At 37.8% G+C, this 72089-nt stretch overlaps 1 protein-coding gene across 3 annotated transcripts; it reads left to right on the forward strand.

The window, feature by feature from the left end:
* Positions 1-15803: 15803 nt before the first annotated feature.
* On the forward strand, positions 15804-57629 carry LOC107825702 (uncharacterized). Of its 3 annotated transcripts, none has more exons than XM_075248499.1 (8): positions 15804-15888; positions 17216-17303; positions 17877-18421; positions 18497-18613; positions 30829-30899; positions 33185-33253; positions 46867-46924; positions 57458-57629. In XM_075248499.1, the coding sequence occupies exons 2-3, from the start codon at positions 17265-17267 to the stop codon at positions 18303-18305; spliced, it is 468 nt and encodes a 155-aa protein (XP_075104600.1). In that variant the 5' UTR covers positions 15804-15888; positions 17216-17264; the 3' UTR covers positions 18306-18421; positions 18497-18613; positions 30829-30899; positions 33185-33253; positions 46867-46924; positions 57458-57629. The 3 variants fall into 3 exon arrangements, with proteins under 3 accessions (XP_075104600.1, XP_075104601.1, XP_075104599.1); XM_075248500.1 differs by having other exon boundaries at positions 30835-30899; XM_075248498.1 differs by lacking the exons at positions 30829-30899; positions 33185-33253; positions 46867-46924; positions 57458-57629 and adding an exon at positions 22292-22555.
* Positions 57630-72089: the final 14460 nt, after the last annotated feature.

The raw sequence follows: 72089 nt of genomic DNA on the forward strand, positions 1-72089 counted from the left end.
TGACTTATATCTTACTAGGGTTAAGGGAGTTGTATGCATTGAGTTTATAGTTTCTATTTATGAAATTGTTGGAGTTTTGAAATTTTCGTTGTATTTAATGTTTCCGTATGTTGTTAGGCTTACATAATCTTAGAGAGTAGGTGTTGTCACGATATTCTACCGAGGGAATCTGGGGTCGTGACAGTGCTATTAAATCCATGGCATGTATGGCATTTCTTCATCATCACCACTTTTTTTCTTTTTCACTGCAAGAATTCAGCCTTCTTGTGGCGCACAAAGTCGCTGCAAAATCTATGAAAGTCAAAAACTTATTAGTGACGACTTTCGTGTTGCTGCAAGTACAACCGTAACTAAATGTCATTTGAGGCGATATTACAATTCGCCACAAAAAGCACCCCATTTGTAACGACCTGGTCGCCACAAAAAGTATATAAATACGCTACAAAAAATAATTTCACAAGAATAAATTTTAATTGGATCGCCACTGTATATTCACCGTTAGTTGCGACTACTATCGCTACAAAATATTACATATGTAGTGACAAGTTTTGTCACTACTGTATATGAGCCTTAGGTGCGACTACAAAACAATATATGTTTAGTGGCAACCTTTTGTCGCCACAAAGTGGTAAATCCATGAAAAGATTAATGTCTTTTTGTAGCGACCTCAGTCGCTACAAAACAAAGAAACCAACACTGTCAACTTTCATATCGCAACAAATATTAATTTTTTGTAACAAAATTATGTAGCCACTAATACCTATATTCTCAACAACTATAATGACCATAATTATATACATTTTCAGTAGCAACACGTTACTCTAAATTTAATATAGGGATATTCATATCAATTTCTAACCAATATTAAAAGTATTCAATAATATGCAACAAACATCAAGAGAATTTCTCAAACCGAATATTATAAATATTTCAATCACTAAAATAGAAATTACATATATACTACATGACACTTCATTGTGCACTGACATTGTATGCATATACATATAACCCAAAAAATAAGATAAAATATTAAGTGCCTTGTAATTGCTCCTTGGTGGACGACATCCTTGATCGATTACTAAAATAGTAATTACATATATACTACATGACACTTCATTATGCACTTGTAATTGCTCCTTGGTGGTCGACATCCTTGATCGGCACTACTGGTTAAAAAGTACCATATCCCTGCTAGAAGAAAGCAATGAAAGGAACATAATGAAATCATATATATCCAAATATGCATAGACAAATAAAGTACAAGCTTTGAGTGGGAAATGATATAAATGTAGTCCTAGAGAGTGAGAGTCTACTGCAACATATGTTTCATGTTGCATAGGAAAGGATCTTGACAAAGCAAGGAATAAAATCTTAAGAAACAAGAGTTATAGGCTATATACATGTCTTTTAAAGATTCAAGGAAAAACTGTGACTAAATGTGCTGACATATACGCTCTAAAAACATTCATTTCACTGGAAGTTTTTCATATACAATTATAGCCACAAGAAGAAATCGAAACACTAGGTGGTTCCAGAAGATTAAGCTAATATCCAGTTGCATTAGAAATCTTCACTAATTAACTACGGTTGAAGCAAACTAGATGGCATTTGGAACTTGATAAACCAATTCAAGGACTTAATGTAGGAGTACTTTCTGTATGAGATAGCAGTTTAAGACAAGGATTTATAGGAAATAACAAACCATGTCAGTAAGGTGAACTATAGCAGGTGACTTGAGAAAATCTACCCATTTTATCCAAATAGGCAAGTCTACTACTATTTTGACTAGTTCTACCATTCCAATACACATCCCTATCAGGATTAGGCAAATTTTAGGAAAGCCTCCTCGCGGACATTCAAATTTGACTAAACTTTCCGAGAAATCTGAAAGGGGGAAAAAGAAAAAGAGAACCCAAGAGAATAGAATCTAAATGACAGTTCATACAATTCCCATGAGCCGCAAAAAAAACCAAAGTATCTAAAAGGGTTTATGATCTTAACGTCTTCCTGTTCAAAAGTATCTAAAAGAGGAAGAAAACATATAAGCATTTAAAAAAAAGTTAAAGTTCAACAATGTAACGCTAAGGTAGTGGTATAAGAGACACGAGATGTACAGTTCTTAGAGAAAGGTAATGTAATACTAAGGTAGTGCTAAATTACAAATAATACACATACTTAAAAAAACGTTCTTTGTGACTGATATAATGAATATAGGACACAACTGAGTAAAGGTTTAAGAATACTTGAAATAATCATTCTTCATGCAATTTTGACTTCAAGTAATCATATCATCCATCTTTGTTGCACTGGAATAAATGGGGCCATTAGATCCTTTTTTTCTTTTAGATTTCCCAGCAAAGAATTCAGTAGGAACAAAGCAAAAGATAGTTCTTTCTCTCATATGCCTCATCAAAAAATTCAGATTTTACATAAACACACAACAGCCCAACAGTCTTGTCAAAAAGACGAAAGTTAAAGAAGAAGAATAAGAAGTCTTAGAAGAATTATCAAGAAGGAAGGAAGAATTGTCCAGAAGGAGCAGAGCAAGTACCTTTTGCATTGTGGTCATGAAAACACCAAATTGTTCTTGCATCCTCTTGCCCACTTCTAGACTAATTATCTTGCCCACTTCTACATTCGCGTGTTCACGCTCCTCTTCCAACTTCCTTTGCAACTCATCTTCCATATTACTTTGCAACTCAGCAGCCATTTGTTCATGTTCTTCTTGCAACTTCCGGTCCATATCGGCTTGCATCTCTTGACGCATAATTTCCATTGCAGAAGAGACGTTGGCCTCTATGTTTGCCTGCTGCATGCGACTCTTTTTGGGAGGCTTCTTTCCATACCCTTTTTCACGAACATAGCCTGTTCTCTCACCAAGAACGGAGGATAAAATTTCATCTCTAGTCATGGGATGCTCGATCTCTTCATATTGTTGCTGAGTGACAGGTTCTTGGAGTTGACCCTGTAATTATGCATAATCATTTACACCAAACATAATACAACATATTAAAAGTAACTTACAGAATACAAAAAGATAATAAGTCTATTATTTTAGAGAATTACATGGATTTATTGTGATTGTGGATCTAACCACACCCGTTCTCCTGTTGCATTTTTACGTGTATGTTGGATCTCCCAAACTTTATCTGGTGTGTCTATTTCTCCAGAAATAGGATTTCTCTGTAATATAGTTTCAGAGAAAACATATATAAGAAAATATATAAATATATAAATAACAAAGAAGCATATGTGATCATTGAAAAATAAATGTATTTTCACCGTCGATTCCTATCCAGAAATAGGATTTCTCTATAATAGATCTTGCAATCTAAAGTCAATACAATTGTAAAATTAATTTATTACCTTGACCTTCAACCACATTTCTTCTCCATGTTTCAAAACAATCTTTTTCCAAATTCCCATCTCGGAACGATATAGTGCTCCTCATGATCAAAGCACAATAATTAACAATATCTCTAGCCCCAGAACGTACTGCTCTATCAATATCATCTTGAATCATAATTTTAATTTTTCCACCACACTTAGCTTTTACATCTATTCTTTTAGATTTATATTTTCCTCTTCCTCTCTTTTTATTGTTGCAAGAAACTGCAAAGTAAAAAAACATATACCATCACCACTAATTTTAGTATTTATGCACAATCAGTAAAGAGAATTTTCAAAAAACACCAAAAACCAAAAAACTAACTTGCACAATTTTCAGCTTTCGGAGAGCGATGTACACTGTCTGCTACATTCTATGATCTTTGTTTCTACAGAAGGCCTTTGGAGAGGATTACCAAATATTCGTCCTGCACAATCAGGTCCTTGACTCGGGTTACATGATTGTCCCGTCTCTAGAGATGCCTTTGTAGTCCATATTGGATGTATGCGTGGCTGAGAAGCCGCTACAGAATTGCCACGTCCTTGAATATTGCCATGACTATAGCCTGTGCCGCATCTCCAACTTTTACCTAGTCCAGTTCCTTTCATTTCCTGCAACATCAAATAAAAAGGAAGGGACTGATCAGACTAGAGAAAACATTAATTAATATAGCAGAGAATTGAATCAATAAATTGATGAAAATATTGGAGTAAAGCATTGATTTTAGTTCACCACTGATTCTATTATGAAATTAAAGCTTCAGGCATCACAAATAATTCCATTGTTAGTCTAATAAGTACAACAATACTGAATCGTTTTCAAAATAATATATATGTAGACATAAAGCTATAAGTATCACAAACTAACTTCATTGTTAGTCTAATAAGGAAAACATTACAGAGAATTTTCAAAACAATATGTAAACATATATCATCAGTCTTTTGCTTCTTCGTCTTCAAGGGGATGTATCAGTGTCCTCCCCATCATCATCATCATCAAATAGCTCTTCTTCGCTATCTTCACTCTCGGATACATCTATATGATTGTCATTAATGAAATCATCTTCCTCATTATGCATATTGTTTTGAGCTTGCATAGTTGCATGATCGTAGTTAATACTTTGTGGTTCTATATTATCCCTATATAAAGACACCTCAAAATTATTTTTTGGGTCATTGGTGCACAAAGTATTAAATTTAGCTTCCTCTTGTTGATAAACTTCTTCATTCATGGATGCTTCCTCTTCAACTTCTACACAATTATCATCTTTATCAGGCATTTTGAAAAGGTCGCGAGGATTTGTCTTTACAACGACAAGCCAATCTTTATCGACCATGTCATCCAAGTAGAAAACTTGTTCAGACTGAGATGCCAACACAAATGGCTCATTTGTATTCAAGACACAGCGAGTATTCACACATGTAAAGCCATATTTGTCAATCTTATATCCTCTTCCTAAGCGAGCCACATCCCACCAATGATATTTGAATAGGTAAAATTTTCTGTTTCCCACATAAGATAACTCATAAATGTCCTCTAATACGCCATAATACTCCTTATTAGAGTGAATCATCTCCTCTCACAAGAACTCCGTTGTTCTACGTTTTTCTTCTCAACGTAAGCTCTTTTGTATAGAATCTAAATCCATTTACCACAAATGTTGAATATTGATGTACCAACGGTATAGGACCGATGGCTAAGCTTATGAGCTCATCATTTGCGCGTCCTTGTGTAGATAGTACAAATATCTACAAAGACGAATATCAATATTTTGACTTGCGAATATGATGTGATGATTAAACTAATATTAATATTGTCATTTAAGTAGACACTTACACGTGCACGAAACCAATCAAGAAACTCATAGGTGGGAGCTCTCGTTGAACTTTGACTTTCAATCTCTCTCGTATATTCCTTACATTGTAAGATAGTTAAGACTAATCGGATTATCTCATGTGAAACTATCTTGGAATTAAAAAGAGACTTACTCCATGAATTGTGAAAGCTCTTCACAATGTTGAAGCACATATACACATGCTTGTTTGAACTCATCATGAGATAGTGTGATGCCTTCTGAAGCACCTTTTGTTTGTTCACTCTTTTTAAAGATAGACATCTCACCATTTGCCACAGATTCATCGTCATTCCTAACTGGTTTATTGAACTTGGTTAAGATATTCTTCAAGTATCGTGAGCAAAATGTGATGTTTTCCTATGCCAAATAACCTTCTGCAATTGAATCTTCTGGACGATTTTTGTTGTGAACATATGACTTAAGTGTTCGCAGATACCTATATAAAATGACTCATTAATATAATGTGTCATTCTAAAATTATGGCATCGAAATAATTGAACAACGAATTACCTCTCTATAGGGTACATATTTTGGTATTGAGCTGGTTCACCAAGTTTTGCCTCACTTGCCAAGTGAGTTGGTAAATGAACCATGACATCTAAGAACACAGGAGGAAAGACAAGTTGTAGTTTGCACAAAATGGTAGGAATTTCTGCCTCTAGGATATCAAGATCTTCAATCATCAAGAACTTAGAGTATATATTCTTGAAAAATTTCCTAAGGCTATAATTGGATCACACACTTCCTTGGGCAGAAAATCACGTATAGCTACCGGAAAAATATCTTGCAATAATACATGATGATCGTGATATTTCAATCCATGTAACCTTTTCTCCTATACGTTGACACACCTTGAAATATTTGAGGAAAATGTATCAGGAATCTTCAGATCAGCTAATAAATTGCATACCTTCAACTTCTCTTCTGGGAACAATGCATAACATGCTGCCGGTAACAAAATATTGTTCCTATCCCCAACTGGATGCAACCGTTGTCTGATTCCAAGATCCATCAAATCATATCTACTTTTTAATGTGTCCTTTATGTTTCCAACCATATTCATAACAATTGATATAATATTGTAAGACACATTTCTTTCTATGTGCATCACATCAAGGTTATGTCTTAACAGAAGACTCATCCAATAAGGCTATTGGAAAAAGATACTTTTCTTTTTCCAATTGTAAGCATTGCCAGGAACATCACGCTTTCTCTTTTTCCCTTTACCAAATTTCACATTACTCAAAGCTTGTAATTGCATAAGTGCATCACCTGTTAAAGGGTTAGATGCAACTCCCATTTCAACTTTCCCATCAAATAATGCCCTACTTTTGTGCCATGGATGGTCCATGGGAAGGAAGCGACGATGACCCATGTAACACATCTTACTACGTAAGGAAGTTGATTGTGTATCTTTATGGCAACAAGGGCATGCAATCTTGCCTTTGGTTGACCATCCTTAATGATTACCATATGCAAGGAAGTCATTAATCGTCCATATAATAGCCACACACATAAAAAAATTGGATTTTGAGTGCGTATCATAAGTCTCCACCCCGTCCCATAATTCCTTCAACTCTTCAATCATTGGTTGTAAGTATACATCTACATCATTGTCTGGACACTTAGGTCCTAGAATAAAAAGTGTCTTCATGAAATATGGATTTTTCATGCAATCCCATGGTGGCAAATTATACATAGCTAGTACGACTGGTCAAATATTATGATTAAAACTCATGTTCCCATAAAGTTGGAACCCGCCACTTGCTAAACCTAATTGAACATTTCTTAACTCAGCTGAAAAGGTGGGATGTCATGCATCGAAGGATTTCCATGCCATTGAGTCAGACGGATGTCGCAAGACACCATCATCGATATTTTCCTCCTTATTCCACCTCATCTTTTTAGCTGTCTCTCTTGCCATGTACAATCTTTGCAGTCTTGGTTTGATTGGACAATGTCGCAAGCTATTATAAGCTACTTTATTGCCTTTATGTTCTTCGGACTTCCATCTAGACTTACCACACTTAGGATATGATTGGACATTGGCATAATCATGCTAGTATAAAATACAATCATTCCGACATGCATCTATTTTGGTGTACCACAAGCCTAGGTCACAAAGAACTTTCTTTGCTTCATAGAAAAAATTTGGCACAAATGACCCCTCGGGAAGCTCTTTAAAGAAGCTCAAAAGTGCACCCATCGATTTGTTACTCCAATGGTTAAGGCACTTCGAGTGAAGTAGCTTAACAACAAAAGACAACTTCGAGACTTTTTTACAACCAGGATAAAATTTGTCTCAACATCTTCTAACAATTTGTAGAACTTTGTTGCATGTACATTTGGCTCTTCATTATCCTCTAAATTATTATTATTATCCTCCATATTCGTATATCCATAAGCATCGTAAATTATTTCGGCAATATTATCCTCTTCAATGCTATCATCTTCTACTTCATCACTAACTACAGCATTAGAAGTTTCAACTCTAAATAACACTTCCCCATGCAAGTCCCACACTTTATAAGAATCCCAGAAACCCTTCCTCAATAAGTATTTTCTTAGACCAATTTTTAGCTTGAACACAGTGTTCATACACCCTTTACAAGGACACCGAATCATAGTGTTCATTGTTGGTTGACTGAATGCCCAATTAAGAAAGTTGTCTACTCCATCTCTATACTTTTGGTTGACTCTATTCCTAATATTCAACCAACTTTTATCCATCCTATTTATTTTTAAAAAACAAATAATTGAATTAATTAAAGATGAACAAATTACCAAAAAAAGATGAACAAAAATGAACAAATTAAGAGCAAAGATGAACAAATTTCAGCTGTTAGTCTGAATTACACTGTACTTCATTACGAGAAGATTAAGAATGATTGCTTATGATAAAAACTTGAATAACATTAGCTATTACGACTAGGATACACATTACAGCAACTCATTTCTTACCATGTTCCCATATTCAACAAAGTATCTAATTTTTTCAAGAGCATATATTGCCACTAATCTTCTTGCAATGTTTTAACTATACCTTCTGTTTAAATATCAAATCATATGGAAAAAGATTCATTCACTAATTTTTAGAAAGTATTTTGATGTTGAAACTAACACATAGTCTAAAAAAGATAAGAGCTTTTGTTTTTTTGTTAGACCTAAATCTTCCATACCCAAAATTACACATTCAACAAGTAACTCAATACAGTATTCATAATTTATTCTGAAAGCTATAATTTCATAATATTCAAATCAATATTGTTGTATACAAATACAAAGAGGGACGACCCCAAAAAAGAGAAATATAGAAATATAAAAAACCTCATATTGAAGGTTCGAACAAACCCAGATAAAAATTGTCAAAAAGAAATAATCTGAAAATGCACATAACCATATAAGAACAGAAAAAGAATGAAATACCAAACATGCAATTACAATAATAACACCAAAGGGTCTTTCAAGAAGAAACTTTCACTTACCTAGAAAAATATATAGCTGAGAGTTCAGTCAAGACTTAGAATCAGCAAATAACAACACTTAGATGACACAATCTGGACGAATTCCTGTAAATATTCAAATGGGTCAAAGAAATTTGAGATGAAATATGAGAATATAAATGTAAAAATATTAAAATAATAATTATTGCTAGCTGCATGTTAAATATTTTTCCTTCTAGAATTATTATAAAGAACCCCAAATGTAAAATTTTCCCTTCATACTTGTTGTATTTGGAAAATCCTAAAAAAACGCAAGATACTTTCGTATAACCCAAAAGAAAAATGAAAGTATTAGGGATTTGAAGACATATATGATTTGAGCTTTTAGGTTAGCAACTAGAAGCAGAGAAACGGAGCAACCAACATAGTTCTTCCTTTAATTAGGAGTTGTGAAATTTGAGCATCTATATGAGATTCACATTTTTTGATTTTAGGGATTTTGAGCAGAGAGGGATTTTGAGCAGAGCAGGGGAAATCAATGATCTTTAGAAGAGAGAGGGTTTCTAGTGAGAGGGACAATAAAATTGATAAATGGAGGGGAAAATAATAATTTTTGTCATTTAAGGCCTTCTGTTCTTGAAATTGTTATGCACATCTTTTCTTTTTTTTCTTTTAAAATTAAAATAACTAAGTAATAGAGGCGACACTGTCGCTTCAAAATATAATTAGCAGCGACATTTTAAAGTCGCCACAAAATCCGTGGAGCCAAAATTTTGTTCTCGCGGGAATGAAATATTTCAGCCTTTATTTGCACATATCATAGGCGACCTAATAAAGTCGCTACTAAATATTGTCATTTTTTAGCAACATTTAAAGTAGCGGCTAAAAATATAACTTTTACTGCAATCAAATGGGTCATCACAATACGTAGCCACAATAAGTCCAGTTTCTTGTAGTGTATCCAGAAGTCAAACACAGTGACCTCTAGACATTGAGGTCTTTCCCGACGGTTCTTTGCCTTCAAACGGTCAATCTTCACTCAGATAAAAACTTCTTCATCATTTTTCCTTTATCTCCTTAGCTTTTCCCTGATCTTGCTTGCATCATCACTCATTTGTCATCTTCCGCTACCTATGCTTGAATATGAAACCCTAAGCCATTAAATGGCACGATAAATAGAGCCTTGATTGCTCTCACCTATCATCACCAACTACACCTAACATCCGAGAAATTAATACATAATATAGTGTTATTAGGAAATTTTGATGGAAGTTTGAATTCTTACTCAATCTCTGCTTTTCTCTTTCTTTTTGGTTCTGAGTTTGTCGCTGATTAAAAGCTTGAGCTTTGTCTTCCTAAACGGCTAATCTTAAATACTTGTTTGGTCTGCTTCCCTAGAAAAGGTCAGTACACCTCCGCCCTTTCTCTTATGACTGTTTTATTCAAATATCATGAACAATGTGCTATCTTTCAATTAACTATTTTCGTTTATGATATTTGTCGTTAGTCCATAATTGTTTATTTTAGTTCATAATGAGGTATTGTTAATCTATGATCATCTGTTATTCTTTTGAGTATCCTTAATAATTATTGACTAAGTTATTATGTGACCTTGATGATTTATATTCTGTATCAAGCAGCTTATATGATTAAGCTACTTAATATGCCTTAATGACTTCTCATATTTTCTAGACCCCAGATTTTCTTTAATGTTTTGTTTTGATCTCCATATTTTATGTATTTTGTTATTCTGTGTTTGAGGTTGATATTTGATGACTCTAACTAGAACATACATGAATGCACATAGTTCAATCCTTCATCAGTTAGTTGAGGCATGTGAAGTATAAGTGTTCAAAATGCTTTCTTTCTTTACTTAAGTATTTTTTATCCATTAAGCAGCCTTTGAGCCATTACTATGAAAGCCTTATATCCATGTTTAACTGTTAGTTACATCTCTAAGTCTCTTCGTATAAAACAGTCTCATTAATGTGAACTTTTATGAACATCAGTAACCATTTTGCATGTGTTCTCTCATAAAAAAGGTTATAGTCATGTATGTTATAGTTGATTGTTAACTATTTTATAACTTGGATACAACTTTATCAGGTTTAGATGTTAATCTTTAGCCTGTACAGTTGAGTTAAACCTGCTTAGTGTAGTATCTCCCATGTCTCAAACCTCCTTAATGACATTGTTGACTTGATCTTATAATAAGTGAAACTCATCCTGTTTTTGTAAGATCATAACCTTAGTTGAAATATCTATGTGAAATTGAATTAAAGTGTTGTATGTATCTATATTTTGGTTTCATGATTTCCTATTTCTTTGCACTGTCTTGAAACTGTACCCAGTTCTCCCTTTCCTTTTAATTTGAATTGAACCTAGTCTATGAACCCTAAGGGAAACTTCTTATTGCTACTACTTGGACATAATGGTTTGCCTATTTCATAATGAGCTTAATACTCTTTAAAAGGGGTGGTTCTATCATCAATTTCAAGGTTAAGTAAGACTGATAGTCTGTGATCCTGTTAAGCACTCTTAGATATTCTATTTGAATCTGCAAACCTGTAGTCATGTTAAAAGTTCTGATCATATTTTGGTATCTCTAATATAATTGTAGAGGTTTCTAACTATGACTTTTTTTTCTGAATCTTTGTTGATGCTTTCAAAAGTTCCAAGTTGTATTGTTAATCTATGTTTGTGCTAGTGGCGAGACCGGAGTTAAACCAATCTATGATTAGTCTGCTAGGGCAAAGGCATCTGAATATCTGGGTTGTTGCATATCTGAACTGTGTACTCTTAATCTATCCGTAAGATGTGTGATCCCAAGTGTTTGATTGTTAGCAGCAACATTATAGTGTTCCTGCCTCTATGTGTGTTTGGAACTTGATCTTCAGACCTGTTTAATATGTTAATCACTCCCTTAGTATTGGATAGTTATGTAAATAAAACTATTTTTTTGTGTTCCTTATATTATTCTATTAAGAAGGGTATACTTCTGTGGTATGGTATTTGGTGATTGGTTCACATTGAAAGTCGCCTCATTGACATTTAAATCTATAGGGAAGAATGAGTCGTTAGTGGTTAAGGGTATTTGCGAGTAGAGTTTAACCCTTGGTTGGGCTACTCTCTCCGACACAAGCATTGCCCTGGGCCTTGAGACCCTTGAGAATTTTGAAGTGTCGGGGGATTCAAATGGGGCTTCGACCTTGAGTGGAACTCTTTCCTTAGCCCTTAATTCATTGACACTTATTCTCTTTGGGTTTAGTGTTTAATGACAACGAAAGGTGTTCAATGTGGATCACTTTCTATACATAAACACCTCATTAGTATGACCCTTCTAGTGTTTAAATACTGTTAGTCACTTTCTTTTATTTTTGCTTGAATGTTTCATGTATGAACATGCATAGAGTATTATTCTTCTAATGACTTTTTCTTCTCCTTTTTTTAACATATACATTTGGTTGGGCCTGCTGAATTCTTAAGGAACTCAGGCCCAAATCCAGCATTGCTATATCTCGAAAGTCCAAAGTCAGTTGTTGCCCGTCCTTGTTAATGTTGGTCCTGTCTCTTTGAGGCCCAAACACGAGAGTCCAATACTCTCCTCTTGATTCCTTTATTGTTTACTGCCTCATTGACTTAGCCTTACTGGCTAATTGCATTTTGCTGCGTTCTTCTTATTTTATCTCACATGTATACAACAATTATACATTGGATTGAATGTTTTACTTTATGTCTTAAATCATATAAACCAACTTAGGCAAGCTTTAAAAAACATACGATTAAAAGAAGTATTAGTTAGTAACTAATTCCTATTCGCTAGTCATAAATTGTTTATACCATTTAGCTGCTATATTTTTGCTAATTCTTCTTAACGATTTTGAAGCCCAAAAAGCTTAGCAAGAGGCGGCGGCCCCTCTTTTAAAAGAAAAATCAGAATTGAATTGCAAGTTTGACCTTCTAAAAGGAAATCAACTCTTTTCGAAAAACCAAGGTGTTGTTGTCCAAACAAAGATTTTCAAACGGTTCTTTCAAGTCAAATATTTAAAAGCCAAGGTATATCTTAGGCTTACTTTCATAACATCTTTATCTCACCGGAGAAACATGAACATCTATGATTCTTAAAAGACAAAGTGTTTTATAACTTAGCTTTTCTTTTCACATATTTTCATACAAATATCACAAGCTCTTTCAAGCATACATACACTAACTTTATTTTTCCAAGACTCCTATATAAATTCATACCTTTTTAAACTACACACTTCTTTTGTAAGTATTATGCTCTAATATATAGTAAGTCGTATCACTTAAACACTAGTTAAGCATAATACAAATAATTAGTCCTAAATCTAGTCTAAGTCCTAGAGCTATCTTAGGTAGATTTTAAGGGGTGCCTAACACCTTCGCCTTAGAAGAACAAGAACCCTTACCCATAATCTCATCGGTTAACAGACCAATAAAGAATATAACCTTTAGTAATTAAATAGGTACCCTAGTATACCTTTAAATATTAGGTGGTGACTCTCTTTCATCAACAACAGAGGAACCACAAGTTGAATCTTGTTTTGACTAGTGCAAAATAGGATACAACAATATGACGACTCTACTGATGATTCACACTTAGGTTCTAACCATAGCAGACTTAGAGTGAATTTGGCCCTTAGATTTATTTGTATATTGCTTTAACTGTATTTAATTTGCAATTACGTGCTTATCTACCTTACTTGCTTCTTATTCTTGCTTATTATCATGCATGTTATTGTTACATACTTATCTGTTACTGCTTTATATATACCGTCATCACACTTCTTCCTATCGAGTCTTGGCCGTACACTATCACACACGATGGCAAGCGAGGGTTGTCTTTTACACTACTCCGAATCTTCTTTGCAAAACTCTTTAGTTTTAGAGAATGGCTTTGTCAGGTCAACTGACATAACTTCTCGCAGTGCTCATTCCAATTCAAAAGTAGGAAACACTCTACTCTAGTAAACATAGGTCATATTGCATAAACCTTAGGTGAGTCGGCCCTTGGCATCGACACACAATTAGGAAAGCCACCCTAATGTCAATGGGTCATGCTCCCAACGACATGACTTCTGTGGAAAGACGAACAAACCTGACGAGACATTTACAGACCCGAAGCAAACACTTACCAAAACTTTTCTTTACCCACTTCAGAAATGGAAATCAGCCAAAACATCCCCGAAATCAATATGGTGATGGGAGTACCGCACAAGCTGAAGAAGTGGTGGAAGAACATCCGCTAAGAGCATAAAGATGAGATTCGAACACACGTGGGTGCACTGACCACTTTGTTAAACATCTGAGCAGACAGGGTGCCCACTCGCCTGCTGATAGAGTTCTGGGATCCGGCTAAGGTGGTGTTCAAGTTTACTGATTGTGAGTTAGTGCCGACATTGAAAGAAGTTACCAGTTTCACGGAGCTTCCATTTACAGGGAGGAGACCAATACTACCAGTCACCATGCCCGGTTATAGGTACCTAACTGCTCTGGGTCTGGCTAGCAGTCAAAGTTAGGGAAACATCAAGGACGGATGGGTGAGCCTAGATCAGTTGTTCGATAGGTCGGGACATCGCGAAAACCATGAATGGTACTCGAGAGAATTTCTGTCACGACCCCAAATCCAACCAGTCGTGATGGTACCTAACCCAATCCGCTAGGTAAGCCAAATAGCAACAATCCTATTCAAGTGATATTTAACTGAGAAAAATACATGATGTAATAACTGAGCTTTTATACAAAATTCCAAGGATTGGTTGTACAAATCATGAGCTTCTATGATATAGAGTTTACAAAGCTGGTATGAAATAAATACATCATCTGTTTGAAATATACATGAATAGATTAATAATTCTAAAGCTACCAAGAATAAGAGGCAGCTATGACCGGAACGCATATACGTCTTTAGTGTCAGCTCCCACCATTCACAGTAACATCAGCATCCAAAATCTGCACGCAAGGTTCAGAAGTATAGTATGAGAACAACCGACTCCATGTACCCAATAAATAACAGACCTAACCTTAGGTTGAAAGCAGTGACGAGCTTGGACAAATGGTCACAGTCCAACACCAATGGCCAACAACAACTCATAACAATATAATAAAAGTAGGACAAGAAACAACTCAAAGATATGATGCTCAGCTCGTCCACGTTTATGAAAAAATAGGCATTCTTCTCAAGTATAACTGTAAAACCCAAATCTTTCACCGAATTCACCAAAATTTGAATTTATCAGAAAACTATGATTTTTCCAAAAAACTTTCAACAATACATAAAATATTAAAATATCATATTTGCATGTAGAAAGTACATCTCTATGCCTACATGTTAATGTGCATGCGAAGTCATGAATGTCACAATACCGTGTAGCATGAGGAAATGCATCTCTATGCATGTATGTCAAGTACACATGTCAATGCAATGCATCACAGTGATGAACTCATGTACTCACGCTCTCAGAGTACTCAATCTCACTGTCTCGCACTCCCACTCATCATACTCAATCTCACTGTCTCGCACTCCCACTCATCATACTCAATCCCTCAGCATACTCAGTCACCCAGCATTGTACGGTGCCTGCTGCGGTGTGCAGACCGATCCCATCAATAGTAATAAAGCCTATAAGGCTTGATGCGGTGTGCATCCCAATCCACATATAGACCACTACTAGAAACATAGCATTTTCCAACGGAAATTTCCCACGAAAAAATTATCAGTGGCAATTCCCACCGAAATTCAATGAGAAAATTAAAATTTTCTTTCCAGAAAAAAGAAAAAAAAAAATTCCCATTGACTATCCGTAGGAACGTTTTGGCGCAAAAAATGCGGGTAGTTTAGTTCTCTCTGATTCTGTGGGAAAATTCATTAAAAAATAATTATATAAAACTAAAAAAAATTCTAGAGAAGACAGTGGGAACTTAAACAATAAATAAAAAAATATTTTTAAATATTACCACAGACTCAGTGTATACGAAATTTTTTGAATTTTTAATTTTTTTTTATAATAATGAAAAAAATTTCCCATAGAGCTTTCCCAAGGGAAAGCTTTTATTATTAACATTTTATAAGTTTTCTCTTAGTCTATTCATTCACATAACGTTTTATAAGTTTTCTTTTAGTGTTTTCCCCCTCTGTCTCTCTCACTCCACGCACAGACGAGTCTTCACTCCATTCCCAGGTAAGTCGGCCTCTCTCTCCCTCTCTCTCCCTCCAACTCACTCACCTAGTCTCCTTTTTCGTTTTTGCTTTCCCCTAAAAAACTTTGAATTTTATGGATTTTATACTGTTTCAAACCCTAGGTTTAAAAAATTAATGTTGTTCTCTTGTGCATATATGATCTTAGAAACAATTAATTTGTTGAAAGATAATATTTAGTTGGTTTATTCCTGTTTGTTCGGTCTATTTTTCAGATCTGTTTTTTTAAATGTGTATTTGGATTGTAGCGTTAATTGATGGTTCTTGTGGTATGTCATAATGTGTTAATGTTACAAAAGGTTGGATCCCTGAAGTCATAGTCAAATAACGAACTCGTATGAGCCCAAAATTTTACTTCTTTCCTACATTTTGGATTATCTAAAGCATGAAACTGTTAGCAAGAGAAGCAGAACTGACCTTTCTGTAGGAGTGCATCAATGAGCTTACTGTAGTGATCAGTACACAGATATCAAAAAGCTACAATGTCTACCATCCCCTCCCAACCCATGAAAAAATAGGGGACTTGAACCAGCTTTACCGCGCATAGATGTTGAATAACCCAAAAAGGAGGGATACGATATTAAGTGTTTGCACATAAAATTCTACATCTTCTTGAGCCATGTATAGAAAAATATGCATATTAGACATGGGATTGATTCATGTTATTCACACAGAAATATAGACACTAACTAAACTACACAAGTAATTCCACTACTCTTCTTATTTTTCCCACATTATAACTATTACACCAAACTCATCCCCAGCAAACAACAAATAAAACAACTTATACAACTTTCTTTTGCCAATCCTCACTAATAGTAAAATAGAAGATTATATTGAAACAAACTGTAGTGTTCATATAAGCATCTAGTTGATTGGGGAAACACAAGGATGCCTTCCAGAGTAACTTTGAATTGTATAAAAGATATTCTAGGAATTGTTTTTCACTTTAATTGCTTCCAGCAAATACAAGTGATAGTTAATTATTGAGGGAAAAAAACAAGAAGTTAGTTACAACAAGTATCAAAATTTAAGGCGAAGTACATTTACAAGTAACCAAATTGCTCGTGACAATATGCACAAATTACTATTACATATAAATTTGTGTCTAAATTTGTGTTTGACAAGTTACTATTACATATAAATTTTTCTTTAACCTTGGGGGCAGAGTTACCCGGTACTAGCTGTAGGTAGCTAGTTCCTAGCGCAATAGAGGTGGGCGCAATATCACCAGGACAAATTTTGATAGCTAAAGACATTTGAGTTCTTGTCTTAGCTTAACATTTTCATTTGATTTTTATTGTTTATAGGTGTTTGATTCTTTTGCGGTTGAAGGAGAGAGAATCTGATTTTGATCGAATGGGTCATTTTCTTTTACCAAAAGAGGCAAATATTAAGGTACTTGATGTGTATAATATTTGGATAAAAAATGAAATTAGTCTTATCTTTTTTGAAAAGTTATTTTCCTGTGCTTTAGGTGTCTTATGTTATTGAAATATGAAGCATTCTTGTTTAGGTTCATTGACCATAATTATTCATAACTTGAAGCTTCTCGGTTCCCTCTTCATTAATCCAACACTCGTTTTTCAAAATGAATTTTTTCTTAATAAATTCTTTATCAGTTTTCTCTTTTTAATTTCTTTTGTTTGTTAGATATTTTGATAGAAAAAGACACTAGGTGTTCTAGGGTTACATGCATTGTCTCCTAAGAGTATAAATATTACACTATTGTGATAAAGCTTTCCTTTTCTTGATATAAATGTGTAGAGCTCTTCCAGAAATGGAGATAGAAAGTTGACAATTTTAAAATACACCGTTTAATTTATTTGGTTGTCGACTTGTGTAGTTATCTTTTAACAAGGACCATTAATCAACTAAATATAAGACAACAAAGTATATGATTAGTATATATTGAATAAAATAAATTATGTACTTCTTTATTTAATATTTTATCTTGTTATTGTGAAATAGATGGAACGAGATCGTAGAGGGATGTACAATAGAAATCATCCTAATCGTGGGGGATTGAAGGAAGAATTTGTAGAAGGTGTTAAAGGATTTATTGCTTATGCAAAAACACTTTCTGAATTCTGTAATGAAGGAACGATTAGATGTCCTTGTGCTAAGTGCAATTGTATAAAGTTATTGATATCGGAGGATGTTAAAGTTCATCTTTACAGAAAAGGGTTTAGAGAAAATTATTATGTGTGGACGGTTCATGGAGAGAACTATAGTAATTTAGCTGATGTTGACTTTCAGAATCTTACTGGTTGTGAGAGTGGTACATTCTTTGAGAATTGTTCTAATAGGTTGTCTGATATGCTTCGGACTGCTCGAGAAATTAATGGGAGGCCAACTTGGATTCTTGATGATATATGGGTTAAACTTCTTGAATATTGAAAATCTCCGGAATTTTAGAGGATGAGCCGCCAGGGAAGGAAAGCCACTATGTCCGACAAGGGTGGCTCTGTGCACACGGGGGTTCAATTAGTATGACGGCTCATTGAAGAAGATTGGTAATGTGTTTATTATAATGTTCTTGATTTATAACTACTTTAGTTATCATTTTTTTAACATATTTTATTTTGCAGGAAAAGACTAAAGAAAGACCAGTTACTCATGATGAGGTGTTTGAGGAAACCCACATGAAGAAGTTGAAGGATGGAACAAAAATGACTTGGGTCGAGATGCGCGCCGACACAACCCATGTAAGATTAACAATATTATTCACATATATTTGTTAACAACATCATTCTCTTAATTCTTTTGTTTCAAGTGAATCAATTTTTATTTGACCCATAAAAATAGTACTCCCTACGTTCCAATTTATGTGAACCTGTTTGACTGTGCACGGAGTTTAAGAAGAAATGAAGACTTTTAGAATTTGTAGTCCTAAACAAGTCAAAAAGGGGCTCAGAGTATTTGCGTGGTTATAAAAACTTCTCATTAAGAGTAGAATTGTAAGTTTAAGCTAAATTGTTTCCAAATTTAGAAATGGGTCATTCTTTTTGGAACGGACCAAAAAGGAAATAGGTTCATATAAACTGAAACGGAGGGAGTAATACTTTCCTTTTTTTTTTAAGTAAATCCACTAGGCACTATGCCTAAGGCTAGTTTTTAAATATAAATAACATAATAAATAAAATGTCTCGAAGTCTTACACAGAGTAGGAAGTAAAATTTGAAAGCAGCATAAATCTTACTGTCAAAGTTGAGTAAAATACCCAATAGTGATAGTACATGATGTAATCTAAGATAAATATGTCTAAGAATTATAAAAACCAGGCAGAAAGTTCTGTCACACTTGGAGGTTATGTGTGATATGCGTGTATTGCGAATTTTCCCATATTTGTGTTGCACCTGTGGTATTAATGTCGCTGTCATTGTATCATGTTGTTCCTGTAGCTTTTGATCCACTTTTTCCTTAGAGTATGAGCCACATAAATGACTCAATGCTTCATGCGTCGACGATTGACTTGCACAAATAGCGTATGCCTGTTTCCAGATTAGCTCGAGGCTGCTACTTCTTTCCTCTATTGCCTTATTCATTAGCTTTGCAATTACCTGTATAAAGCATATGAATGTACCCCGACCATGCATTTCCCTTGACAAGAAACTCCATCCCAAACATTGCTTCCCAGAAACACATTCAAAACTCCTCGTGTCATTCCACTTGTCCAGATGTTAATGTATTCCTTGCCTTGTTGTAGTTGCATTAGTTCTGCGTGCTGTATTTTTTGAGATAGTAGTAGATTAGCTGGTGTATCTGTAACGACCCGATCGGTCGTTTTGAACATTTGCACTTCGCTCGGTTGTTTGAGGGTACAAGTAGCTCCGTATAATGTACTTTGACTTGTGTGAATCATCGGTTTTGGGTCGCAGGTATTTCGGAATCGAATTGGAAGAAAGAATTTCATTGTTGAAGTTTTAAATTGGAAGAGTTGACCAAAATTTGACTCTTTAGAATTTCACCTCGGATTGAAATTCCGATGGTTCTGTAAGCTCCGTTAGGTGATTTTGGACTTAGGAGTGCGTCCGAAATGTGATTTGGAAGTCCGTGGTAGAATTAGGCTTGAATTGGCGAAATTGAAAATTTGGCGATTTCGGTCGGCAGTGAAAAATTTGATATCGGGGTCGGAATGGAATTCCGGAAGTTGGAGTAGGTTCGTAGTACCATTTGTGATGTGTGTGCAAAATTTGAAGTCATTCGGACGTGGTTTGGTTGGTTTCGGCATCGGTTGCCGAATTTGAAAATTTAGAAGTTCTTAGGCTTAAATCCGAGGGTAATTTGGTGTTTAGATGCTGTTTTGAGTGATTCAAAGATTCGATTAAGTTTGTATGTTGATATATGACTTGTTGGCATTTTTGGTTGAGGTCTCGAGGGTCTCAGGGTGATTCCGGGTGGTTAACGGATTTGTCGAAGTTGAAATTTGCAGTTGGAGCTGCTGCTACTGCTATTTTCGCACCTGCGGAAGAAAGCCTCACATGTGCGAGTGGGTAGTGCGCAGGTGCGGGCGACGGTGGGCCAAGGCTGGGAGCGCAGATGCGAAGAATTGGCCGCATCTGCGAGCCCGCAAGTGCGAGGCCTTGAGCGCAGATGCAGAGATGATAATTTTAGGCTGGTTTCGTAGATGCGCACCAGGGACCGCAGATGCAAGTCCGCAGGTGCGAGAAAGGTGTCCGCAGGTGCGGAAGCTGGGGGATTAAGTGAGTTGCGCAAGTGCAGTCGCGCGGGTGCGAGAAAATGGCCGCAAGTGCAAAAAACATGGGCAGAAACCATAAATAGAACCCTTCGCGATTTTGGTGCATTCTTCACCATTTCTATTCGGTTTTTGGAGCTTTTGGGAGAGATTTGAAGAGGGAATCAAGGGGGTTTCGTTGAGGTAAGTTATTTGTGCCCTAATACTTGTATATATGGTGATATTTCGTTGTTTAATTATTGTAATTAGTAAAAATGAGGGGTTAGGGTTTGGAATTTTTGGAGAGTAATTTAAGGATTTGAGGACCAAACTATGTCGGATTGTGATTAATTTGGTATGGTTAGACTCGTGAGTGAATGAGCTTTCTATATTTGTGAATTTTGTTGGATTTCGAGACGTGGGCTCGGGGGCCGGGTTTGAGCCAATTTCGGGTTTTGGTCTAATTTTTGAAGCTTTTCTTGTGGAATTCATTCCATTAGCATATATCGATGGTATTGTATTGATTGTGAATAGATTTGGAGCATTTGGAGGCCGAGTCGAGAAGCAAGAGCATTGCGGGGTAGAGATTTGATCGGTTTGAGGTAAGTAACGATTGTAAATCTAGTCCTGAGGGTATGAAACCCCGGATTTCGTATCATCCTACTATTTTGAAGTGACGGACATACTAGGTGACAGGCGTATGGGCGTGCACTGTTGGGGATTGTGACTTGGTCCATCCCGTAGCAATTGTAAAGTTGCATATTTTATTGAAATTATATGATACTTATATGTTTTTGAACGAATTTTTGTAAATTGGGTTGAATGCCATGGTTGGGCCTTGCGCCAATGCTGTTTGGACCCTTAGCGGCTTTTTCTTACTATCCTCTTATTGTTTTCGATTGAAAATCTATACTCAGTCATGTTTATACTTGTTTACTATATAACTCAGTTTTATGACTCTATTTTGATGCATATAAATGTTTTGGGTCGAATGCTCTGTTTTACTGAAATGCACGAGTGGCTTGAGAGGTTTATGACTTAGTGAGGCCGAGGGCCTGATTTGTGAGGATATTTATGGGACCGGGCTGCACACCGCAACATGTTTGATACCGGCCGAGGGCTTGATTGTGAGGATGAGTGTGGATCGAGGCTGCGCGACTGCAGCATACTTTATTATTATAGCACGTGAGTTGTCCGTGCATCACATGAGTTGTCCGTGCAGATTACTAGCGCTTGCACTGAAGGAGCCCCTCCGGAGTCTGTACACACCCCCAGTGAGTGCAGGTACCTACTGAGTGCGAGTACTGAGTGACTGGGAGGCATGAGTGATTATGAGGTATGCCCGAGTGGCAAGAGTAATTGTGAGGTATGCCCGATTAGCACGAGTGACCGTGAGGTTTGCCCGAGAGGCTATATATGAGTGATGTTTTGCCCGAGGGGCTGTTTATGATTTCATCATTTTTTCTCACCTTTTCATTGAGCCTTGAAAAACTGTTGGAAAAATATCTTTAAATGATTTTTACTGGAACCGGGTTTAAACGAGATGATTTGATTCAAACACTGATTTTTAAAGCATGTTGTACTTTACTGAGATTTCATGATATGAACGTTATATGCTTTATTGCTCGTCACTACTGCTTAGTCTTTATTTATTGTTGTTACTTACTGAGGTGGCGTACTCACGTTACTCCATACACCTTGTGTGCAGATTCAGGTGTAGCTGGACACGGTAGCAGTTATTGATTGTTCTGGTTGTAGATTTTCTTGGAGATAGCAAAGTAGCTGTTTGGCAATCATAGCACCTGTTCTTCTTCCTCTTATCTTCCTCTAGCTGTATTTAGCTATTTCCAGGCTCAGTTAGCCTTGATATTAGCCAGATTGTAGTAGATGCTCATGACTAGTGACACCCTGATTTGTTAAATGAAGGTTTTATGTTAAATAACATTGAAATTATCTTTGAAATAAAAATATCGGATTGTTTTGGAAATGAGTCGGTTTGCCTAGTTACACGATAGGTGCCATCACGACATATTAGGTTTTTGTGTCGTGATAGATTGGTATCATAGCCTAGGTTACATAGGTCTCACGAGTCATGAGCGGGTTTAGTAGAGTCTTGCGGATTTGTACGAAGACGTCTGTACTTATCTTCGAGAGGCTGCAGTACCCTTAGGAAAATATCACTTTCTTGTATTCTATCGTGCGAAATTGATTCAGCTTGAGACATAACTTTTTGAATTCCTTCCACGCATCTTGTATGCGCTTGTGCATCGCCGTCTTGTGATTCTAGGAACGAGGTTCAAGATGTGTATTATGTGTTTTGGTGATGGGCTAGTTTGGAGGACTTGAGGCTAGGTTTAAACCGTAGTTTTGGTTCAGTAGCTTCAGTTGTAACCTGTACATTTGGACTCATATGTCCGGTAATGCCCCTACGAGTGGAATTCGTGGCTCGATGAGCGGTGGAATGGCTTTGTGACGAGTATGATGTAATTGCGGGATGTGTTAAGACGATTTGAATGTGACGAGAAGTATTTCCTTGAAATATAAAGGAAGGCCATTGGGCGCTTGATTTTCGTTTTGATGTGACGTACGGTCTCGAGTGTGAATGTTTTGAAGGATCTTTCACGTTGTTAAAATTTTGGGGCAAATTAAATTCTCATGTCTTCTCAATGAGTTTGGACTCAAGAAGAGTAAGTGATTGTGGTTGCGAATGGGTATTTTTGATGTTGATGGCTTGAGAAAGATAATCTTCGAAGAGACTTAGAGTCAGTAACATTTTATTGGTTCAGGTGCGACAGAGATACATTTCGATTTGACGCAGCAGTTTGGGTAGCAAAGCATGAGGTAAGACATGACGGGAAGTGTTTCGCGGTGGTTGAAGTACTAGCAGGTCAAGTAGGAGAAGTAGATGTTGAGAAGTTTCTTAAAGGAGATGATTTAACCGAAGTAAGACTGACAGATTAGCATATAAATTCACTAGAAGGGTAGTCGTGTGCCTTGAGAAAGTGTAGAATGGTTTGGAATCATGTTAGTATGTGAATCGGGCCTGCAGACTCTATTTGGAGTGATTGTTAGTGTACAAAGGAAAAATTGAATATGGCAGAAAGGAGTGTGTTTGAAATGAATAGAGGCGTGAAGATCTGATTATCGTGTCAGGTGCAATATGACTTGAGTTCGTAAGGTATTGTTGACGTACAGTTGATGTCAATAAGGAAAGTGCAGACTTATACAAATGGTGGGTGAGCATGAACTCAGGAGAATTTACGGATTTAGTGGTCGTTGAACTCAGTGCAGTGTCATTGGAAGATGTCGGTAAGGAATTCCACATGTGGGTTATCTCCTGTGTACAGCTACTGGTGGCGTGATGTTGGTGAAGCTTTTGCGAGGAATATTACTTTCTACCCGGCAGGAGGTTGCGTATGTGATTTTGGCTGGAGATTCAGAATGTTCATGAAAGGCTTAATAAAACACTTCGAGAAGTCTGGCAGGTTAATGGTGCGAGACCTTGGTAATTGAGAAGGAGAAATCCTTATGGGTTCTAATTTTATATAATTGCAGCTTAAGGCTAAGTGGGGGAGTCTGCTATCGACGAGTTGATTGCACGGTTATGGGTCATATTAGTTTCAGTTCTGGGTATACCGGTGAATCAGTTATGACTTGCAGAGGTCGAGATCGAGGATGACTCGGGTAAAGGAATTTCTGGACATAAGTTGTATTACACTCTATGGTTATAGGAGGACCATAAAATAATTGAGTGGTTATTCACAGAGAATGTAGTGTACATGGAGCGGGATTTTTCTCGGTTGCGTAGGAGTGTGGGTTACTCTTTATTCCCTTCGGTGTTGGTGTATTAATGGGGCACATGTCGTTTTAGTCCGTTTGGTCGGTTAATTCAAAAATTGAGTAGAGTGGATGACTCTCGAGAATGGTTCTAATGGATTCAAGATTTATAAATATGGCTAGAAAACTGGGAGTTGCATTGAGCGGTGTCGAGACTCGTGGCATTTTATATCATTGAGAATTATGCATTTTAGTATCAAGAAGGTGAAGGAAACAATTTTAGGTTCACATAAAGTCTCTTCGGAGTAAGCATTTTTGGTTGTGGAACCTTTGGGATACATAAAAAAGGGAATTCAGCGGCTTATAAGCCCTAGGGCGGCGTGATTCTATGCTAGAGTTCGTGGGGTAAGTTTTAGTTAAGGATAGTAGTGTTCTAACAATGAAAAAGTAACAATTTGAAGGCAATTTAGAAAGAACTTGGAGAAATAGGATGGCTTGGTAGTAGGTTGGGTTAGAACAGTAATGGGTATGATCGGTTCTTTAAGTACTTATGATGTGGCTAGTATCTACAGGTGTTTCGTGGCAATGCTCTTGAATTTGGCAACCTTTGTGGCTTGGTGGAGTTAGAGGAATTCAGTTCAGATAGCTTGGTTATGTGCAAATGGATTTCAAAGTGTTCATGATGGGTTCTACCATGGTGTGAACCGGATATTTTCTACCGATGTACGGAGCGTGTTGTGTGTTATGATTTCCTCCTAAAAAGAAGCAAGAAAGAGGTTTTTCACTAATAAGGTATGTAATTTGCTAGTGACTCAGAGTTGATAATGGAATTCTTATGCTTGTCATACGATGGCACAATAGATGTGGTGTGTTGTGCGGGAATAGGATTTATATGTACAAGGTCACAGTTCAGTTTTGAAGGGAAGGATATAAATTCTTGGGCAGCATGAACGGTTTCCGATGACTAGGTAAATGATATTACTATCTGGTATAGCTTGATGAGAGTGTACATTTCAGAAGGGGCAGTGTGTTTTGATTTATGGGTACTTCGCTGGTATTGCAACACTCTCCTGGTTGATCGACTGTGGATATTCAATTTTTTGCGATGTGGCACTGAAGATTTTTTTTTTTTAGTATTTCTCGTGGGATGATTATGTATGAGAGAGGTGTTAGGCATTCGGGCGGTGGAGGTGGAATCAAATATAGTGATTCATGTGTTCTATGGAATTGGAGATTGGGAGTTCTCAGGAGCAGATTGTTTCATGGCTGTGGACTGTGAAGTTGTGGCCGGAGCTAGCCAGATGATAGAAGGTATTATGATTCCATCATTGTGGACTTTCGGAGGTTGTTTATCTATTGGTGGCTGACCATAGTTGATTTGGGGCCCATTGGTAGGCCCAATTAGGATACGTATTCTACACCGAGCTGGATTGATTGGCTGCATACTGCTATTGTTGAAGGATGTGCCATTCGCTTGATGTGAAGCTTATTCGTGTTCTGAAATGATTTGTGAGTTACTCTTCTATGCTATAAGGAGTTGTGATTCGTTGGTTATATGCACATATGGTGCGGTTCTATTGTGGCCTTATAACGGAATTTGAGCGAGAATAGTATTGGATATTGCTTGGTTGATGACGTTTTGGTTATGTTCTTTTGGGTTTTATGTGGCATGGTTTCGTTTGCTTCTCCGTGGTTATGGTAATGCACTTTGGGTACTTGATGTCAAATTGCGCATGGTTATTGATTTTAGCAAGGTGGCTTGATGTGTTTCATATGGACCAATATTTGGATACGGTCGCGTATTGCAGCAGAGTTATGTGGAAATATGATCCCTCGTGTAAGATTCGTGTGTTATGGTTCTGTGGTGTGTGATGGATTCTTAGCATTGCGTAGGGGTGGTACTCCTCGAGCTTGCGGAACGGTTCTCCTGTTTGGGTCATTGTTACGATTGGGTACATTTGGAATATTGCTATCTGGTACACGGATTGCACGGGCTGAGGCTTTAGATTGTATTGATGTGTCATGTTACTAGAGTGGTCGTGTTGGATGAGACGAGGTCATTGGTCCTAGAATGGATGCTATCAGATTTGATTGTGGTATAATTGGGAGGATAATATCGGAAGTCGGCTTTAAAATTGGCTTTAGTTCTTGTAGAAGGAACGGGAGCTCCATGACCTGTTGGTCTAATGAATGGTTATGAATTCGGTATGTTTCTTTCATCATCGGCAGTGTACGAAGGTTTTAGAACGAGGTTTTGTCTGATATGAGGTTTATTACAAGCACCGGGTTGATTTGAGTCGATACTGTGATTTGAAATCATTGCTTCGAGCATTCGAGCTATGCGGTATTTGAATTTGAGTATTTGAGTTATGGTTACGGCTTTTGGTATGGATTGTTCAGACTTATACGGTATGTAGATGCAAACTTCTCATCTTATAGGAAATTTCGGATGTTGGAAATTTGATTCGAAGGCTTGTGGGCTAGGTTGAATTGAGAAATTTCAGTTATACTGTGCTATTGAACCTGTATTGGATAGGGTGATGTGGGATCATCCCCGAGTATGTGCATGTGAAAGCTACACAGCGATTTGATGGCTTTTGGAACAACTCCGGGTACGTTTGTGGACGAATGTATGTTTAAGTGAGGGAGGATGTAACGACCCGACCGGCCATTTTGAACATTTGCACTTCGCTCAGTTGTTTGAGGGCATGAGTAGCTCCGTATGATGTACTTTGACTTGTGTGAATCGTCGGTTTTGGGTCGCAGGTATTTCGGAATTGAATTGGAAGAAAGAATTTCATTGTTGAAGCTTTAAATTGGGAGAGTTCACCAAAATTTGACTCTTTAGCATTTGATCTCGGATTGGAATTCTGATGGTTCTGTTAGCTCCGTTAGGTGATTCTGGACTTAGGAGTGCGTCCGGAATGTGATTTGGAATTAGGCTTGAATTGGCGAAATTGGAAATTTGGTTATTTACGTTGGCAGTGGAAAATATGATATCGGGGTCGGAATGGAATTCCGGAAGTTGGAGTAGGTTCGTAGTGCCATTTGTGATGTGTGTGCAAAATTTGAGGTCATTCGGACGTGGTTTGGTTGGTTTCGGCATCGGTTGCCGAATTTGGAAATTTAGAAGTTCTTAGGCTTGAATCCGAGGGTAATTTGGTGTTTGGATGTTGTTTTGAGTGATTAGAAGGTTCGACTAAGTTTGTATGTTGATATATGACTTGTTAGCATTTTTGGTTGAGGTCCCGAGGGCCTCGGGGTGATTCCGGGTGGTTAACGGATTTGTCGAAGTTAGAATTGCAGCTGGAGCTGCTGCTAATGCTATTTTCGAACCTTTGGAAGAAAGCCTCACAGGTGCGGGCGACGCTGGGCCAATGCTGGGAACGCAGGTGCAAAGAATTGGCCGCATCTGTGAGCCCGCAAGTGCGAGGCCTTGAGCGCAGATGCGGAGATGATAATTTTGGGTTGGTTTCACAGATGCGCACCAGGGACCGCAGGTGCAAGAAAGGTGTCCGCAGGTGCGGAAGCTGGGGGATTAAGTGAGTTGTGCAGGTGCGGCTCCTTGGACCACAGGTGCGGTTGCGCGGGTGCGAGAAAATGGCCGCAGGTGCGAAAAACCTGGGCAGAAACCATAAATAGAACCCTTCGCGATTTTGGTGCATTCTTCACCATTTCTATTCGGTTTTTGGAGCTTCTGGGAGAGATTTGAAGAGGGAATCAAGGGGGTTTCGTTGAGTTAAGTTACTTGAGCCCTAATACTTGTATATATAGTGATTTTCCGCTGTTTAATCATTGTAATTAGTAAAAACGAGGGGTTAGGGCTTGGAATTTTCGGAGAGTAATTTAAGGATTTGAAGGACCAAACGATGTCGGATTTTGATGAATTTGGTATGGTTAGACTCGGGAGTGAATGAGATTTCCAGTTTTGTGAATTTTTTCGGATTTCGAGACGTGGGCCCGGGGACTGGGTTTGAGCCAATTTCGGGTTTTGGTCTAATGTTTGAAGCTTTTCTTGTGAAATTCATTCCATTAGCGTATATTGATGGTATTGTATTGATTGTGAATAGATTTGAAGCATTTGAAGGCCAAGTCCAGAGGCAAGAGCATTGCGGGGTAGAGATTTGATCGGTTTGAGGTAAGTAACGATTGTCAATCTAGTCCTGAGGGTATGAAACCCCGGATTTCGTATCATCCTACTATTTTGAAGTGACGCACATGCTAGGTGACGGGCATGTGGGCGTGTACTGTTGGGGACTGTTACTTGGTCCATCCCGTAGCAACTGTAAAGTTGCATATTTTATGGAAATTATATGATACTTATATGTTTTAGAAAGAATTTATGTAAATTGAGCTGAATGTCATGGTTGGGCCTTACGCCAGTGCTGTTTGCATCCTTAGGGGCCTTTTCTTACTATCCTCTCATTGTTTTCGATTGAAAATATATACTCAGTCATGTTTATACTTGTTTACCGCATAACTCCGTTTTTATGACTCTATTTTGATGCATATAAATGTTTTGGGCCGAATGCCCTGTTTTACTGAAATGCCCGAGTGGCTTGAGAGGTTTATGACTGAGTGAGGCCAAGGGCCTGATTTATGAGGATATTTATAGGATCGGGCTGCACGCCGCAGCATGTTTCATTTCGGTCGAGGGCCTGATTGTGAGGATGAGTGTGGATCGGGGCTGCCTGCCTGCAGCATACTTTATTATTATAGCACGTGAGTTGTCCGTGCAGCTCGTGAGTTGTCCGTGCAGATTATTAGCGCTTGGGCTGAAGGAGCCCCTCCGGAGTTTGTACACACCTCCAGTGAGTGCAGGTACCTACTGAGTGCAAGTGCCGAGTGCCGAGTGCTGATTGACTGTGAGGCATGAGTGATTGTGAGGTATGCCCGAGTGGCAAGAGTGATTGTGAGGTATGCCCGAGTGGCACGAGTGACTGTGAGGTTTTCCCGAGGGGCTGTATATGAGTGATGTTTTGCCCGATGGGCTGTTTATGATTTCATCATTTTTGCTCACCTTTACATTGAGCCTTTGTTTGAAAAACTGTTAGAAAAATATCTTGAAATGATTTTTACTGGAACCGGGTTTGAATGAGATGATTTGATTCAAACACTGATTTTTAAAGCATGTTGTACTTTACTGAGATTTCATGATATGAACGTTATATGCTTTATTGCTCATCACTACTGCTCAGTCTTTATTTATTGTTGTTACTTACTGAGTTAGCATACTCACGTTATTCCCTGCACCTTGTATGGAGATTCAGGTGTAGCTGGACACGGTAGCGGTTATTGAGTGTTCTGGTTGTAGATTTTCTTGGAGATAGCAAAGTAGCTGTTTGGCGATCGCAGCCCCTGCTCTTCTCCCTCTTATCTTCCTTTAGCTGTATTTAGCTATTTTCCAGGTTAAGTTAGCCTTGATATTGTTCGACAGATTATAGTAGATGCTCATGACTAGTGACACCCCAATATCGGGCTTTTCTTTTACGCACTTCTATTTTTTCTTTGATTTGAGCTCCTTAAATGAAGGTTTTATGTTAAATAAAATTGAAATTATATTTAAAATGAAAATATTGGTTTGTTTTGGAAATGAGTCGGCTTGCCTAGTTCCACGATAGGCGCCATCACGACAGATTAGGTTTTTGGGTCGTGACAGTATCTTTCCATAAAACATTGATATTGTATAGGCTTTGTTGTTCCCACAATTCTGTAGCATTAGCGGTATCCCATAGTTGCAATATGTATTCCACACGATCCATGTTTGTGCCTATCTTTAACATCTTTTCAATGGAATGAGCACAAAATGCTAATAGCATACATTGAATCCTAGTTAAACTTTAGGGCATGAAGACAGTAACTTTTCCTTTCAGATGTAATATGTATTGAAGCCCTCCGCATTGTACTTTGGTAATCATACACGCAACAGCCCACACTGTCCAGCTCTTTGTAATAATGGCCATCTGCTTCGCTTAGCCTGTATTTCTTCGAAGTACAAAACCTGGGCAGTATACATTGTATGTGTTGCCCTCGTTCATTTGAAAGTACTGTACTGCTACTGATCTTTCCTTCTTTGCCTTGGCATCTTCTCAAGGTCTTTAAGTAGTTAGTAAAGGACTTTCTGGCTAAATGACATATCCCTGTAATCTTCCAACTCTACTCATTGTGAGCTAAATACATGGATTACATATGGATTTAAACGTAAAAATTAGTGGAAATTGTGGGGATTTTAGAAGAGAATCTAAAAATGGTATTTTTGAGTTTTGACCATGAAATTGAGAATAAATTATACATTTGAGTTCGTGGTGCTATGAGTAATATTTATTTTGTAGGGTTTTCGAAATCCGGGTGCGTGGGACCAGGGGTTGACTTTGTTGACTTTTCATGTGGATTTTGGGAATTGTTTCTAATTGATTAAATTACGAGTCTTTGAGTATATTTTGATTTGTTTGCACATTTTTTGACTAGTTTTAGATCGTTTGGCATTGATTTGTGGTGTTAGAGAGGCATTGGAGATGATCGTCGAATTTCAAAGCGAGGTATGTCTCCTGTCTAACCTTGTAAGAGGGAATTTACCCCGTATGTGCAATATTTGTTATGTGCTATGTGTTATGGGAGCTATGCACGTATGTGTAACATCGATAGGTAATTTTGAGTACTAGCCATTATTTATGTGTTCCGAGACGTCTCATATATTCATTTGATGTTATATAATTTGCCTGCGTGGTCCATGTCATTTTTCGAAAAGTTTTTACGTGGAATTTTTAAAAAAAAATGATTTTTGGCTTTAAAAACAACTAGAGTTGATCACGGTCAATGTTCTTGGTCAACAAACTCGGATAAGTGTTTTGACTATTCTGATAGGTTCATATGATATTTTTGGACTTGTACGCATGTTTGGTTGGGGTCCTAAGAGACCCGAGGACGTTTCGGCACGTTATGTGGAAAGTTAGAAAAAGAGTTTAAACTTTGAAAGATATTATGTTTTGATGATCGATTCATGACTTTTGATGTTGTTTTGATGATTTGAGGTAGCAAGCAAGTTTGTATGATGTTATTACATTTGTGTGCATGTTCGAGTTGGAACCCGGGGGCTCGTGTAAGCTTCGGATTGATTCCGGACCAATTTTGGCCTTGTTGAATTGTTGGTTTTTCTGCTGGTGCATTAGTGCTTCACGATTGTAAAGCAAGCCACTACCGCAATCCAGTAGGGGTAATTTGGGGCTAGGGCTGGATACACTATGTGAATGCAATGGCTTGGGGGGACTGACCTTCGCGAACGCATTAGGCCCCATGCGAACGCGTAAACTTGGGAAATGTAGGGGGAGGGCAGATGGTTCTTCATCGCGAACGTGACTCCTGGGACGCGAATGCGGAGGCTTGGTTTGAGAAATGCCTTCGCAAATGAGATAATGACTTCTCGACCATGAAGGCCAATTGGCCTGTGGGCTTCGGGAGCGTGACAGGTGCTATGCGAACGCGAACAGCACCTGATGCCTAGAGCTCGGATTAGAGATATTTGTGAAGAGATTTTTATCCCAACTTCATTAGTTGGTGCTTTTAAACTAATTTTGATGTATTTCCATAATCATCCATTGATTTTATCCTTAAATTTAGTAGTTTAAATATAAAAATTGGGGGTTTTGGGTAGAATTTAGGAATTGGGTAAAATTGAGATGTAGGCCTCGAATTGAGGTTGGATTTTAAAACAAATCACATAACCAGGCTCAGGGGTGAATGAGTAATCAGAATTTGATCCGAAACTCGGACTTTTCAAATTTAGTTAAAGATTGAACCTTTTTCACTCGTGGGTAGTTTCTAAAGATAATTTTGAATTGTTTGAATTATATTTGGCTATATTCGATTGGTTTGGAGTCTTATTATAAAGGAAAAGCCTTGGTTGATTATTGATTTGGTTGCAGAAAGATGTAAGTGTCGTGGTTAACTTTGACTAGATAGAATTGAGACTTATTTGATCTACTTGCTACATGAACTATGTGTGGGGATGACGTATATGCAAGGTTACAAGTATATATACGTCGTTATGGGTTAAAACATATAATTGTAATATGTCTTATTTGTACCATGTTGTTTCATTCACTATGCCTTCCATGCCTTAGTTAGACTGTTTATTCATTAATTGTCCGTGTCCGTGTTTATTGCTTATGTTAAAGTTGTTGTGATACCGAAAGTTGAGTTTGCTTATTCTAGCACCATTGTTGAGGTTGAATTATCTTCTCGCATTGTTAAAATACTTGGGTTGTTGTTGTTGCTTAGTGAGGAAGAGTGAAAAGAACGAAGGGTGTTGCCGTACCATATTTGCATATTGTTATCATTAATTGAGTGAATGTGAGGTAAAAGCACGAAGGGTGATACCGTGCATATCCATTTCTATTATGATCATATGAGGATGAGAGTAAAAGCATGAAGGGTGATGTTGTGCACTTGCATATATTTTGATTTGGTGAGGATGAGAGTAAAAGAACGAAGGGTGATGCCATGCGAGTTTATTGATTTCATTGTTTTACTTGATATTTAGTGATGTGGATTATGACTTGATAGTTTTGTCGCCCGTGTAGGAAAGATGTTTATTTCATGGTTCCTCATTTATTGTTTTAGTCTATTGTCCCCTATACCTGCCCTTACTCCGTTGTATCACTTGACTCTTTATTTGTTATTATTTTATGTATATATATATAATGTACATGTTTATTGTAGGCGTCTTGCCTTAGCCTCGTCTCTACCTCGTCAAGGTTAGGCTCAACACTTACAGAGTACATTGGGTCGGTTGCACTCATACTACACTTCTGCACTTCTTGTGCAGATTCTAGTGTTGGCCCCAACGGTGTCTAACAGAGGCTTACTCGGATCATATCTGTTCTGGAGACTTGAGGTAAGAGTTGCACGATGTCCTTAGTCCCCTTCCTTATTTAGCTTACTGTTTACCTTGTTCCGAACAATTGTACATTGTTTCAGACTATATTTGTAGTATTCTAGCCGCTCATGTACTTGTTGTTGACGGCTAATTTTGACCCTCCCATTTAAAATTAATTTATTTATACTTAAATTTGCAATGAATGTTTTAAAAATATTTTCAATCAATAATACCTATTTTACAAAATTAATTAAGTATTAGTGGTTTTGAAATTAATAATTTAGTATTATAATTACAAAATACATCATATGTACTATTTTAAGATTATTAGAATAACTTTTACATACGTCACATAGGCTTTATAATTAATTTAATAAATTATTTCTTAATTTTTAGTTAATTAGATTATCATATTTGTTAATAATTCGAAATCAGTGTCGTAATTTAGAAGATAAGGTATTTTACAAATAATTAATTACCATAATTAGTAGTATATTTGATAATTATAATTTTTACTATATTTTATTGAAAATAATTAAGTTTATTTAAATTAATTTCAAAAGGTTTAAAAGGCTAAAAGGCCACAAATTGGCTACCATTTAAATTACTTTTGGCCCTAATTACCAAGCCCAAAGATAAATCTGACCCAGGTCCAATTCCCTTCTCTCCACCTTGGCAATCCCCGTCACCTCTTATTGGCCAATAAGATCACACCATGTCACCCGTCTCCGACACACACAAAAGAAGCACAACTGAACTAGATCGTTCGTTCCCTAGATCAATGGCCTACGATTTTGTCTCCGTATTCTATCTAATTTAATATATTCAACAGATTTAATCATAGCCGTTGGATTCTTGTGATCCAACGACCACCGAAATTCCTCATTAAAACATTAAATCAAGAATTATCAAGACCGTCGAAAGATCAACGACCCCGATCATTCCCCCTAACCTTATCCCTAAAGTTGGCTACCCAAAACCCTTACCCTTGAATCATTTCTCTCTTGACCTCGCCGCCCCTCTTTCCCCTTTCGTTCTCTCTTCTCTCATTCGCCTAAGCACATCAATCACCAGACCTTGTACAAATTCGTGCAAAGTCATAATATTTCACTATAAATCATCTCTTCTGCCTCCCTATTCGTGAATCACGCTGTTATTTTCCTTTTTAAATCACTAGATTTGAAATGCCCTAATTTGAAACCCTAAGCTCAAAACATCGTTGACCCGATCTCTTCATTGTTCTTTCAAATCAAACTTACAGAATCACTCATTTTGTCCCTGAGCTATGAAGCATGTTATTTTCTTTTCATTTCACCGATGGAATTTCAAAATCCCTAATTATGATATCATAGACCAAAGTGTGAAACTTTAACTCGTCTGATTCTCTTATGACCTCTCAAATTGGGGCATGCATGGAGCTTATCAGCGGTTTTATCATGAGAAATCATTACCCAAAGGTCAAACGCAGTGACGTCTAGGTTATAGAGTTGGCCCGATGGGTCTTCATCTTCAGCAATCAACCTCCCATCACTCAAGTAAAATGCAAGGCTACCTATACTCACCGCCTTCCCACTCAAGGCATCGGCCACCACATTGGCCTTCTCGGGATGATACAGAATGGTAATATCATAGTCCTTTAGCAGCTCCAACCATCTTCGATGCCTCAAATTTAGATCCTTTTGTTTGAACAAGTGCTGAAGATTCCAATGATTTGTAAATACCTCACAAGACACACCGTAGAGATAATACCTCCAAATCTTCAATGCATGAACGATGGCTACCAATTCCAAATCATGAACAAGGTAGTTCTTCTCATGAGGCTTCAACTGGCATGAAGCATAAGCAATAACTCTACACCCTGCATCAAGACACACCCAATACCAATCTGAGAAGCATCACAATACACCGTATAAGAACCTAATGCTGAAGGCAAAACTAGAACTGGAGTTGCGGTCAAGGCAATCTTGAGCTTCTGAAAGCTCTCCTCCCACTCATCCGACCACCTAAATGGAGCACCCTTGTGGGTCAACATGGTCAAAGATGCTACAATGGACCAGAAACCCCCCACGAAGCAGCGATAATATCCAGCCAAGCCGAGAAAACTTCAAATCTCAATAGTTGAAGACGGTCTATGCTAACTCTGAAATGCCTCTATCTTCTTCATATCCACCCTAATCCCCTCACTAGACACCACGTTCCCCAAGAAGGCCACCAAACTGAGCCAAAACTCACACTTGGAGAACTTGGCATAAAGCATCTCCTCCCTCAACCTCTGTAGTACAATCATTAAAAGTTGTGCATGCTCTTCTTAGTTACGTGAGTACACCAGGATATCATCAATAAATACTATGACAAACAAATCAAGATATGGCTGGAATACAATGTTCATCAGATGTATGAATGTTGCCGGGGCATTGGTCAGCCAAAACAACATCACAAGGAACTCATAATGACCATAACGGGTCCTAAATGCCATCTTCAGAATATCCGAGTCCCAAATCTTCAACTGGTGATACCTAGACCTCAAATCTATCTTAGAAAACACTCTAGCTCCCTGAAGCTGGTCAAATAAGTCATTAATAGGAGATAAAGGATACTTGTTATTAATTGTAACTTTGTTCAACTGTCCAGTATAATATCATCTTTCTTTTTCACAAACAGAACCGATGCACCCAAGACGACACACTAGGCCTAATGAACCCCTTATCAAGAAGCTCATGAAACTGTTCTTTCAATTCCTTCAACTCTGCTAGTGCCATATGGTATGGAGGAATAGAAATGGGCTGAGTACCCGGCACCAAGTCAATACCAAAATCAATGTTCCTGTCGGGTGGCATACCTGGCAGGTCTGCAAGAAATACATCCGGAAAGTCTCGCACTACCGAAACAGAATCAATAGTAGGAGTATGAGCATCAACGTCTCTCATAAAAGCCAAATATGACAAACACCTGTTTCCCAACCATCCATTAGGCCTTTAGATATGAAATTACCCTAATGGGAACATGGTCCAGAGAACCTCTCCACTCGATCCTAGGTAACCTCGGCATCGCCAACTTCACTCTCATAACAATCCAGAATAACACGACATGGGGACAACCAATCCATGCCTAGAATACCGTTAAAATCAACTATACTAAGCAATAAGAGATCGACTCTAATTTCCAATATCCCAATGGTCACCACACACGATAGATACACACGGTCCACAACAATAGAATCGCCAACATAGATACATAAACAAGTGAAACTACGAACTCACAGGGCATATCCCAATAGCAAGCAAAATATGATGATACATACGAATAAGTGGAACCAGGATCAAATAATATAGAAGCATACATGTGGAATACTGAGGCAATATGTGTGATCACTGCGTCTGAAGCAACGGCCTTTGGCTTGGCAGGGAAGGCAAACATCGAGCATGACCACCACCTGATCGGCCTCCCCCTAGGGCGACCTCTAGCTGCCTGAGCCCCACCCTGAGCTGGTTGAGTGGGTGGTGAAGTAACTGGTTTGGAATTCGCAGCCTGACTCCTCTGCATAACTGGACCACCCAAAAGACGGGAACAATACCTCTTCACACGACCAAACTCTCCATACTCAAATCAACCCTGCTCTGACAATGGCAGCAAGTACTGAAGCGGACCCCAAGAACCAGAATAGCTGCTAGAGGGACCTGACATAAATGAACCCTGAACTAATGTAGCACGAGATGAACTCTGAGCTGGCAGGGCACTGAGAGATGACAAATTTGGACGAGCGGTGTATGAACCATGGCTAGCAGGTGCATCACGATGAACTAGACGAGCCATCTAAGCGGGCCTATAAGGACAACCCCTGTTGTGGTGGGTCTGTCCTCCAGAAGAAATTCCGCTAAAACCACCCGAACCACGAGGCCTCTTGGCCTCCCTCTCCCCACTCTCTTAACTATGGACCTACTCTAGCCATCGAGCAATATCAACCACCTCTTCGAACCTAGCACCTCAAGTAATCTCCCGAGTCATTACAAAACATAGTCCATAGTTGAGGCCATCAATGAATCTCCAAATCCTCTCCCTATTTGTGGGAACTAACTAGATCACGTGGCGAGCCAACTCTAAAAATCTCATCTTATACTGGGTCATAGATATACCCTCCTGGCAAAGCTTCTCAAACTGCCTACGCAACTCCTCCCTATTGGTCTATGGAACAAACATCTCCAAGAAGAGAACGAAGAACTCATGCCACGTAAGTGGTGCAACACCTAATGGCCTGCTCAACTCATATGCTTCCCACCATCTGAAGGCTGCCCCGATAGCTGAAAAGTAGTAAATGAAACTTCACTAGTCTCTAGAATACCCACCGTGCGAAGAATCTACTAGCACCTGTCCAAGAAGTCATGAGCATCCTCCAATTCAACCCCACTGAAGGATAGAGGCCTGAGACTCCCAAACCTCTCTAGCATCTTCTACTCATCGTCACTAATAGGGCAACCTACCTGGGCTTGAGCAACTGCAACCGGTTGGGTTGGTAGTACCCCCGGTGTCTGAAGTCCCTTTACCACCTGCTTTGGAGTACGGATGGCGGGAGTCTGAGCACCTCCCCCGACCTGAGAAGTTGTTGGCGTGACCGGAACTGAAACCGCCTGAGCAAGACAAGTGCATATCATTAAAATCTAGGTCAGAGTCTCCTGAAGGCCTGGAATCACAATGGGCACAACTGGTGCCTGAGCTAGTCGCACCGGCTCAACCACATCTCGAATCTGCTCCTGAACTAGAGCAACTGGTGGGCCTACAGGTGCTGCTCTAGTTGCTGAACGAGCTACACCTTAGCCTCTACCGCGGCCCTGGCCTCTCATTGCCCTAGTTGGTGGTATTGGTGGTCGTCCGCCTGATCAGGTAGCATGTGTCATCACCATTTATGAGAGAATAGAATAAAAGAAGTTTAGTTTTCAAAATCAACAAATCCGCATGACAAGAATACAAGAAAGTAAAGTTTTCCTAAGGGTTCGATAGCCTCTCGAAGATAAGTAAAGACGTCTCCGTACCGATCCGCTAGACTCTGCTAAACCTGCTCATGACTCGCGAGACCTATGTAACTTAGGCTCTGATACCAACTTGTCACGACCCAAAATCTCACATGTCATGATGGCTCCTATCGCAATACTAGGCAAGCCGACAATCACAAATAACCACGCATCTTTAAATTGAAAACATAATGAAATAAGCTTACTAGTGAAAATCTCATAAATAAATGATAAGAAAATACCACGACTCAATACAAAATCCCCTAAAATTCGGGTGTCACTGAGTACATGAGCATCTAAAATTATGACTATGAAATTAATCAAACACTTAGAATGCGAAAATAGTTAGAGAGTAGTAATCAATGAGAGAAAGCACTAGGGTTGCTCATCCTTAGTGTATGTTATGCTATGTGAATAGATGTATTCGATTCCAATCAATCAAACATGTGTTATGACAACAATATCAATAATAACAACTTAGTATTTTCCAACACTAAGAGGTTTTTACTCACAAATGCCTTTCCAAGCTATTTAGAGCTCTATGCATACAATTGTTAATTCCCAAGTAAGAATCCCCCTATTCCTAGTTTGATTCCATTAATTAAGATGCGATTGAATCCTTAATCTACCCAATTCCTTGCTAATTTATTTATACCTAAACTCGGTTCTACTTTTCCAAGTTAGAACTAAGTGTGATAGGCGTTAATTTAGTGTTTGCAACCACCCAATTATACAAGAAAATATGGAGAAATTAGATAACACAATATTTAATCAAAGACGAATCTATATTAATAACCCATAGTCATAACACCACTACGGATTCACAACCCTAGCTAATGAGTTTAGCTAGACATGACAATAGAAGAAATAATAAAATTATCCTTTAATCCTATCATCGATACTAATAGAGAAGAAGAAAATTGAGAAACCGTGATGTCACTTGTTAACCCTTAGGAAAACTCACAATAGCTCGTAATAGGACTAAGCTTGGGCTGAAGCAGTGATGAACTAAGAAAGGTATAGTCCAAATCTATATTATAACAGTATAGATATGACAGGAAAAATGACAATAATATCTTAGAGATAACTCATAATCAGTTAGTATAAGAATGTAGACATGCTTTCAAGTTAGCAGTTTAAGCTCAACACAGATAAAATATGCCAAGTCTAACTGATATGAGGAATGCTACATCTTTATATCTAAATGTCAATGTGCATGCATGTCACATGTAATGCATCACAATAATGGCCTCACGTACTCCCACTTTCAGAGTACTCAATTTTACTGTCTCAACTCTCACTCATCACACTCAGTCACTCAGCATTGTATGGTACCTGCGCTCACTGTTGGTATATCAGACTCCGGAGGGGCAGATCTTGCCCAAGCGCTAATAAAACCTGCTGCAGCGTGCAACCCAATCCCATCATGAATCAATAAAATCCGATGCGGCGTGCAGCCCAATCCCAACAATATCACTCACAATCAGGCCCTCGGCCTTACTCAGTCATCAATCTCTCCAGTCTCTCGGACTCTCAATACTCATGCCAATCAGCCCCAAAATATGATACATGATGTAACAATAAATGTTAATAGATATTGCGATATGATACTCAAATGATGAATGCGAATGAGTACATAACTGCAATTTAAGCAAATAACTCAACAACAATAGAACGACCTATGTGGGTCCCAACAGTATCGGCATATATCCTAAGCATGATTTCTAACATGAATCATAGCTCAATTTCTCTAGCAATGGAGAATACATGAATAATATCAAGATTTGATAACTACACAGTTCCACGGAATCAACCAATTCACAATTATTACGCTGCACGCCCACATGCCCATCACCTAGCATGTGCGTCACCTCAACACCAATCACATAACACGCATTTCAAGGATTCATACCCTCAGAACCAAGTTTAGAAGTGTTACTTAACTCAAACCGCGCAAATCTCTACTCCAACAAGCCCTTGCCTCGCGAATCGGCCTCCGAATGACTCGAATCTAGCCTCAAATAACTTAATACAATCAACACAAGCTATAGGACGCATGTCAAGGATTCATACCCTCAGAACCAAGTTTAGAAGTGTTACTTACCTCAAATCGCACAAATCTCTACTCCAACAAGCCTTTGCCTCGCGAATCGGCCTCCGACTGACTCGAATCTAGCCTCAACACAAACTTAATAAAAATAACACTATTAATTCCATATGATAAAGCTAGGTTCTTTAACAAAAGTCAACCTCGGGCCCACATCTCAGAATCGAACAAAATTAACAAAATTCGAATACCCATTCAACAACGAGTTCAACCATACCAAAATTACTCGATTCCAATCTCAACTCGACTTTCAAATCCTCAAATTAAAGTCTATGAAGTTTCTACCATTTTCCCTAATGTTTCCAACCCCAAACACTAATTAAATGGTAAAAACAATGATAGATTCATGTATATGAACTAAAACCCTATCAATTCCTTGAAAATCCCGCCAAGAATCGTCTTAATCTGAGCTCCCAAATCCCAAATGTGAAATAATAGTATAACCCTCATTTTCGAAATCGTATATTCTGCCCAGGTGCTCCTCTCCGGAATCGCGGGAAATACTTCGCAATCGCGAAGCACAAAAATACAAGCTGCAAAAATAACCCTTTGTGAATGGATAACTCCAATCATGAACACGCTGACTAACTCCCCCAAAGGTACGCACTCACGGACACACTCATGAGATCGCGTAGAGCAACGTGCCTGATATGCATCCTCTCCATTCTTCGCAAATGCAACACCTCTCACGCACTCGCGTAGCAATGACTCCCTAAGCTTCATGATTGCAGAACCATTCTCGCGAATGCATAGAACTAATTCCACAGTCAACCAAACAACCCTTCACGATTGCGAACTTACACTCGCGATCGCGTATAAGGAAACCAACAACAGTCATGACAACAATCCAACAAGTTCAAAAATGAGCCGAACATGATCCAAATCACACCCGAGGCCCCAGGACCTCATCCAACATACCAACATATCCTAACACAACATACGAACTTAGTTGAGGCTTCAAATCACATCACACAATACCAAAATCACGAATTGCATATCGATTCAAGCCTAATGAACTTATGAACTTCTAACTTTCAAAACTAATACCCAAACATACCAAACTAACTCCAATTATCCTCAAGTTTTGCACACAACTCATAAATGACACAACAGACCTATTCCAACTTTTGGAACCAATATCCGATCCCGGTAACAACAAAGTCAACTCTCGGTCAAACTTCTCAACTCTCCAAACTTCAACTTTTTCAACTTTCGCCAATTCAAGACAAAATCATCTATGGACCTCAAAATCAATATCCGGACACACTCCTAAGTACAAAATCACCATATGGAGCTATCAAAACAATCAAAACTAAATTACGGAGTCATTTACTATCACGCCCCAAAACCGAGGAGCGCAACAGGCGCTCAACCGAGTGAACCCGACCGAGCAAGCCTATTAGATTTCCTTCTACCCAAACTCATCCACGAATGAAGATAATACATATTTTCATTAATTATGCAAAAAAGGCGTTCATGTTCACAATACCAATTCATTACCAATAGTTCCATCGTTTTTAGTCATCTTAACTAGAACAAGTAATACAACCACAACATAACGTAGTTTGTCTTTTCCAGCACCAATACACAACCCACACTATGTCTACGGAGCCTCTATAGATAAAGAAGAGTACAATGATAATGCCGGCAACAAGGCCCCGGCTATACCTCAAACCGAATACATGACCCCGGAATGAAGTGGGGCTCACCGAGTCAGCTGGGAAGAAGGTGTACTGCTATCACTGATCAATATCTCCTGCTGTGGAACCACCTGCATCCATTTAAAGATGCAGCGCCCCCGGCAAAAGGGACGTTAGTACCATAGAATAGCACTAGTATGTATAACTAAATAGTCCCTCAATAGAATGACAAATAATACGAACAAGATTATCATAATATCAATGAAAGCCTTAATTAACATCAAACCTCAATTTAGGATCAAGACAGTGTTCAAATAAATTCTCATATCTCATATTGGGAGATTTTTAGTATCGATATACAATTGTCCACAATACCATTATTCACAATACCATTATTCACAAACCAGTACCACCGTACTCTTAGCACGGAGTCCGATCACGACCCGATCGGCTAGGACATCTCATTAGAGACATCAACCACAATTTCTCTCAATAATTATAAGATCATTCTTGGCACATTGGCCATATTCAGTATTTCATGCTCACCTTATCAATTTCAATTATCATCATCATCATCAACAACAAATACAATTCAGATCAAGGTGTGTAGTACACATGTGAGCAATTTAGAGTCTAAAGCACATCGAGATATTTCACAAAATTTGGCATAATAGCCTTCATTTGAACTTGACTTAAAGTCGAAACATTATTAATGCACAACCCATATTTTAACACATCCTCAATTGGTAACATAACATGATTAAAGCATTTGGGATGCTTGTTGAACATATATCTTTCAACTCAATCTTACTTGGAATAGCCAGTTTCATAATGAATCACTCGGGACTTACATAATTTACATGAATATCGTGGGATTCAATTCTAAGAGAAGAGTTTAGCCAACATACCTCACTTGAGCTTCCTAAAACTCTAAAACGTTCCGAAATTCTTAGCAACTTCAATCTATTGTGGGAATATAACAAATTGAATCAAAATTTGGAAGATGATCATGGTTCTAGCTCACTTGAGCATTTTATCAAACACTAGATGTGCATAAGGTTTCAATGTCCTTTTTATGAAGGATTCCATCATCCCACAACCCAAGCTTTACCATTTCTAGCTCAACAATCTTCCTACACCCTTTGATAACACATGCATGTAAAATAAATAACTCTCATGCCCAAAAATTACCTTGCTAGTTACCCATTTTCAGAAGATTTCGAAATTAGGGTTTAGGGTGTAGAATCTTACCTCTAGGATGAAGACCTAGTGAGCTTCCCTTCTAAATCCTCCAAAACTTGAGTAAGAATTGAAGAAAATTATTGAAGAACACCTTCTCAATCTAGGGCACTCTCTCTCACTCTAAAATATCAGATTATGGCTCAAAAATGGCCCAAAGATTGTATTTAACGAAATAGGGTCGGGTTTTAAAAACCCAATAATGGAGCTTCGGAACAGTTTTGTGGTTGCATATGCACTATCCTGCCAAAAATTTTCTTTTTCTCTTCTGTGCATTGTTCAACCCATAAGTCTAGTCCGTCACCATGAAACATTATTTTCTTTGCAAATTTTACCGGGCTTTACACTTAAGTTCTTCAAAATTTTCTGAGGTGTTACATTTACACACAAGTCAACATCTGGTCAACTCTTTCAACTTAGGCTTCCAACATTGAGACTAAGTGCCCCAACTTATTCCGAAACATCCCCGGAACCAAACCAACCACCCCGACAAGTCACATAACAACAATTGAGCACAAAATAAATAATAAATGGGGGAACGAGGCTATAATCCTCAAAATGACTGGTCGGGTCGTTACATCTAATGACCTTCGTTTTCTTTCTTGAACATGTGTTACAATTGGGCCTGCCGAGTTCTCAAAGAACTCAGGCCCAAGTTCTGTACCTGTGCATATTGGAGTCCGAAGTTGCTGATGTCTGTTCTCGCTACTTGCTGCGCCTACTTCCCTTCAGGCCTAAACCAGAGTCCATTCTTCTTCTCCAATGCTTTTTTAACTTTACCGTCCTTATTTCCCACATGTATATAATACTTACCATATTTGATTGAATGTTTTGCTTTATATCTTTGATTATGTTAACAATCTAGACAAGCCCTAAAACATAGGATTAAAGGAAGAATTAGACTTAGTAGTAGATAATCCTAATTCGTTAATTATTTATACTATTTATCTCTTAATATTTACTAACAATATTTTACGAAGTCTATTGAAACCAAAATAGCTTTAGCAAAGGACGACAGTTTTCTCTTTCAAAATCCATAAACAGAATCTGAAAAATGGTCTTCTAAAATCGAGCTTTTCTACAAAATTAAATAAATGTTGTTGCCCAGCCAAAAGGCTTCTAATAATTTCTTTAAAGCTAAAATATGAGATTTGAAAACTAAGGTATATTTTAGACCCACTTCTTTACAATACCCTTACTTTACTAGAGTTATATAAATAGCCATATTAATTTAGAGGCAAAATGTTGTATAACTTAGCCATATCTCACAAGGTTTTACAAACACAAACATCATAGATATACTCTTTCAATCATATAAAGGTAATCATTTTCCTAAAGGATTTTATGAATCTATTCCTTCTTTTCCAAATCACATGTACATTTTTAAGCAATTAGTTCTAAACCAGATATACAAAATCCCATACTTTTAGTGCTAATTAAGCAGAGTATAAACAACTAATCCTTTAAACCTAGTCTAAGTCCTATGGAGCTACCTCAGGTAGATTTTAAGGGGTGCCTAACATCTTCCCCTTAGAAGAACAAGAACCCTTAGCCAAAATCTCACCAGTTAGCAGACTAATAGAGAAATGATCTTAGTAATTAAATAGGTACCCTAGTATACCTTTAAATATTAGGTGGCGACTCTCTTTTATCATCAACAAGCAAGCCACTAGTTGAATCTTATTTTGACTCGTGCAAAACAGGGTGCAACAACATGGCGATTCTTCTAGGGATTTCACACTTAGGATCTGACCTTAGCAGGCTTATACTAGATTTGGAATATAGGATTGTTTGTATACTACTTTAACTATGTTTAATTCGAAATTGTATGCTTACCTGCCTTACTTGCTCGTTATGTGCTTATTTACTTATTTTAAAATGTTATTGCTAACATCACTATCTGTTACTACTTTATATATTCTGTCATCATTCTCTTTACTTTTGAATCTTGGATGTACACTATCACACACAATGGCACGCGAGGGTTGTCTTTTACACCCCGCCGAACCTTCTTTCAAAATTCTTTAGTTTCAGAGAATGGCTTTGTCAGGTCAACTGACATAACTTCTCGTAATTTTCAGTCTAACTAAAAATTATGAAACACTCCACTCTAGCAAACATAGTTCATATCGCATAAACCTTAGGCGGGTAGATCATTGGCATCAACACACAATTAGGAAAGCCACCCTAATATCAACGGGTCATGCACCCAACGACATGACTTTTGTAGAAAGATGAACCAATCATGACAAGACACTTAAGATTCGAAGAAAACACATATCAAACCCCTTTTATCTACCCTCTTCATAAATGGAAATCAACCAAAAATCCCCAAGAACAATATGGTGATGGGAGCACCACACATGCTAAAGCAATGGTGGAAGAATATCCATCGAGAGCATGGAGACAAAATCAGGACACACCTAGGAGCACTAACTGCCTTGCTAAACATCTGAGCTAACAAAGTTCTTACCCGCTTGCTGATAGAGTTCTGGGACCCGGCCAAAGTAGTTTTAAAGTTTGCTGATTATTAGTTGGCGCTAACATTGGAAGAAGTTACCAGTTTCAAAGAATTGCCATTTATAGGAAAGAGGCCGATACTACTTATAACACCCCAAAAAATTTTGAAGTACTTAAGCGCTAGTAAGAAAGTTGATGTGTTCTAATTATATTATTTTGTGTATGGACGAGGAATATTAATATGATGGATATCAATTAGATATGATAATAACTGTACGAGGCATATTATGAGTTATGTGGGATCTAAGGAGAGCCGTAAGTCCAAGTCAAGTTGGAAATTTGATGATAGACTAACGTTTCGAATGGGTACACACAATACCTAACTTCAAATGAGCATAACTCTCGTGATATGATAATTTATATGGTGTATTACCTATCAAAAGAAAGTTCTATGTGTCAAGTTTCTAACGCTTCAAACCGTTCATCATTTGGACACTCCTACAAGAAGTTATGAATAAATTACCAAAGGATGGATCTGCGATCAATTTATTATCTGCGATCAATTTATCAATTTATTATTATTCATCGAGCAGAGACGGACAAACTATTATGCTATTGCATAATCGATTATGCTGCAATTCTTTTGCCGACAAAATGATTATGCTATAGCACAATTGCACCACATAATTGATTTCGGGGGTCATTTTTGGAAATTTTCATATCCGATCCAATTTTGATATAAGGCCTTGGGGGGTCATTTTAGAAGGTAAAATGTGATTTTGTATAGAGAGGAGAGAGATATCTTAGAGAGAGAAAGAGAATACCTAGCTATTATGTTCATCAATTCTTGCTCAAGGCTTGAAGATTTCACAAGATCTTCATCTAATTGGTAAGATTCTACTCCCTAGCCCTAAAATTTTTGATTTTGATTAAAAGTAGGTCACGAGAAGTATGATTCTTGGGTGTGAGTGTATTATGTATACATTTATGTACCAATAAGGTTTGTGAAAATATTGTTGAGCTTAAATAAGTAAAGATTGGGTTGTGGAATGAAGGAAATCTTATAGAAGAAACTTGTAGCCAAATTTGCACACCTAGTGTTTGATAAAATGCTCAAATGAGCTGAAACCATGAATATCTTCCTAATTTGTGTTCAATTTTGGTTATGTCTCAAAATAGATTGGGATTGCTAGAATTTCTGGAATGTTGTAGTAATTAAAGGAAAGCTCAAAGCGAGGTATGTTGGCTAAACTTCTTTCTTAGAATTAAATTCAATGATGTTCCCGTAAGTTTCAAGTATGGATGTCTCAAGTTCCTTATTCTATGTTCCGTGTTGTTTCCAATAAATTTGATTGTCCTGAATAAGTAAAGTGTCGAGAAGTATGTATTCAAAACGTGTTCCGAATGTTCCTATCACATTACGTTATCTTTTGGGAATGTGTTCAAGAATGATATTTGTATTAAAATGCTATATCTTTGAGTTGTGTTTCAAATGAAGGTTATGATGCCAAATTGTATGAGAAAACTAAATATGCTTAAGACTCTTAATTGATCATATGTGTACCTATAGTCTTGATTGGAAATGTCTTATTGTTGATAACCTATAAAGATGGTTGGGAGTGAAATAAGTGAATTGGGGTAATGCTATGTTTTATTCAACTATTCTAAAATTGGCTTTGAAAATAGAATTTCCTAAAAGCTTATGGACTCAATTGATGCCCATATGTGGCTGTTTTAGCTAATGCTATGTTTTATGAGTATTTTCAATGTGTTTTGCATTCTTACATATTCGTGAGTGAAAATTGTGTATTATCCTTTTTGGGAAAAATATTTCAAGAATAAATGATGTGTTACTTGTTTATGATTTTAACTTGTGCTTCGATTGCCAATCATTTTACTCCATTTCTTGGAAAGAAATCCATTGGGTTTAAAGTCCTCATTACTAATGAACCTAAAGTTATGATTTCCGGAATATTGTATATGCTGATATTTATGATGATGATCCATGAAAGAAAAGATATGAAAGTGTGGAATATGAAATACGGCCATTGTGCCATGAAAGAAGAATCATATGCATGGCCAAGAGAGCCAATGAAATAATAATGTTATAAGTGGTTGAAAGTACGGATTAAGTGATATATGGTGTGAAAGGTTATGAGGTGTACGTATTTGTACTTTTGTTTCCACTGTGTTATAAGCCCCTACGTTCTTACGAGCAAAGACTATGATGTTCCTAAATGTTATAAATTCTCTTAATGTTCTATGATCACCCATGGCAAGTACAAGTAAGTGATAGTATGAACATGAAATGTGGTCATTTCCTAAATGAGAATTATGAAGTGTTGTATGTCCCAATGGTTTCAACTATAGTTGTATGCTTCTGAAATAATGTATGTAAATGACTTTGATTGTTATGTCCCCAAGAGTCATGAACCTAGATAATGACCTCAAGAGGTCAAGAGAGTGAATAGTGAGATGGAAGGGAGATGTCCTTTGTTAAATGAGGATGAACCTTAAGAAAAGGAATTTGGCATATGTGCCATTGAAATCGACTTATTGATTTACCATGCATGTGCTAATGTAATGAGTTGTGTTTATTTATGATGAGCATGAACAAGAAGTATTCCAATGATATGAGAAATTACGACCTTAAATGTAATGACAAACTATGTCGCTTTGAGTTTATATGTGGTATTGTGGAATATATCTCTATCAGCATATATTGGGGTGAGGCGGCAGGGCCGCTTTGTGTAGGGATTGTGGTATTGTGGAATACATCTCCACCTGCATATATTGGGGTGAGGCAGTAGGACCGCTTTGTGTAGGGATTGTGGTATTGTGGAATACATCTCCATCCACATATATTGGGGTGAGGCGGTAGGACCGCTTTGTGTAGGGATTGTGGTATTGTGGAATACACCTCCAATCGCATATATTGGGGTGAGGCGGCATGACTGCTTTGTGTTGGGATTGTGGTATTGTGATACACCTCCATTCGCATATATTGGGGTTAGGCGGCATGGCCGCTTTGTGTTGGGATTTTGGTATTGTGATACACCTCCACCCGAATATATTGGGGTGAGGCGGCAGGGCCGCTTTGTGTTGGTATTGTTGTATGGTGATACACCTCCACCCGCATATATTGGGGTGAGGCGGCATGGTTTCTTTGTAGAGGTTGTGGTATCGTGATACACCTCCACCCGCATATGTTGGGGTGAGGCGGCATGGCCGCTTTGTGTGAGGGTGGTTATAAAGGTTCCCCGACTTAATATCGATAAATTTGAATGGAAGCTCATTCCAACGCCATCAATTCACCATGTAATCTTACCATGCACATACTCGGGGGTGGTCCCACATCATCCAAATACATATAAGTCTGCCAACTCAACATAACCGAAGATTCTTCCTTCAACCTTAGCCCCTAAACCTTGGAACCCAATTTCCAACATGCGGAATTCCTTACAAGACCAGAATCTCGTATCTACCCAGTGTATAAGTCTGATCAAGCTGTATCAAGTCGTAACCATAACCCAAGATGAAATCACACGATATACCACATAACTCGCATACTCATAGCAATAATTTCCAATCATAGTAGCTGCTCAAAACAAACCCAGCACCGGTAATAATCCTCATATCAAATAAAACCTCGTTCCAAAACCGTCGTACATTCCAGATGATGAAAGAAAAACGTAGAAACTCCTAACCACTCATCAGATCAACAAGTCATGGAGCTCTCTCTCGTCCGACAAGAACCAAAGCCAAATTCTAAGCAAAATTCTGATATTATTCTTCCAAACATGGTGGGACTAGCCATGTAGGTTTTTTTTTTTTCCTAAGATAACTAGTGGGGATGTTGTGGCTTACTATTTCTCTTTTTAGTGCAGGTCCTATTTACTAGCAATCGCTTTTGCTTTACATCTTTCTTCTAGATTTCATGAGGCTCCTATTTTTCTTATGACTATTGTGGTGATACTAATATTTACTAATATTGTCTCCCTTTACTTTACATCTTTCTTCTGGATTTAATGGTGTTCCTATTTATCCTATGATTGTTGTTGTGATACTAATATTGTCTCCCTTTTTGCCTCTTTTTGCCTCTTTTGTCTTTTTGTTTTTTTTTGAGCCGAGGGTCTTTCGGAAACAACCTCTCTACTCCTTCGGGGTAGGGGTAAGGTCTGCGTACACACTACCCTCCCCAGACCCCATTAGTGGAATTTTACTGGGTTGTTGTTGTTGTTGTTATTCTTCCAAATATACGGTAATCACATTCAATAGTACCCATTCTAGGTCCAATGACCTCATCTCGTCAAACAAAACTATTCGATTGACATGCCACACCAATACAACCTGAAGCCACAAACCGTGCAATCTGTGCACCAATAAACAATAATTCAAATGCATTCAACCATGGAAATTGACACATATTAGAATCATGACACATGAATCTATCACAAAGGATCATATACCAACATCACTTTGCTGCAATACGTGACCCTATCCAAACATCGGTCCGTATGAAATACCTCAAGCCACAATGCTCAGAAATCAACAACCACATGCAATTCGACATCAAGTATACGAAGTGCATGGCTATAACCATGGAGGAATGGGTATCGTTGTATACCACAACCAGGAAAGACCATAACAAATGTGCAATCAACCATTCAACACCCCAATGACCAACTCGCTTGAATTTTGCCACAAGACCCAAGCGGAAACGCATCTAGTGTATAATTTGCCAACGGATCGCCACCCATCGTAGCATAGAAGAGTAACGCATAGAACATCTCAAAATATGAGCAAGCTCAACTCTAACCGATTGGCTCACCCCTTAACACTAACCGTGCTTAGTCATCAAATCCGACTAGGTGTAGAATACACATCCTCATTGGGCCAACCAATGAGCCTCTAAATTAGTTACGGTCATCCACAAAGATAATTAATCATCCAAGAGTCCACAATAACCTGACCATAAAACATACCATTAGCTTTCTAACTCTGTCCACATCTTCATAGTCCATAACCAAGGGATAGTCCACCACTGAGACTCCCAAACTCCAAATCACATAAATACAAAAGAATCACCATATCTGATCCCAACTCCACCACTCGAATGCCTAACACATATCTCATACACGATCATCCCATGAGGAATACTTTTACGTGCCACATAGAAAAAATCTGAATATTAGCATTCAATCAACCAGGCGAGTACCAATGAAGCATATGTAAGTCAAAACTAAGTGCACGTTCTGAAATGTGCACCTTTCTCAAGCAATACCAAGTAATAATAGCATTCATCTAATCATATGAAATCGTCCATGTTGTCAAACATTCATGAGCTTCCCACCAAATCTGAACCGCGACCTTGTACATACAAATCTCAATCCCACAGGACGCACCGCATCTATCATGTTGTCGTGCAAAAAGCACGAGAGTCTTATTATCAACTCTGAGTCATAAGTAGAATACATACTCAATTAGCCAGGAACCTTTCACTTGATCCCATCCAAGAGGAAATATCCATCTCAAACCATGGTAGAAACCATCGAGAACTCTTCGAAATTCATTTGCCCATAACCAAGCTATCATAACCGAATCTCTCTAACTCAACCAAGCCACGCAGGTTGCCAAAACTAAGAGTATTGCCACAAAACACATGTAGAGACTCACCATATCATAAAAACGATAAGAACTGATTATACCCATTACCATATTGATCATATCTACCACCAAGTTGTCCTATTTCTATGAGTTTCTTCCGAATTTGCTTTAAGTTAACCCTTCTCCTTTTCCGCACACTATGACCCTTAAACCTACGCTCACCACGAGAGATCCTAGTATAAAACCACACCGCCCTAAGGCCCATAAGCCGATGTATGCTCTCTTAAATACCCCAAAAGTACAACAACTGAGACACCCACTCTAAAGAGACCTTTTGTGAATTTAAAGTTGTTCCTTTTACCTTTCTGAAATTGAAATGCAGAATCCATAATGATATAGAAATACTGCTAGTATTGACATCATCCAATGCAAATCTCAGATTCTAGCCATATACGAATCCAAAAATTCTGAATTGCCACATATAAATCTTGAATCCATTATAGCCTTCTCGAGAGTCATCTACTCTGCTCAAATCTCAATTGTACCGCCCAAACGGGGCGAACAACCCATGCCCTATTAGCACGACAACACCCAAAGAAGTAACCCCGCCTTAACGCAACCAAGTAAATTCCTACTCCATGCGCACTACATCCTTCACGTATAACAACTCAAATCATTCCATGATTTCCATATACCCATAAAGTGTAATATAATCCGTATCCAAAAATTTCCTTACTCGAGTCATCTTCGATCTCAACCTCTGCAAGTCATAACCGATACACAAGTATGCCTCAGACTGAAACAAATACAACACATAACTATGCAATCAAATCACCGACGGTAGACTCCCCCACTTGGCTCAATGCCATAGAACAAAATAATCGATAACTCACAATACCCATACTTTATTATTGCCATAATCCCGCACTGAAATTCAACTAAATACTTCATAAGCTCATGCAACACAAACTATAAAATATCTCAAATCATCTGCTAAGCTCGCATTCATTCTCGTTACAGTCATGTCAAATTTCTCAACCGATCCAAACTCAAATCGCAACACATATAACACACTTGCAAAAATAAACTCTCCACACAACATCATAAGGATCACACATCTGTAGATTACCCTGCATGTGATAACCTACCTGCTTAGCCCCAATCTGACATCTCTCTATAACCCTTTCACAGCCACAACTACTATGCAATCACTTAATCTTCCTGAGTCTGAACTCATCAACAAGGCATAATAATCTACTTTGTTCCACAATTAAACAACATGAAAGATCCTTCAACACGATCATAACTCGATACTGTACAACCCATCAAGACAGAATTCAAGCATCCAATAAGACTTTCCACATTCCAAGCAAACTCTTCTCGCCATATCCAGACCATCTGAATGCATACTGCAGTCATGTCATAGTCATCACATAGCCATCCAACCACTCACCGAGCCATAAGTCCCGCTCCTAGGGACACTACCGAACATATAAGTCCAAAAGTACATGATCACACAACTGGAACCACCAAGCCCAAGCTACGGTCAAAACATAGCCTCAAGTCCTCCAAACTGGATCATCACCAAAACACAGAAAATACAACTCGCACCTCATCCATGGAATCACAAGCCGACGATGCACATCTGATACCGAGCGCGCACATACGTATATGAGTGAGTGGATGGAATTCAAAGAGATACGCTTCAAGCTGAATCAATGTTGCACGATAAGGAAAGAAAGATGGGACGTTTATCTTAGATGCCCTGTAGCCTCTCGAAGATATGCTTGGGCGTCATCATACCTATCCGCAAGACTCTACTAGGCACTTGCTCATGACTCGTAGAACTTGTGAACCTAGAGCTCTGATACCAACTTGTCACGACCCAAAATCCAACTAGTCATGATGGAACCTAACCCAACCCGCTAGGTAAGCCAATTAACATTTTATAAGACTCAAAAATAAAATAACTGAATTTTATACAACTCCCCAAGGACTGGTAGTACAAATCATGAGCTTCTAAGACTTAGAGTTTACAAAGTTGGTATGAAATAAATACATCATCTGTTCGAAATGTACATTAACAGATTTATATATTTGAAGCTACCAAGAACAAGAGGTAGCTAATACCAACATCAACTCCAAAAATCTGCATGCAAGATGTAAAAGTATAGTATGAGTACAACCGATCACATACTCAATAAGTAAAAAAACCTAACCTTAGGTTAAAAGAAGTGACGAGCATGGACAACGATCAGAGTCCAACACTAATAGCCAAGAACAACTCGTAACAATATAATAAAAGTAGCACAAGGATATGATGCTCAACTCCTTCATAGTTACGGAAAATAGGCATGCTTTTCAGTATAACAGTAAAATCCAAATCTTTCACCGAAATCACAAAAGTATGAGTATAACATAAAACTGTAATTTTTTCCAAAAACGTTCAATAACGGATAAGATATTTCATTTTGAGATAGTATAAAGAAAAGTACATCTCTATGTCTACATGCCAATGTGCATGTGAAGTCATGAATGTCACAAAACCGTATAGCATGAGAAAATACATCTCTATGCATGTATGTCAAGTATGCATGTCAAATGAAATGCATCACAGTGATGAACTCATGTACTCACACTCTTGGAGTACTCAATCTCTGTCTCGCACTCCCACTCATCACACTCAATCACTCAGCACACTAGGTCACTCAGTACTGTAAGGTACCTACGGTCACTGCTGGTAGGTCAGACTCTGGAGGGGCGGATCCTTCCCAAGCAGTAATATAAGCCAACATGGCCTGCTGCGGCGTGCAGCCTAATCCCATCACGAATCAATAAACACTTGTTGCGACATGCAGTCCGATCCCATCATGAATCAATAAAACTTATTGCGACGTGCAAACTGATCCCATCATGAATCAATAAAACCTCCTGCGGCGTGCATCCCGATTCCATAAATATCTCTCACAATTCAGCCCTCAGGTCCCAACTCAATCATCAATCTCTCCAGTCTCTCGGGCTCACAAATCTCATGCCAATCAGCCCAAACAATGATAACATAATGTGACAACAAATGATAAAAGAGACTGATATATGATATGTAAATGAACGAATATGGTCGAGTATGCAATTGTAATTTAAGAAAATAACTCAACAACAAGAATGACCTCAGTGGGTCCCAACAGAATAAGTATATAGCCTAAACATGATTTCTAATATGGATCACAGCTCAATTACTCTAACATGTAGGATTTCATGGATAGAAACAAGATTAGATAACTACACAGTATCACAGAATCAACCGAATCACAATTTTCGCGGTGCACGCCTGTTGATACCCAATTTTGCCCTTATATTTTATAAAATATTCTATATACTTTCAAAATATCATTTTGCAATATTACTCAATTTACAAGAGTCATATAGATATTTTCTATAATTTTTCATAATTTTTAAAGTTTTAAATAGATTTCCTTGCATTTAAATTATTCAAATACTTATTAATTATCCTTTCAAATTATTTCGTGATGACTTAATCATCAAAATTTATTATTTACACCCACATGTATGTTTTATAATATTTTTATATCATTTAATATAATTCTATTTGTATTGTTTGAGCTATCTACGTAATTTTGCAATAATAGCCTATATTTAATACATAATTACATTATTTATGCTAAAATAACATTTTTTATATTTTATAATGTTAATCTATTATTTTCAACTATTTTACTGCATAAGTAATGTTTTTATTATTTATTTTTTATTTTTTATAAATTATTTTAAACATATTTCGTATAATTAAATTATAGCCAAATGAAGGGCTAATTTTCGGACCAAAACATGCCCACGACACCTAGCCCATTCTATTTAACCCCTCAGCTTCCCAACCAAATGACCTGTTACATTTGACCCACCCCGATTCCTATTCAATCTTGGCCATTGATCTTAAATGATCAACGACTCAGAATAAACCAGCCCTTCTCTTTATAACCCTTACCCCAAACTCTAAGGAACATTTTCCCCACCCAGCTGCCTCTGCATTATCTCATCTCTCCACTCTCACTCTAAACCCTAGCCACCTCATCTCTAATCATCCTCCCATTTTGGCTAGACAATGGAATCTCTCTACGATTCACTTTTCTTATTTGTATTACTGCATCAGTACCTACGCAACAATGGTGTTAATTAGTACTTGCCTAAACCTGGTAAGTACAATCTCTCAGAACCGTACCTGTTCAACTTGAATCTCTAAGATCTGGACAATATCTCATCCATATACACGAAAAAGGGGTTGATTTCTTACATCAATAGACCGATTTTTTAAACATTGAACCCTAATTAGGGTTTGATTTTCAATTTCTCCTTTTGTTGGCTCCATTATTGATTGCATGTGATATTTCTTTCCTTATTTGTACTTAATTGATTATTTTTTATGTTTGTTCGTTCAATTTCTATTACTATATAAACCACATTCCATGTTCCCCTTCTAGGTATTAATGACTATCACTTGACTATTGTTACTACCACTATTCTCTCATTCTCACTCATTCTCTATTATTGTGAGACTTTGACTTTTTCTGGATGAAAGCCAAGACCACCGAAATTTGATTGGTTAACCTCTCTCAGTGTGAGCACTACCCAGGGTTCACTTGAAATCCGTAGTAACTCTGAAGCACTGGGATTTTGGGGTCCCGCTGCTCTTTTGCTACCGATGGTTTAAATCCTGCTAGAAATTATCCTTCTTACTTACTTGTCCGTTAATTTATAAATTGTAAGTATCGTTGGCCTTTGCAATTTCATTAGTATCGTTGGCCTTTGCAATTTCATTCTCTATTTTTTTGTGTGCATGCTCTGTATATCTATGCCATTGAAACCTTTGTGAATCAATATGCTATTATGTCATCTCTGTTTGTAGCTCTATTTGCTTTGAAGCTATTCTCGTGGCTCTATATTTTTTCTAGCATCTGAACTAGCCTAAATTATAACCTTATTCTATCTTTCCTAAGCATGTCTAGCCTAGTGTGTTTATGTGTGTTTGAATACTTACATCTGCTTCTTGAGTTGAGTTTACCTTCTACCATGTTCTGAATTCTTGTGATATACCAACTTACCCCCAGAATATGTTCTAATTGTTGTTGAATCATTAATGTATGCTTTCCTAGAGTTAATTCTTGATCATATTATTCGCCAAATATGCTTTCCTGCTACTTAATGTGTGCTCTCTGATTTGTTCAATCATGTGCTCCTTAATATTGTCTAAAACCTCTAGAATGAGACTTAATATTCAACCTCTTCTCCTATATGTGGTCAGGCCCTAGTGCATGCCAGTCTTGTTAACATGGATTTGACATGTTCTTGTCTATTATGAGTTCTGATGCTTTTTAAACCTTTGTGTTGTGACTGATAATGTTACAATTTCTCATGTCCAGTTAAGTGAATTATTACAGACCACGTTCACCAGCATGTTTGTTATGCTATTTATAATCATACTTGCACTAGGCTCTCATGCTAAAAACTTCCATGTGAAAAAAGCTATTTCACTTGCTCCTGTCTGTGATTCTGCAAGATTCTCCTGTTAAAATTATATGTCTAAAGTTATTTAGGCTAATTCTGGATCATATTTTACTCTGAAACTCTACTTGGGGTTGTTTGCTAGTTTGTGATGGTCAATCCTGCCATTCTAACTTTGTTTCTGAAAATATAAGCATAAGCCTGCCTTGTGGACTTGTAAATATTTCATGTGATCCTGTCTATATGCTTTGGTTGGAATTACTTTTAGATATAACTTTAAGAAGTAAGTATGATTTCCAAATTATGCTACTAGTATGATTATTATGCAAGGCTTTCATGTTAAAATCCTCATATGAAGATTGTACTCCACCTTCTTCTTGTTTATGAATTCTGCTAGGCTGTCATTTGAAGTACTTTGAGATGGTTATGTTTTGAAACATAGTTTATAGTGGTTTGGTAGTTTATGAATATCTTATCTTGTCATTGTTAATCTTGTTTTCTGGAATTACTTACCCGTACGTGTCTTTGATGCCTTTCAACTTAGCATGGCCCTATCTATTGGCTGAAACTGTACCTTTTTCAGTTATAAAGACTAAGTGTTTAGGTTAATCCATGGGTAGTTCTATTAACTGTATGGCTAATCTAGGATGCATTAGCATAATTATTGGAATCGTTTGGGCCTGCCTTTGGTATTGGGGGTTCGAAGTATACTGTCTGCACCTGGAGTTTGGGCCTGATGTCCGCATGAAGTCCTAAGCCTATTTGAAGACCCAGATGTATTACTGGGTTATTCTGTATTTGTATTTGGGCATGTAATAATTCAATACAGTCTGTAATAATATGTAATAACTCAATGATGGGGAAATGAGTGAAAAGAGGGATGGGGTATTCTAATTCTTGCAGTGAACAGGTAGAAAACCTGTCCATAGGATTTAACTGCCTTGTGTGATCTTTGTTTGACGTGCTTTGACTCTACACACTAATAGAAATCATGCCTATAGGAATCACACACTTCACTTAACTTGTCTAATACTTGTACACTATTCAAAGCATGTTAGTTTAAGTAATTGCTATACATGTTTCCATGTCTACTACTGTGCTCTCTTAGACAACATGTCTATAGGGATCAAACACCTTGCTTACTTATTAGACAACATGCTTATAGGATGTGATAATACTTGTCTTTGTTAATGCTCATATACATATCATGAATATAGGATTTTAATCAATTAATCAATTACTTTTGTTGCTTTCAATATACTGCCCCACCTAGATGACATGCCTATAGGGATAAAGCATTATAAAATAAAGTTCAACTATCAACTGTTACAAAACCTGCTGATAGGATACTCTCACTCACCTAGAAAGCTTGTTTATAAAATCAGCACTGGTAATTCTGAATTCTCGAACTATTTCACTACCTCGTTGTGCAAATCATTTAGATATCATGCCTATAGGGTTGTAATACCTTTAATCTGCAAATCTGTTAGTCTAAAGATGTAGTAATGCATGTATAATACTGGAAATCAGAATCATATAAAAACCATACCTATAAGACTTAACGACTCTAATGCGTCTGAAATTGTCTGCTGCCTAATCTACCCGCGTGCATTTGTTATTTATATGTGGAGGCAAACTTGATCCCTTTATTGTCTTTATGTGAAGTCCTATATATTTTGAATGTGCGCCTAGTTTTTATCATTTTGAGCACCTAACTAAAATTTATGACTACCCAAATAGTAGGTCCAAAGCCTCATGGACCATAGACACGGGACGAGTAGTGCACGCATATGACACAATTTAGAATTGAAGTAGAACGCTTTAGGTAAACAACTTTAACATAGTAATTGGGTAGTAGGAGATGATAGTCTGTGCTCGCTGAATAATATGAGCAACCCATACCCTAAGGGAGTTGCACAATATTATTTATGTTGCACGGGGTTATCGTTTAGGCTAAACAACTTAGGACCTCCTCCTTTATATGTTTATTGTTTGCACTTAGTCATTGAATTTAGAAAAAATAAGTTGTACCTTGTAACCCCTAAAGACTTATACTAATTACTATATAGTTTAATTGTTGTCCGATTTTATTTACACTTGTTCATAATAAAACCTTTAAATTTCTTGTCTTCCCTCGCTTATATGATCATATAGGATTCTTATAATCCAATAATCCCACATAGCGTAAACTTTGGCCGGGACCCACAGTTATGGAACTCTAAGAGTGCCTAACACCTACTCTTTGAGGTAATTTGAGCCCTTACCCGATCTTTGGTGACATATACTACTTAAATAGAGTTATTTGCAAATAGGTTCCCTAACACACCTTAAAAATCGTTAGGTGGCGACTCTTCTCTTTTAATACCGATTTAAAAGAGTTGTCACATGTCGAAACTCGCTTTCGGGAGTAAAAGGGGTGCGACAGCATGGCGACTCTGCTGGAGATATACTTAGGCTCTTACCATAATGAAGTTGACTTATGTGGATTAACGGATTATTTAATGACATGTACATCCCTTCCCTTATTTTCCTTTATTTGTTTAAATTGCTATGACATGTACATCCCTTCCCTTGTTTTCCCTTATTTTCTTAAATTGCTATAACATGTACATCCCTCTCTTTATTTCCTTCATCTTGTCTAAAATTGCTATATCGTGTCTCTCCCTGTCCTTATATTCCTATTTTCTTCACTTAATTATGTTCTCGCACATTTTCATGAGTTGAACTGACTTCTCTCTTTTGTCTTTCCTTTTTTCTTTTCTTTTTCCTGTTTATATTATTTATTGTTTTTATGCACTTTCATCATGTAAATATTTGGCAACGTGTTAGTATTTTTGTATAAATCATGCTTCCAGCATCATACTCCACTCGTGCTTATTATCAACATAGCAACGCTTGATGAGTGTATGCTCTTTCTCAAAAAATATCCTTTTTTAAATCGAAAAGGCTTATTTGCGGTAGACTAGTAGATTAGCGGTGCAGTCGACGGTCCCATGTATTTCCCTGTCAAGTTGTCCACTTGAGAGTACCATTCTAGATCCTTCTAGAAACCACACTCTAATTAGAAATGTACATGCATCATGCTAAACCTAGTTCGGATTGAGACGTCGATGACGTATCGACCCGTGTAGATGACTCTTGTCCAAAGTCCAACGGGATTTCCATAATCCCAAAAGACACCATAATATTATATGCATTACTTGGAGAAACGTGCCAACATGTTATTCATTATTGCATAAATAGCCGAATCTGGAGGGGGAAAGGTCTAACTTTTATTTGTTTGCAGAAAATAAAGCACGAAATCCCTACGTTCGGTATGGTCCAGAATATCCCGCCTCTACTAATAGACTGGTGGAACGACCTTGAACCCTGTGACAGAAACCATATGAGGAGAGTACTGGGTAACCTGCCATCTTTGCTGAATATTCAACCCAACAGAGGGCTAATCGAGGCAGCCACCATGTTCTGGGATGAAAAGAGCGATGTTATCCGATTTGGCAATATAGAAATGACTCTTCTCCTGGAAGAAATAGGCAACTTTTCCAAGTTACCATGGGATAGTCCGGGTCTATTGGTGCCAGAAAATTGCACCCCATGCAGTTTTCTGAAGATGTTGGGTTTTAAGAAGAACAACGAACTAGTCTGTTTGAAGAAATCATACATCCCCTTTGAATTTCTATATGAGCAGTATGGGCATAGGGAATCATATCGCCTGCATCATGAGGAGCTATCCATTACCTCCTTGGGATGGGTTCATCGCCGGGTCTATATCTTCATAGTTTACTTTTTGGGTTTGTTGATTTTTACAATTCAAGGGGGAAGAATTTATACTCGCTTAGCCATGGTCGCTAGGACCTTAATGGAGGGTATCAAGGGGCAGAAATACACTATCATCCCAATGATTTTAGTTGATATGTATTGTGCTCTGGATCGGGGCAAACATGTGTTCGGACACTTTGAGTGTTGTAATCTTTTGCTACAAGTTTGGTTGCTGGAACACTTTTAGAGGGGTGACTATCGCCAGGAGCTTCTACGCAGGCCATTGAATGACTACATAGCCAGTCATCATCCAAAGAAGATGACATTCATTCCAGACAGGTTTGCAAAGCCTGGAAATATTGTGGGCTGGGTGCGTTTCTTTAGCAATCAGACAGACGAGAAAGTGAATTGGATGTTTGAATGGTTTCCTAGTAGTGAGTTCATCATCAGGTCCAAAGGAACCACTCACTTAGTATTGATCAGGTTGCGAGGAATATACCCTTACACTCCTATAAGGGTACTGAGGCAAGACAGGAGGAAACAAGCCATACCTCTGGTTTCCAACATGGTTCAGTATGAAGTAGACTTCAAAGGAGATGTCATCCCATTCATATTTAAATCCCAACACATATAGAACCAAAAGTTAATCGTGGAGGGAGAGACTATTGAGCTAGACAGGTATCACGCCTGTAAGGCCTCGGAAAATATTTCTAACCATTTAATATTTTAAAGTACGCCAACGGTATTTGAGAATAACGTGTTAGAGTATTAAAGGAGACCCATGGGATAGAACCACATTATTTCAAAATGAAAAGTATATTTTAAGGTGTGTTGAAACATACTAAGGAATTTTGTGAATGGAAAGAATTCGTGTGGAAGAAGTAGGATACATTAAGTGGAAAAGATGTCTCAATTCACACAAGATCCTACTTCAAACGTATATGGCTACCAAAGTATAACGACTTATGGGGTGATCTACCTATCAAATTAAAGTCCTTTGAGTCTAGTTTCTAACTCTTCAAACCGTTCGTCATTGGGCATTCCTACAAGAAGTTATGATCAAATACCCAAAGGCTGGCCTGTATCTCGCTACAGAGCTTGCGAGGCCAGGTGTAAGACCAAGCTTTAGCCAAGCGAGGCCAGACCTGTAGCGCGCTAATACCAGGGTTTAGTCTGGCGAGGCCAGGTGTAAGACCAGACTTTAGCCTGGCGAGGCCAGGCCTGTAGCGAGCTAATACCAGGCTTTAGCCTGGCGAGGCCAGGCCTGTAGCGTGCTAAGACCAGGCTTTAGCCTGGCGAGGCCAGGTCTGTAGCCCGGTCCAAAATTTCGGAGTATCCATTTTCATATGTTTTAAACCCGACCCTAATCCGTTAAAATACCTACCTTGGACCATTTTAAACATATTTTCTGATATTTTGAGAGTGCTAGAGAGAGAGTCCTAGAGGGAGAAGTGAATATTCATCAAAATTTCTCTTCAACTCTCACTTAAAACCTTGAGGATTATCAAGAGGGGCACATAGGTCTTCTTCCTAGAAGTTAAGATTCTACATCCTAACCCTTAATTTCAAATTTTGTCTAGAATTGGATAATTAGCAAGATAAATTTTGGGCATGAGAGTTGTTTATTTTACATGCATGTGTTATCAAAGGGTGTAGGAAGATTGTTGAGCTAAGAATGGTAAAGATTGGGTTGGGGGATGATGTAATCCTCCATAAAAAGACCTTCAAACCTTGATGCACACCTAGTGTTTGATAATATGCTCAAATGAGCTAAAACCATGTTCATCTTCCTAATTATGGTTTACTTTTGTTATGTTTCTAAATAGATTGAAGTTGCTAGAATTTTTGGAACGTCATAGTAATTTAAGGAAAAGCTCAAAACAAGGTATGTTGGCTAAAATCTTCTCTTATAATTGAATCCCACGATATTCATGTAAATTATGTAAGTCCCGAGTGATTCATTATGAAATTGGCTATTCCGAGTAAGATTGGGTTGAAAGATATATGTTCAACAAGTATCCCAAATGCTTTATTCATGTTATGTTACCAATTGAGGATGTGTTAAAATATGGGTTGTGCATTAATAATGTTTCGACTTTAAGTCAAGTTCAAATGAAGGCTAATATGCCAAATTTTGTGAAATATCTCTATGTGCCTTAGACTCTAAATTTCTCACATGTGTACTACACACCTTAATTTGAATTGTATTTATTGTTGATGATGATAATGATATTTGAAATTGATAAGGTGAGCATGAAATACTGAATATGGATAACGTGACAAGAATGATCTTATAATTATGGCCATTAGTGCCAATGAAATGAAAAATATGAAAGTAATATGAAATACGATGATTGATATAAAAAGGTTGATGTCTCAAATAAGAGAGCCTAGCCGGTCTGGTCGTGATCGGACACCATGTTGCACATATGGTGGTGATTGTGCTGGAAATTGTAATTGAAATTAGGATTTTGGTTGATATCTTCAAATAAGACAGCCTAGCCGATCGGGTCATGATCGGACTCCGTGCTAACATTACGGGGGTATTGGAATTGATAATAATTGTGGTTGATTCTCTAATGAGATAGCCTAGCCAATCAGGTCGTGATCGGACTCCGTGCTAAAATTACGAGGGTATTGGTATTGATAGTAGTTGTGGTTGATTCTCTAATGAGATAGCCTAGCCGATCGGGTCATGATCGGTCTCCGTACAAAATGTACGGTTGCATTAGTATTGTGAACAGATGTATCATGAACATCGATATTGTGAACATTGGTATTGTTACCATCGGTATTGTGAACACTGGTATTGTGAACATTGGTATTGTGAATAATGGTATTGTGAATAATGGAATATCGATACCAAAAATCTCCCAATGTGAGATATGGAAATTAATTGAAACACTGTCTTGATCTTAAATTGAGGTTTGATGTTGATTAAAGCTTCCATTAACATTATGATAATTTTGTTTGTATTATTTGTCATTCTATTGAGAGGGTGTTTAGTGGTACATACTATTGCTATTCGACAGTACTAATGTCCCTTTTGCCGGGGGCACTGCATCTTTAAATGGATGCAGGTGGTTCCACAGCAAGAGATATTGATCAGTGATAGCAGTACACCTTCTACCCGCTGACTTGGTGAGCCCCACTTCATCCCGGGGTCATGTATCTTTTGTACTTTGTGTATTCGGTTTGTGGTATAGTCGGGGCCTGGTTGCCAGCATTATCATTGTACTCTTCTTTATCTATAGAGGCTTCGTAGACATAGTGTGGGTTGTGTATTGGTACTGGGAAAGACAAAATATGTTATGTTGTGATTGTATTATTTGTCTATTTGAGACTTTAAAAAGGATGAAACTATTGGAAATGAATTGGTATTGTAGACATGAACACCTTTTTGTCTAATTAACGAAAATATGTATTATCTGCATTCGTGGATGAGTTTGGGTAGAATGAAATCTAACAGGCTTGCTCGGTTGGGTTCACTCGGTTGAGCGCCGGTCACGCTCCTCGATTTTGGGGTGTGACAAACTTGGTATCAGAGCCTAAGGTTTTAAAGTGTCCTAGGATGTCTTGAAACCGTGTCTGGTAGAATCCTTATTATCGGTGTTATATCGACAACATCTATAATTAGGATGTTGCATGGGCATTTAGGAATATTATCCTTCTTTGATATTCTAAAGTGCGATGAAACTGGTTGTGAAACTGTTCTTCCTCCAACTCGTGCGTTGAGGTTCAAGGTAAGTTTAAATGCTTTTTTGGTTTATTCCAAGTAATGCTGTCATATGACATGACGAAAGGGTAAAGGCTTGAATATTAAACAGATGGCACATGTATCATGTTGAATGAATAGTATGACATATGAGACAAGTATATCGTAGCATGAGCATACTTTATATGAGAAGAGTTCTAGAAGTGATTACCCACCTCGAAAGAGGCAGTGACGTGATAAATGAGACATAAGCTTAACTAGTACATGTGGATAGTGTAGGAGCCATGTATATGATTCTAAGATGTAAACATCTTACATAGGCACGTGATATATGAAAGGCATGGCCTGGAGAGTAATGATAAATGTGTAGGTATCTCACGGGAGGCAAGAAGTTATGAAAAGAGAGTTGATTGAACCCACAATGAGAAGACCCTAGCACTATGAATGTTATAAAAATCCCAGGAATGTGCGAAGTGGTGTTACACTCCAAAAAGGATATTGACATGAGGGATTTGGATCCCAAGCCTATATGGCTGAATAAGAGTATAGAACTTATGAGGTTAATACCATGGTGAATTAAATCTCCCTAATAGTCAAACATATCTATGAGGGATAGAGACATGAGACATATGTCCCTGAAGTTGCTAAACTCAAGACTTGTGTCAAAATGTGAATCATTCACCCCAAGTGGGGGAGGAAGGGCCATATAGAGGCCACTTAAATACAATGAAACAAGAGTAAGACCATGTAGTTATGATGTTTGAATACTTTGTTGAAGAAAAATATAGTCTAGAAAAGAGATAATGGGTAGCGTGATTCTCTGAAAGGAAATGCAAAAGATAAACCACTATACAAAAATAATGTGGAAGGTTAAGAAATATAAATTCTTTGTACATGGCAATGTGAATGACATGGTCAATAATCCTAGAAACTAAGAGTATGTTTACAAAGGGATTTTATACTTCTTAGGGGGTCAGGAACAATGGAGCCCAGAGAAGTAATATAGGTCAAATATGAAAGGTTGTGAGTTTTTAGAATGAGTTAATCACAGATTTGTGATTTAGCTAAACCTCTAAGGCTTTAAGAAAGACAGAACGAGTGGGAAAGATAAATGTGATGTTATAATAACCCAAGAGTGCATCGGTACTTGATGGAGAGTCTCTTAAGAATCTTACAAGCAAGGAAGTGTTAAGTGATACACGGATGAACACACTTTCCTACGGATATCCCAACAAGTGTTGAGAGGCGAGCAGGATGAATTCCCAACTAAGGAAAAGACCACGTAACATATGGAAGGGCGAATATCTATTCAATAACTAGGGATAATGAGGCGAGCAAAATTGGAAGAAAATCTATAAATTGAGATGGTCATGGTTATCGCAAAATAGTTCGTATCAGAATGGTGGACTCGTCTAGAGCACAAGTGTTAATGGAAAATATAAAGGATCAATTGTAATGAAGCCGACTTGAATGACGCCGAATATCAACTAAAAGATATACAGGGAGTTCATGTCTACATATTACATTGGAAAGTGAGACTACTGGTGATGAAGTGGCGGTGTGATAAACTCAACAAACCAGACATAATGATACTACGAGTTCATTGGAGGCAAACAAGTGTGTGGCACAATAAAGTTGTCAACTATGAATTAAGGGAAAAATAGGATGGGAGTGAATGCTCTAGTCACAAAGGAAATATGGTATCAACATATTGTCTAGACCAAAGGGGAAATGTTTGAAACAGATTAAGAGAGGATGAACACTTGTTACGAACCAAACATGTTTAACATGATAGCTCTTAGGCTGCAATACCAGGAAACACTATTGGTAACTACAATACGGAGAATAAGGTGAGTTACTCATCGAGGATAGAATCAGGTGGACTAAGTCTCACACTTATAAGGAAAACAAGAAGTCGTTGTTGAAGAATTTAAGAGAATCTCAAGTTTCAGAAAAGGCCCTGTTCGGGTTAAATATATATGAAGGGTATCGATATGTGTTTTGGGAAGTGTTTAGTAGTAAAGAGAAATCGTGAGAATGTTCACTAAGGAAGTATAGTGGTTTCTTAAAATCCTATAAGACTTATAATAAGGAAAGAGGATGGCTAAGAAAGGTTTGAGCACGATGTTACTTCACATATTGAGGCAATGCCATGCAGGTTGATGTTATCAGGGTGTGCGTGCAAGCTAGTAGATGTTATTCATTTGAAATAGATGGTCCCATAAGAAAACTGGCCTAGTAATGTCTTTTGTGTAGAAATTGGAAAAAAATAAGTTGCAAGTACTAATAAGATCGTAATCGTATAAAGGAAATTTTTTGTAAAACTCAATTTCTAGGAGGTAATATGAAAGAGAAATCTGATATAGATGTTCCATTAATGATGAAATATGGCAAGATGATCATTTATACCTCTAGGCAACTCAAGAATCATGAGAAAAATAATCCAACACATGACTTAGGACTTGCGGCTGTGATTTATACATTAAAGGTTTGGCGTCATTAATTGTATGGGGTCCAGGTGGACATATTCACGGACCAAAAGATCCTTCAATATATTTTCAAACAGAAGGAATTGAATCTAAGGCAGAGAAGATGGCTTGAATTACTCAAAGATTATGACATTGATATTTTATATCATCCGCGGAAGGCTAATGTTGTGGCGTATGCTCTTAGCCGAAAATCTATGGGTAGCTTAGCACACTTGGAGCCATATCAAAGGCCATTGGCTAAAGAAGTTCACCGATTGGCTAGTTTGGGATTTCGTCTTACGGACTCTAGTGAAGGAGGGGTAATTGTGCAAAATAGGGATGAATCATCGCTTGTTGTGGAAGTCAAAGAGAAGCAATACAACGATCTATTATTGGTGCAATTGAAAGAGGGGATTCATAAACATAAGACCATGGCCTTTTCTCTTGGAATGGATGATTGTACACTAAGGTACCAAGGGCGACTATGTGTTCCAAATGCGGATGGTCTCCGTGAAAGAATTTTGACTAAAGCTCACACTACTAGGTATTTCGTGCACCTAGGTTCTACAAAAATGTATCATGATCTTAAGGAAGTCTATTGGTGGAATGATATGAAGAGGAATGTGGTGTACTTTGTGGCAAGATGTCCGAATTGTCAGCAACTGAAGGCCTAACACCAAAGGCCCGGTGGGTTGGCACAAAACATAGTAATTCCAATGTGGAAGTGGGAAATAATTAATATGGACTTTGTGGTAGTATTACCGCGCACTCCACGCAAGTTTGACTCAATCTGGGTGATTGTGGATCGACTCACGAAATCAGCACACTTTTTGCCGGTTAAGTCTACCGACACAGTGGAGCAGTATGCTCAGTTTTATATCAAAGAAATAGTCAGGTTGCATGGCACCCCAGTTTCCATCATTTTTGATCAGGGGGCACAATTCACTGCTAATTTTTGGAAGAAATTTCAGCAAGGTTTGTGTACTCAGGTGAATCTTAGTACGGCTTTTCACCCGCAGACTGACGGGCAGGCAGGGTGGACTATTCAAACGCTTGAGGATATGTTGCGTGCTTGTGTGGTGGACTTCAAAGGTAGATGGGATGATTATTTACCACTTATAGAATTTGCATACAACAATAACTATCATGCTAGCATTCAGATGGCACCATACGAGGCTTTATATGGTAGGAGATGTAGATCTCCCATTGGGTGGTTTGAAATTGGGGAAGCAGATTTGATATGGCCAGACCTTGTGCATCGGGCTATGGAAAAAGTTAAAATCATTAAGGAGCGGTTGAAGACTGCTCAAAGTCGTCAGAAATCCTATTCGGATGTTCGTCGTAGGGATTTGGAGTTCAAAAAAGATGATTGGGTATTCTTGAAAGTTTCCCCCATGAAGGGTGTAATGATATTTGGTAAGAAAGGGAAATTGAGTCTGAGGTATGTCGGACCGTACAAAATCATTCAGAGGATCGGTGAGGTGGCGTACAAGCTTGAGCTACCACCTGAGATGTCATTAGTACACCCGGTGTTTCATGTGTCTATGTTGAAGAAAGTAGTTGGAGATCCGACACTCATTGTTCCGGTTGAGACTATTGAGGTAAATGAGAAATTGAATTACGAAGAGATTCCGGTTTCTATTATTGATCGGCAAATACGAAAATTGAGGAATAAAAAAATTGCCTTAGTAAAAGTGTTGTGGCGAAACCAACAGGTTGGAGAGGCTACTTGGGAGGCCGAGGAAGAAATGAAGAAAAGGTATCCTTATTTGTTTGAATGACCATGTATTTTAATTTGTGATCTACAAAAATTATAAAACTTACTTTTTATGAATTTTGTATCATGTGAACAATTGGTATTAAGGGTGTACCTTTCTGGATATATATTGCTTATGAGACCATATTTGGTGTTGCTTTGTATTATGCTACGTCGTTGGAATACGTATATGTTGTTAGGATGTGTTTCAGGGCCTCTCTGACAGGTGGATAGGCCTAGTTACAAGGGGAACTCTGGCAAAATTTTTGGAAATTTTGGGAGTTAGCCAAATTTGGGGATGCTCGAATATGATATGAAATTAACTGAGTAGCATAAGATGCTAATGACGGATTTTTACCCTCATTCGAGGACGAATGATCCTAAGCGGGGGAGAATGTAAGGCACCGGAACATTATTCAAATGATTTAATATTTTAAAGTACGCCAACGGTATTTGGGAATAACGTGTTAGAGTATTAAAGGAGACCCATGGGATAGAACCAATTCGCACATGTTAGAGTAGGATACATTAAGTGGAAAGGATGTCTCAATTCGCATAAGATACTACTTCAAACGTATACGGCTACCAAAGTATAATGACTTATGAGGTGATCTACCTATCAAATTAAAGCCCTTTAAGTCTAGTTTCTAACTCTTCAAACTGTTCGTCATTGGGCTTTCCTATAAGAAGTTATGATCAAATACCCAAAGGCTGGCCTGTATCTCGCTACAGAGCTCGCGAGGCCAGGTGTAGACCAAGCTTTAGCCAGGCGAGGCCAGACCTGTAGCGAGCTAATACCAGGGTTTAGTCTGGCAAGGCCAGGTGTAAGACCAGACTTTAGCCTGGCGAGGTCAGGCCTGTAGCGAGCTAATACCAGGCTTTAACCTGGCGAGGCCAGGCTTGTAGCGTGCTAAGACCAGGCTCTAGCCTGGCGAGGCCAGGTCTGTAGCCCGGTCCAAAATTTCGGAGTATCCATTTTCATATGTTTTAAACCCGACCCTATTTCGTTAAAACACCTACCTTGGACCATTTTAAACATATTTTCTGATATTTTGAGAGTGCTAGAGAGAGAGTCCTAGAGGGAGAAATGAATATTCATCAAAATTTCTCTTCAACTCTCACTTAAAACCTTGAAGATTATCAAGAGGGGCACATAGGTCTTCTTCCTAGGAGTTAAGATTCTACATCCTAACCCTTAATTTCAAATTTTGTCTAGAATTGGATAATTAGCAAGATAAAATTTGGGCATGAGAGTTGTTTATTTTACATGCATGTGTTATCAAAGGGTGTAGGAAGATTGTTGAGCTAAGAATGGTAAAGATTTGGTTAGGGGATGATGTAATCCTCCATAAAAAGACCTTCAAACCTTGATGCACACCTAGTGTTTGATAATATGCTCAAATGAGCTAAAACCATGTTCATCTTCCTAATTATGGTTTACTTTTGTTATGTTTCTAAATAGATTGAAGTTGCTAGAATTTTTGGAACGTCATAGTAATTTAAGGAAAAGCTCAAAACAAGGTATGTTGGCTAAAATCTTCTCTTAGAATTTAATCCCATGATATTCATGTATATTATGTAAGTCTCAAATGATTCATTATGAAACTGGCTATTCCAAGTAAGATTGGGTAGAAAGATATATGTTCAACAAGCATCCCAAATGCTTTATTCATGTTATGTTACCAATTAAGGATGTGTTAAAATATGGGTTGTGCATTAATAATGTTTCGAATTTAAGTCAAGTTCAAATGAAGGCTAATATGCCAAATTTTGTGAAATATCTCTATGTGCCCTAGACTCTAAATTTCTCACATGTGTACTACACACCTTGATTTGAATTGTATTTGTTGTTGATGATGATAATGATATTTGAAATTGATAAGGTGAGCATGAAATACTGAATATGGCTAACGTGCCAAGAATGATCTTATAATTATGGCCATTAGTGCCAATGAATGAAAAATGTGAAAGTAATATGAAATGCGATGATTGATATAAAAAGGTTGATGTCTCAAATAAGACAGCCTAGCCGGTCGGGTCGTGATCGGACACCATGCCGCACACATGGTGGTGATTGTGCTGGAAATTTTCATTGAAATTGAGATTTTGGTTGATGTCTCCAAATAAGACAGCGTAGCCAATCGGGTCGTGATCGGACTCTGTGCTAAAATTTCGAGGGTATTGGTATTGATAATAATTGTAGTTGATTCTCTAATGAGATAGCCTAGCCGATCGGGTCGTGATCGGACTCCGTACTAGAATTACGGGGGTATTGGTATTGATAGTAATTGTGGTTGATTCTTTAATGAGATAGCCTAACCGATCGGGTCGTGATCGGACTCATGATCGGTCTCCGTACAAAATGTACGGTTGCATTAGTATTGTGAACAGATGTATCATGAACATCGATATTGTGAACATTGGTATTGTTACCATCGGTATTGTGAACACTGGTATTGTGAACATTGGTATTGTGAATAATGGTATTGTGAATAATGGAATATCGATACCAAAAATCTCCCAATGTGAGATATGGAAATAAATTGAAACATTGTCTTGATCTTAAATTGAGATTTGATGTTGATTAAAGCTTCCATTAACATTATGATAATTTTGTTTGTATTATTTGTCATTCTATTGAGAGGGTGTTTAGTTATACATACTATTGCTATTCGACAGTACTAATGTCCCTTTTGCCGGGGGCACTGCATCTTTAAATGGATGCAGGTGGTTCCACAGCAGGAGATATTGATCAGTGATACAATACACCTTCTACCCAGCTGACTTGGTGAGCCCCACTTCATCCCGGGGTCATGTATCTTTTGTACTTTGTGTATTCGGTTTGAGGTATAGTCGGGGCCTTATTGCCAGCATTATCATTGTACTCTTCTTTATCTATAGAGGCTCCGTAGACATAGTGTGGGTTGTGTATTGGTGCTGGGAAAGACAAAATATGTTATGTTGTGGTTGTATTATTTGTCCATTTGAGACTTTAAAAAGGATGAAACTATTGGAAATGAATTGGTATTGTAGACATGAACACATTTTTGTCTAATTAATGAAAATATGTATTATCTCCATTCGTGGATGAGTTTGGGTAGAATAAAATCTAGCAGGCTTGCTCGGTCGGGTTCACACAGTTGAGCGCCGATCACGCTCCTCGATTTTGGGGCGTAACAACGTCAGTCATATGTACTAACTATCTCTCATGGTTGGAAGTTGACATAGCCGGGGACGTCAAACCGGGGTCAATTTGAAGGATAGGATCATAGATGAGGTGGCTGAGGCACAGGTGAAATACAAGAGGCTACGGAAAAGAGTGTTCAAATCTAAAGCTAAGCATCTAGAACAACATAAGGTGGACATGGAGGTGATCAGAGAATGGAAGGATATTGCAAGTAAGTCGACAGAAAGGTTGGAGGTGGCAATGGCGTACTTGGTACTCTGACATGCGTGATCTGGGAAATGTGATTGATGGAGTCAGGAGATAATGTTATTTACTTCTTTCTAGATTAGATTAGATATCGATGTAATAAGGCTTAATGCCACTAGTGACTTTATAATTATTATTTCGATTTAG

Source organism: Nicotiana tabacum, chromosome 24 (genome assembly GCF_000715075.1).
Source record: "Nicotiana tabacum cultivar K326 chromosome 24, ASM71507v2, whole genome shotgun sequence".
NCBI classification, from domain to species: Eukaryota; Viridiplantae; Streptophyta; class Magnoliopsida; order Solanales; family Solanaceae; genus Nicotiana; species Nicotiana tabacum.

Excerpts from the sequence above, each read along its gene's own strand:
- LOC107825702 (XM_075248499.1), top strand. The coding sequence starts at position 17,265 with ATGGGTCATTTTCTTTTACCAAAAGAGGCAAATATTAAG. Across the intron at positions 17,304-17,876 it reads CAAAAGAGGCAAATATTAAG|ATGGAACGAGATCGTAGAGG; the intron begins GTACTTGATGTG and ends ATTGTGAAATAG.